At 36.3% G+C, this 72,089-nt stretch overlaps 6 protein-coding genes and 1 pseudogene across 7 annotated transcripts; 6 read left to right on the top strand and 1 right to left on the bottom strand.

Annotated features, from left to right (window-relative positions):
• The first annotated feature begins 12,627 nt into the window (after positions 1-12,627).
• Positions 12,628-14,001, top strand: LOC143551816 (protein IQ-DOMAIN 19-like). Its single transcript, XM_077042164.1, has one exon. The coding sequence runs from the start codon at positions 12,819-12,821 to the stop codon at positions 13,782-13,784; it is 966 nt and encodes a 321-aa protein (XP_076898279.1). The 5' UTR covers positions 12,628-12,818; the 3' UTR covers positions 13,785-14,001.
• Positions 14,002-15,571: 1,570 nt separating this feature from the next.
• On the top strand, positions 15,572-17,832 carry LOC143551817 (peptidyl-prolyl cis-trans isomerase CYP28, chloroplastic-like). Its single transcript, XM_077042166.1, has 2 exons — positions 15,572-16,180; positions 17,521-17,832. The coding sequence occupies exons 1-2, from the start codon at positions 15,697-15,699 to the stop codon at positions 17,727-17,729; spliced, it is 693 nt and encodes a 230-aa protein (XP_076898281.1). The 5' UTR covers positions 15,572-15,696; the 3' UTR covers positions 17,730-17,832.
• Positions 17,833-22,867: 5,035 nt separating this feature from the next.
• LOC143551815 (uncharacterized) lies at positions 22,868-25,053 on the top strand. Its single transcript, XM_077042163.1, has 2 exons — positions 22,868-23,272; positions 24,382-25,053. Exons 1-2 carry the CDS (start codon positions 22,930-22,932, stop codon positions 24,924-24,926), a joined length of 888 nt encoding a protein of 295 aa, XP_076898278.1. The 5' UTR covers positions 22,868-22,929; the 3' UTR covers positions 24,927-25,053.
• A 960-nt stretch (positions 25,054-26,013) lies between these two features.
• LOC143551822 (uncharacterized) lies at positions 26,014-26,499 on the bottom strand. The gene has a single exon (XM_077042167.1). The coding sequence runs from the start codon at positions 26,497-26,499 to the stop codon at positions 26,014-26,016; it is 486 nt and encodes a 161-aa protein (XP_076898282.1).
• A 1,416-nt stretch (positions 26,500-27,915) lies between these two features.
• Positions 27,916-30,761, top strand: LOC143551810 (uncharacterized). Its single transcript, XM_077042160.1, has 5 exons — positions 27,916-28,297; positions 29,195-29,779; positions 29,862-29,920; positions 30,002-30,073; positions 30,389-30,761. The coding sequence occupies exons 1-5, from the start codon at positions 27,968-27,970 to the stop codon at positions 30,687-30,689; spliced, it is 1,347 nt and encodes a 448-aa protein (XP_076898275.1). The 5' UTR covers positions 27,916-27,967; the 3' UTR covers positions 30,690-30,761.
• Positions 30,762-37,313: 6,552 nt separating this feature from the next.
• LOC143551821 (toll/interleukin-1 receptor-like protein pseudogene) lies at positions 37,314-37,646 on the top strand (annotated as a pseudogene).
• Positions 37,647-41,185: 3,539 nt separating this feature from the next.
• Positions 41,186-44,880, top strand: LOC143551809 (disease resistance protein RUN1-like). 2 transcript variants are annotated; one of them, XM_077042158.1, is made up of 6 exons: positions 41,186-41,755; positions 41,846-41,914; positions 43,021-43,245; positions 43,356-44,039; positions 44,127-44,712; positions 44,806-44,880. In XM_077042158.1, the coding sequence occupies exons 1-4, from the start codon at positions 41,204-41,206 to the stop codon at positions 43,656-43,658; spliced, it is 1,149 nt and encodes a 382-aa protein (XP_076898273.1). In that variant the 5' UTR covers positions 41,186-41,203; the 3' UTR covers positions 43,659-44,039; positions 44,127-44,712; positions 44,806-44,880. The 2 variants fall into 2 exon arrangements, with proteins under 2 accessions (XP_076898273.1, XP_076898274.1); XM_077042159.1 differs by having other exon boundaries at positions 44,809-44,870.
• The last annotated feature ends 27,209 nt before the right edge of the window (positions 44,881-72,089 follow it).

Raw genomic sequence — 72,089 nt, 5'->3', positions numbered from 1 at the left:
AGCGGCGCTTCCTTCATCTTCGGTGTGGGAAGCTTCTTCTACCGAGGTTGCCGGACAAGACGAGGCATGCCACGACGTCCAGTGCGACCCCCAGTTCCCACAAATTCTCCAGCTCCAGCCATCAGTATTCTAAAAGGGACAACACAAACATCATCACTCAAGGAACTATTTAGTACAAGGATAGCAAGGCTAACATGTAATAACAGTGGCCAGCTGTGACTAGCTGATCACGTTGCTTTCCGTGTCCTATACACTTCCCTTTGTGAGTCTCTTTGTGCTGGTTCTACTTAGGCAGTTAGTCGAATCAAACAATCAATTATTCCTATCCCTAACCTGCACTCATTCCTCATTTAGCAAATAAGCCAACATTAACATACACCATTTACCATACACTTTACCTTTACTGAGCTTGCTTGAGTGACACATGGCTATCTTGAACTGACATCTTCTTTCTCTCTCATTTTAAATCTCATTCTCTGTTCGAGTCTAAGCATGTAGGATGCTTAAATCTCTCGAACTTATGCTCTGATACCAACTTGTAAGGCCCCGAACCCGGTGACCCTACTTTAGCGTCGGATTTACTCATAAACACAGTTCTTCAAATCAGAGTTTATTAAAACTTTTCGCGGAATATAAAACATCAATCATTTGTTACAAACATTAATTCTTTTCTTTGATACCATAACACAAAACTTTATATTTAAAACAGCTTTACTTCTTTCTTCAGATGCCAGCCGTTCAATCCATGCCGTGTGTCATCCTCATGCTAACTCTATAATCAGCTCACCTGCGTGCATACTAAAAGTCAGCTACGCTGAGTGAGTTCTAGTTAATCGAACGCCATACAATACATACACATACATACATATCTGTAGATGCATATCCATACTTCACTAGTTACCCTTCTGTTCTACATACATACTTGCTACCATACATACATACATATCTACAATCACTAACCTCAGTCTACCGAGAGTACGTTCATAGTTCACCGTCTACACCTGTACTCAAGGTCGTGAACACGTACAAGGTTCGCAGTCCTTACCTATGTTCACCATTTATGGTACGTACATGGATCGCGGTCCTTCCCTATACCATAGTACATCCACAACACGTACAAGGTTCGCAGTCCTTCCCTATGTTGCAACTTAATTCATAGCACGTACGAGGTTCGCAGTCCTCCCCTATGCTACAAAATCAGCACGTATAAGGTTCACAGTCCTTTCCTATGCTGAAATACATTCACAACACGTACAAGGTTCGCAGTCCTTCCCTATGTTGCAACCTAATTCATAGCACGTACGAGGTTCGCAGTCCTCCCCTATGCTACAAATACAGCACGTATAAGGTTCACAGTCCTTTCCTATGCTGACGCCTATCTACATTACGTATAAGGTTCGCAGTCCTTATCTACGTCTACATATATCATCTACTTCACGTATAAGGCTCGCAGTCCTTAACTACGCCATCACCAGCCGAGTCTATGTCCGACAGAAGCTAGAGGGATTTGCCATCCTAACTTACTATGTCGAACGTAGAACTCACATGCCATTCGTGTACCTATATACACATACTTACATTATAACATAAGAACACTCTAGGCATTCTTTACCTCATTCATTTAACAACCATACCCCTTGTCGACACGTGCAATATCCGAAGATCGTTCACGCCCTGACAAGTATTCATTTGAAACATTCGTACATCTTCCATATATAATATTCGTACCTTCATTTATAACCTGACAGTACGCGCAATATCCGAAGATCGTTCGCGTACCGACAAGCAATCATTCCTACCTATCACATATATCACATATGACATACACTTATCACTTAGGATAAATGTATTAACAACACATCGAGTATGCACACAGCCCCGAAAACATAACAAGGAATGGGGCTAGAAACTCACCTGAACACGGTTACGTTCTCCGTTGATCGTAATCCCTTTCTTCAGTTGTGCACGGCTGACTGTATAACAAGTATACATATCAATTTAACTATCACTACTTATAACATCTTTCTAGTCTTAATTACTACCCACAACGAACGGGGGTCCGGGGGCAGCGCCCCTGGCAGCGGGGTCTAGGGGCGGCAGCCCCTAGCAGGGTCCAAGGGGCAGAGCCCCTGGCTGGGGTCAAGCTGCCAGGTCAGCTTGGAAAAATTTTATTTCCATTAACTGTCTTACACATTTTTCATTAGATTTTTAATTTATTTTCTAATCGAACTTGACTTTAGGCGAAGTTAACCTTAGGCGAATTTAGCTTTAGGCGAAGTTACCAGCTAGGCGAACTTAGCTTTACAGCGAAGTTGCCATCAGGCGAACTTGGCTTCAGGCGAAGTTGTCATCAGGCGAACTTGGCCTCAGGCGAAGTTACCAGTTAGGCGAACTTAACTTTACAGCGAAGTTGCCATCAGGCGATCTTAGCTTGCAGGCGAAGTTCGTCGCTTTGAAGGCGAAGTTGCCCAGATGAAGGCGAAGTTGCCCAGACAGCCATTGTTTTAGTTTCTGATCGGCATTTCGAGCGATTTTAACACCCTTGCTATGGTTCAATATCACCCACTACGCTACCCGATCATTTTTGGTCGTTTATACACTAAAAAGCTTGGATCTTTAAACTTCAAAGATCAAGAATCATACCTTTTTGAGCTTGTTTGGATCTTGTTTACTTGCTAATCACACTAATCTCTCTCTCTCTCTCTCTCTCTCTCTGATCTCGGTCTTCTCTCGTCCCGGCCGCCGGCGAAGTTGGTGGTGTGTGTGTGTTTTGGAGTGTTAGGGAGTTTGGTGAAAATGAAGATATTTTGGGTTTAGGGGATATTTATATCCGTTAGATCCCATTCTCATTTAACCCATCTCAATTAATCTAAGTCCATAACCCAACGCTAGCCCGACCCATACCAACTCCTACTCTATTTATTTATTTCCCGATAACCCGAGTAAACTTTCCCTCTATTATTAAGTAATATAATTAATATCATTTTGGAAATTTCGGGATGTTACAGGTGCCTCATGAGTAGTCACAAAGGTATTATTGTTGGTTTCACAAAGGTATTGAAAAGATATTTTTAGAGTCAGCGTTATTCACCAGATTTGTGCTGACGTATTTTCCCACCCATGTTACAGGGAAACAAGAAATGTTAGAACAGACAAGCAAGAAGGAATAGAGGATTGGAGTTATAGTCATTAGATGTTATCTGATGGCTCGGATATTTTATTTGAAACTATTATAAAAGAGTTATGTTTTATAAAGAAATATATTTGAAATATCAAGCGGGTATTTAAACCCGAGATTTTAATAAGTTTTCAATATAAATATTTTAAAGACTTCCGCTATAAACCGCAACTATGATTTTTTACAAAACAGGTATCAACTATTGGTCACACGCCTAAGCCCTAAGATCAGGTTGTGACATAGGCCATCCTCTGCCAAGTCATATATTTCACCTCTAGATTATAAAGTAGAATTCCCTGAACCATCTAGGGACTCTACTTCTCAAGTAAGACCCAATATAGTTGAAAATTTAAATATTAACAATGATAATTTAGTTTGGGGTATCTATCACCAGCAAGTCAGAGAGGAAGATACTGTCTCTCAAATGAGTTTTAACTTATAATGGAATACAAAATGTTAGATTTTAGCCCATTATCTGCTATTAGAAAGTAGATATGTGAAAAATATATACAAGAAATGTGGAAACCTTTTATAAAATGGTTTATGGAGTAATTTTCAAGAGATGAAAGGATAAGAATAGGAAATGAATTTTATAAAGATCTTGAAATTTTACAACAAATTATAGAATTTCCGGTTTGGTTCATAAAAAAATATTCTAAAAACTATGTGTCTATAATAGAGAAAAATTATATATTAACTACAGAAACTATTATTAAATCAATATTTACACCCTAAAAAGACTTTAAAATGAAAAGAGAAAATGAAGAAATATACTTCTCTGCTTTTAAAAAAGCAATGACTAGTGAATCTCTCCAATTAGGGGTGTTAATCGGGTCAACCCGATCGGGTTTTGGGTTAATCGGGTCGGGTTATTCGGGTTTCAAAGAAGAAAAAACTAACACGTAACCCGACCCTATTAAGGTTCGGGTTTATCGGGTTCGGTTTAATCGGGTTTCGGGTTAGTCGGGTCGGGTTATTCGGGTTACTCTATAATTTTAAGCTTGATTTCATAGTTCTTTACATTAGATTTATAGATCTTAGCCATGATTCAATATTAAATCAAATGCCCTTAGATTGTACTACGGTACTAGAGCTTAGGGGGTGTTCACGGTCCGGTACTAGAACAAAAACTAATGGCTTAGCCGTCTCTCTAAAAGCTCTTGATATCCCTTATGATCTATAAAAAAGTAGAGGCTTTTGTATGTATGTTTCGGGCATGTTTTGTGTGTGTGTGTGCATATATATATATATATTTATGAATATGGTTTCTGGAATATTTTAGTTAATTGATTATAACTGTTTAGTACAACATCATTTCAAAAATAATAATTAACTGAAAATGCAGGAAAGGCATGCAAGTTTAAAAACCGATTTGTGTATCATATATAATTGGTTAATGAGAATATTGATATTTGTAACTAAGTCAATAGCTAAAGCGAACATACTCTAACTTTATTGCAGATTAAAAGAATGAGAATTTGCTATGCTGGCAAGAAAGATTGAAGTAAACTAATTAAGCCCAATATAATTATTATATAGTATAAATGTAAAATGTAACTATTATCGGATTAACCCGAAATCCGATTTTCTATCTATAACGGACCCGAAACCCTACCCTAATAACTATTTGGGTTAATCGGGTTAACCCGAATAACCCGATTATTATTTTTGACTCGACTAACCCGGCCCTAATTAGCTTGGTCGGGTCGGGTTAATCGGGGTTCGGGTATTTTGGACACCCCTATCTCCAAGCAACTATCCTTCATGTCAACCAACAAATAAAGCAAAATAATTATACAAATCTATGGAAGAAGAAAACATGAGTGATGAAACTTTCGAAGCTTATACACTAGACTCTATAAATAGATTGGATAGGGGGAAAAGACCAGAATCTTATAATACAAAATTTGCTAATAAATCACTTTGTAATAAGGCTAAAGGGTATACACCCCTCAATAGCATTCATCTTATTCGCCACGTCTGCGTCACGTCAGTTGTTCTCCCATCATTCAACATCACCCTTCAACCAAGGGTATATAAAATACTCCGTCATTCTCCATTTTCAATTTTTCAAATTTTCTTTATTATTTATTACAACTTATATTTATAATTTGTATAAAAAAATAAAACTAACACTATTTATAAAATGAAAAAAAAAACGTGTGAATTTAAAACTGAATACAGTTTATGTTTCTATTTTTTAATTTTAATTATTTAATTTTAATATAAATTATATCAAATTAAATATATACAAAACAAAAACTAAAATGTATACAATTAAGTATTTTAGAAAAAATATATATATTATATTGTACCATCCCACCCCACTCCATTTTCTTCAACATACCCACCTTCACCACTGGAAAACTCGTCGTAAAACCCCACCATCGCCGGACTATTTCTTCTTTCTTCCTCCCAAATCAAACCCAACCACCACTTGCCCACTTCTTCCTTCTTATAGCAACAAACAAAAACAAAACAAAGGGGGGGGGGGGGAGAATTTGGAAGAATAACTTGCGTGACCTGACTGACAACCCTCACGCATACCCCGTCACGCGTGACGTGAGGGGGGTCGGGCCGGTGTTTGAAGGGTATCATGTGCTGACGAGGCTTCCATGTCGATGGGTGTATACCGGTCAACCTAAAATATTACCTTGTATTAGTCGCTAAAATAAATAGTTTAAAATTCAAAATTGTTATCAAGTCAAACATGGTTACATATTGTATTTTAGTAAGGAGATAATTTCTCCTCAATTCATGCATTGTAAACGTGTATATATTATTTGTTTATGAATAGAAAAGATCAAGTCATTTACTCTCACATGGTATCAGAGCCAGGTTTCCTAAAAACCTCTCCCATCCTTCCTTTTGTCTCTTGTCTGTCTTCTCCTTTATTCCCATGGCTGCCTCCACTGATCTCCATAATATACCCCTCCACTCCCTCTGTCATCTTATCAATATTAAACTCACATCTACCAATTATATTAATTGGAGGAACCAAGTCCATCCTGTTCTCTCGTATCTAAACCTTCTCAGTCATATAGATGGCACTACCATAACTCCTCCAGAAACCATCACCGCAGATGGCAAAACTAGCATCAATCCAGAGTTTCTTACATGGAAGGAAGCCGATCAGCGGCTCGTCCTTCTTCTCAACTCCACCCTCACGAAAGAGGCTATGGCCGAGACTATTGGTTACACATCCGCACACCAAGTGTGGAAAGCCCTTGAAAACGCCTACAACCATCATTCAGTTAAACGTATGCACAGTCTTAGAGATTCTCTAAGCAAGCTTAAAAAAGGAACATCCTTTGTATCCGAATATGGCAGAAAATTCAAGGCACTAAGTGACTAACTCACTGCAATCGGGTATCCCGTCACCGAAGCATACAAACAACATTGGTTTCTATGTGGTCTTGGTGCTTCTTTTGAAAATTTTTCCACGTCCCAAAGAACCGTGCGTCCGGCTCCTCCATTTCGTGATCTGCTCGCCTCTGCATAAAACCATGAGATCTTCCTTCAAACGTTACATGGAAATAACACTCCTCAAGCTGCTTTTTCTGCTCAAAATCATCACTCGCACACCAACTCCAGGCCATCACGTGGACGTTTCCGAGGTAATTCGTCAAACCGCGGACGGTTCATATCAAATAAACAACGAATAATCCGTTGCCAACTTTGCAAAAAAGAAGGGCACGATGCTGCCACCTGTCCCAATCTCTCTGGTTATGCCCAACGAGCTACCCCGGTTGATGCACATCTTGCACAAGCATTTCAAGCTCAATGTGGTGTTAATCCCGTGGCACCAGACTGGATAGCTGACACCGGAGCAACCACTCATATGCTCCGTTCCACACACGGCTTAGATGAATCTCATCCTGATTCCGGCAATACTTGTGTCACTTTCGGAAATGGTCAGTCTTTGCCCGTTTCCCGTATTGGAACGGCGAAAATTAATAATACCATTCCTTTACAAAATGTGCTTGTCGTCCCCAATATTACAAAAGATCTACTGTCTATAAGTAGATTAACAAATGATTCACCCGTTGATATATTGTTTTCTAACAGTTTATTTCATATCCAGGACCGAAAAACAGCGGAGGTCATTGCTAGAGGAACCTGTGAAAACGGTTTCTATGTCCTCTCGCAAGGTCACAGGTCGTTGATTGCTGCTCTTTCCGCTTAGCATCTCCGTGCATCCTTTGATAAATGGCACAGTCGTCTTGGGCATGTCTCATTTGACACTATTTCTGTTTTGAATAAGTTTGGACATGTTTTTCTTACATCTTTATTACCGAAACCGGGCTTATGTTCATCTTGTCAGTTATCCAAAGCACATCGTTTACCATTTAGTGAAAATTCTAAGCGTTCGTTGCATGTTTTAGACTTATATCTTTGTGATCTTTGGGGTCCTGCACTTATCATGTGCACCAATGGGTATTATATTATGTGATATTTGTTGATGATTTCTCTAGATGCACATGGTTTTACCCATTGAAAGCTAAATCTGATTTTTTCAATACACTGGTTGTTTTTTTAAATTTTGTTCAAAATCAATTTTCAACGACCATCAAAGTATTTCAAAGTGATGGTGGAACAGAGTTTACAAACAACCGGGTTCAACAAATTTTTCTACAACATGGCATTCAACATCGGCTTTCTTGTCCCCACACTCCCCAACAAAATGGGTGTGCCGAAAGAAAACACCGTCATATTACTGAAATGGGGCTAGCCATGATGTTTAATTCTCATGGACCCGCCAACTTGTGGGTTGATGCTTTCACCTCCGCCACGTAGATCATCAACCGTTTACCGCAATCTATTCTTGATAACAAATCCCCTTTTGAGGTTCTTTTTAATCATCCACCATCGTATGCAAATTTCGGTGTATTTGGGTGTCGTGTTTTTCCATACCTTAGGGATTACACAAAACACAAGCTTCTACCCCGAAGTGCATCATGCATGTTTATTGGATATAGTCCAAAGTACAAAGGTTATCGGTGTCTAGACCCTACCACATCACGGGTTTACACCACTCGTCATGCTAAATTTGATGAGGACACTTTCCCTTTTACAGGTATCATTCTTCAATTAATGAATCCAAACTCGTTTTCTCAAATTTTGATGACACCTTACCATCACCAACACCATCCACCACCTTACCAAAAGTTTCCCCTACCCATACACCATCTTCTACTCCTTTTCCAATTTACCAAGATTACTCCCATAATATGGCCCCACCCCAAACTCACACAGACCACACCTTTAATATTCCATCTCCAACTCACATCTCTTCAAATCAATTACAAACACCACCCACCTCACCAGCCCAAGAAACCAATACCATCTCACAAACGACATCACCCTCTGCCCATACTCCTTCACCGTCACATTCCACTCAAGCCCATGCCACTCCTGTCCCAACCAACACTATTCCGTCCGAATCCACATCCTCATCTCAATCATCCTCCACCAAGACTCTCCCATCCCAAACTCATGCACCATCCCACCCGATGACTACAAGATCCAAATCGGGCATTTTAAAACCAAAATACTTTGCCGATCTAACGGGTTGTTACTCAAACCAACTTCATCATGCTCTTCTTGTTCATCACGTTCCAAAAGGCTACAAAACAGCTTCAAAAAATACCAAATGGGTCGATGCTATGAATGATGAATTAAATGCTCTTCGAAACAACAACACTTGGGAGCTTGTAAAACGACCTACCCACTCGAATGTGGTTGGTTCAAAATGGATATACCAGATAAAATACAAAGCCGATGGGTCTCTTGATCGCTATAAAGCTTGTTTAGTCTCTCAAGGATTCACACAAATTCCGTGTCTCGATTTCAGTCACACTTTCAGTCCAGTGGTCAAATCTTCTACCATTCGGGTAGTACTCAGCCTTGCCACTATCTTCAATTGGAAACTTCATCAACTCGATGTCAACAATGCTTTTCTTAACGGACACTTGACTGAAACCGTTTACATGGAACAACCACCGGGTTTTATCAACCAAAAATTCCCGTTTGCAAACTCAATAGGGCTTTATATGGCTTAAAACAAGCTCCACAAGCCTGGTTTCAACGTCTAAGTGTCTTTCTTCTCACACTCGGGTTCCATTGCAGTCGAGCCGGTCCTTCGTTGTTTGTCTACAAAAAGAACACGACTCTAATTTATCTTCTTGTTTATATAGACGATGTCATTCTCACCGGAAATGATGAACAAGTAACTAGTTCCTTCACCGCTCGTCTACATACAGAATTTAAATTAAAGGATCTTGGTTCATTGAGTTACTTTCTTGGTCTTGAAGTAGCCTACACCTCATCCGGTATCTTTCTTAGCCAAGCTAAATATGCTATGACATACTCACTCGAGCTGGCCTTCTTGATTCCAAACTCGTAGCCACACCACTCACTACCACCGATACCTTTACCTCTAACGGCACTCCATTTCATGACCCAACATTCTATCGGTCGCTAGTTGGTGTCCTCCAATACCTCACCATCACCAGACCGGGCCTCTCCTATGCTATAAATCAAGCCAGTCAATACCTTCAAAACCCAACCAACTCACACTTTCAGCTTGTCAAACGCATCTTACGTTACGTCAAAGGAACCTTATCATATGGTCTCTTGTTTGACCGTCCTACCAAAACAACACTAGTCGGTTACTCTGATGCAGATTGGGCTCGGTGTATTGAAACGAGACGTTCCATATATGGCTACTCTATTTATTTAGGTGGCAACTTAGTGTCATGGAGTGCTAAGAAACAACCTACAGTGTCTCGCTCGAGTTGTGAATCGGAATATCGAGCTATGGCAAATACAGCTGCGGAAATCATATGGTTAACTCACTTACTACGGGAACTACATGCCCTACCACCGGATCGACCAACTCTTTTATGTGACAACAAAAGTGCATTATTTTTAAGTCAAAACCCGGTATCCCATAAACGAGCAAAACACATTGACATTGATTATCACTTCATTCGTGAATTAGTGTCTTCTGGTCGTCTCTACACTAAATTCATTTCCACCAAGCTCCAGGTGGCCGATATCTTCGCTAAAAGTTTACCAAGACCGTTGTTTGAACGCTTCCGCACAATGCTTCGCGTCGGACCCCCACCTGTTCGCTTGAAGGGGGTAATAGCCGCTAAAATAAATAGTTAAAAATTCAAAATTGTTATCTAGTCAAATATGGTTATATATTGTATTTTAGTAAGGAGATAATTTCTCCTCAATTCATGTATTGTAAACGTGTATATATTATTTGTTTGTGAATAGAAAAGATCAAGTCATTTACTCTCACACCTTGTAACCTTATTTACACCAAGTTATGAATAAGAAGGAATCACATCCATCTTACAATATTGATCAAAATCACCTATAATAATACAAATTGAATTACCCATAAAGGTTTCGCGACATTTTATGACATACCAACAGACTTACAATCATTTTTTCAGTCATCATAAGTATTGGTGACCCTTGCTCAGTTGGGTAGAGAAGTCTAATTTAATGTTGCCAATTCGAACAATACTTGGTGCATATCGTGCATAGTTAATTCAAGTGGACAACCCTTTTGAAATCAAACGAAAGTTACACAACCTTTTTGAACTAATAATAAAAATATATAAACTTTTAACAAAATTATTTTAGAAGCGTTATGCATTTAACAAGAATCAAGTCTTACAAAAGCTACTTAATTAAAAAAAAGGAAGAAACATAAATAATTACTAAACTACCTCCAGAGGCGGACAATGAAAACTTTTGTACGAGGAGTATAATACGAATCGGTGGCTACAAAGAGGCGATACAACACGAGAATATGAAAAGTCGGAGTGGGATTTGGTAAGCAGAAGTTGATTCCCAATGCCACAATGCATTAAAACAAAATTAACCAGTTAGGATCAGATTTTAATTGAGCCTTGGGCTTAAAGTTTTAAAAGGTGGATATTTAGTGTAAAACAAGAAAATTAAACTATTTATTACACTACAAATTAAGGATAGACCACCCTCCTATAACAGCAAGTCCACATTTGACTAATGTTAATCACCAATACATGCACTCTACAAGATATAAATTCTACACATGTATCTATGATAAAGAATAGATTCCTTACCATCACAATGTGTCTTTCATGGACTCTTAAAACTTGTTAGATAGAGGAACACAAGTGAGAATGTGAGATACAATTTGTGGAATCCAATTGTTCCTAAAAACCATAGCACATCATATTGGGGTAATAGAACCCAACTTGTTCCTACAAACCAGTCTCTCACAATTTATTGCCCAGTTGTCTTCTATTTCAATATAAAGAATGTTGTTGAAATATTTCAATTCATAATTCAGTGCAGAGTTAATAAGCTTATTATTATATATGTGTGAACCCTCGGGTGGGCAAAAGTGAAATTGCACTAATTTTGACGTTATTTTACCAATCTCGTGAAAATAACGTTAAAAGTGGTGGAAGGTTAATCAGGCATCATGTGGTGGCGTTGATAACCGAAAGACAAGGGTACATGCACCAATCAGCGGTGTCCTGATGGTTGAGTGTTATGTGCCTTATATCCAAGTCTTGATGCAAAACTACTACCGAGCCGGGGGTCTCACCGGAAACAGCCTCTCTATTCCTATGGGGTAGAGGTAAGGTTGTCTACATCTTACCCTCCTCAGACTCTACCATAGATTTTCTATTAGTGGGATATAGTATACTGAGTACGATGATGATGATGATGATGATGATGATAAAGCGAATTTCACTTCTTTGTTTGACGATTAAATATGATTTCTTTTTGAATGATCAACGAATAAAGCTCCGCTATTGGGGTAACGTACCCAAAGACATAAGACGACCTCATACAACCGCGAACACATGTAGCCCAAGCCAGGTTGGAATCGGATCTAAACTTGAAACTATGCGGTCTCCAACCCAAATCATCACTTACTCATCATTGCCAGCTGAGTTCTTTGGCATTAAAATATGTATTAAAAGTCAATTAATTTCTTTTAAATTCGGGTTATATATATTTGACTTGTAATAAACTTGTAGCATCACGGACCGAATATATTATAAAGATATCTTAATTATAATTCATAACTGTGTCTGCATAAATACGGAAGTAATAAATTTTCTTTTACATTTTTTGGATGAATTCACAAAGAACATGGCCATGTTTGTCTATTCTAAGCTACCCCCATGCATCTTCAAGCTGGCATATATGACAATGAACAGTCTACATTAATTATATTTGTACCCATCATCTTTTAACATGATCAAAACCAGTGAATTGTTTATTTATTTAACAATTGTTAAGTCAAAAGCAACTCTTAATAGACTCACGGATGCATATATGTAAGACAAAATAACTTTTTTAATTATTTGAGAATCGTATAATCTTGTATATTAATTACAAGAAATATACATATTTATTTAAATATTGAAGTTACAAAAACAAATGTATAAAATAAAGGTGGTTGAAGAAAAACATATATATAAGTGCATTCCATTGGGATCTACAAAATAATTGAATAGCTATAGGAATGATATTGAGAGAAAGAATTAATCAACGAGAGAGAAATAGAGATCCAGATCTACAAATTATTGCATTTGTTTGATCCAATGTCAGTTTAGAAATGGGTAAGACAAGCAAATGGATCAAGAATTTGTTGACGGGAAAGAAAGTCAAAACCACCAGTCAACCACCAATCACCACCCAAGACCACCCGTCATACCCCGTTACCGCCCACGCTACACCTCCCAAGGAGAAGCGTAGATGGAGTTTCCGAAGACCATCTGCCACCGCCACCACCACCACCAATCCATATTCCATGGACATTACATCCACTCAAAAAAACCATGCACCGCCAATGGTGGCACCATATGTGGACACAAGTGCTAGGATGCCTCTCACCGCCAAGGTAAAGATCCCAGAGGATGTTGCCGCAACAAAGATTCAATCGGTGTTCCGCTCTTATTTAGCAAGAAAAGCGTTATGTGCATTGAAAGGGCTAGTGAAGTTGCAAGCGTTAGTTAGAGGTCATCTGGTACGAAAACAAGCAACTGAGACCCTCCGATGCATGCATGCTCTAGTGATGGCTCAAGCTCGAGCTCAAAGAACACAACTACAATATCATGGAGTACTCAATAATCAAGAGCTAATGGAAGATAACATCAAGATTGTGGAAATGGACATTGGTCATAATTATTCTAGACCACAATATTCTAATTACAGAATAATCGATGATACTCAAACCCTAAAAGAACTCGGGCCATGTCCAAGTTACATGGCCAATACTCAGTCTTCACGAGCCAAAGTGCGATCTCACAGCGCCCCTAAGCAACGCCCTGTAGATCATACTTGGGTCCATGAGAGACAATCTACAAGTAGTATTAAGCGCAGACCTTCTATTGAAGGAAGGAACGTGCCACGAGCCCTAAGGATGCAACGTTCATCTTCTCATGTTAGTCCGGGTCCTCAAACTAGTCAATACTCGTGGTCAGTCAAGCTTGATAGGTCAACCGTATCTCTTATTGAGAGCGAATGTGAGTCCACGAATACTATCTATTATAGCAAATCGGTTGCTGGATATGAATACTAAACACGGTTAACTAAGTCAAATCATGAGAAGTTTCAACGACTATGTTGAAAGAGTATCATTCGTGCGTTAATAGATATGTGTTAAGGGTTCCCTCAAATAATTTGCAATTGTTAGTGTAAATGTTAATTTGATTTGTGACGTTGACTTGGTCTAATGTGTAAGATTATTTCTATCAGTTGCTCAATATTCTTAATTATTATATTAAATAATAAAAAAATGCATGTTTAGTTACTGTTTAGAGGATTTAAGATACTTATGAACAGAATGTCATATTTGATAAGTGTCTATATAAATAAGTACTCTTAATGATATTTATAACAGTAAAGTGCTTATGAGAAAAGGAACAATTTTTATAATAAGAGAGATAAATCTTAGTTACTATTTTAATTTCTCTAGCTAGAGACATTACTCTTGTCTAATGAACCTTTTGTAAGTTTGTAACATTTTGGTGGCTACAATCTTCATCATCACATCTCAACTATTAAAAATGCATGATTCATTGTCTTACTTTCTAAACAACTTTGATATTTGATTACTGCCTACATTTTTCTATGTATCATTAATGTCCTCACAAATGATACTTGAAAAAGGTTTATCATCGATTCTCAGTGTTCCTCTAACCCCATTTAAGCTACATTTGAAACCTAATCACTCAACTACACGTGTGATGTTTAACTCTATCCGTCGTCTTTGTTCACTCAAAAACGATTAGTACCACCCTTCACTGTAGCTAACCACCATATTTATTGTTGGGGTTGTAGAGGCTTATTCTTGGGTTTGGCTTCTGTTTTATAATGACAAGAAGATTATTGACTTAATGGAAATTAATGACAATGAAGGTTTTTTTAGGTCAAAGTTTATTCTCTTTGTTTGAGCCCATGTAAGTTATAAACCCTAGGGCATCCATATAAACTATCGTTCTTGTACTTGTAATTCTCAAAAGAGTGAAAGACTAATAATAAATCATGTGACATCCCGTGGGCCGTAGATTTTTCATTGTAACTAACCAAACCATGTAAAATTATAGAGTTCTCGTGTTTTTTTACTTTTTTGCATTTATGAGTGTAGTGTGTGTGAGAGAAAGAAAATGAAACGATGACATAAATACATAAATATTCCTCACTTAACTAACATAAGTAACGGTGTTAGTAAATTAGACAAATATAACAAAAAAATGAAACCATGCTGCCATAACCATAAGTACCAAAAAATATAAAAGAAATTTTTTTGGGATGGGAATGAAACGAATGAAACAATTATGACATAAATACATAAATGTCTCTCACTTAGCCGAACATAAGTAACAATGGTGGGTGTTTGGGATTCCTTATTGCCTGTTTATGATTTATAACTTATTAAAAAGTTAAAAAAGTATTTGAGTTTGTTTAATATGTGAGAGAAAAAGTTTAATAAGTCATAAGGTTATAACTTATGACTTTTCTGTAAGTCATAAGAAAATAAAAATAAAAGATCTCAAACACCTTTAAGTTAGACAAAAAAAAAATGTAATCATGTTAATTAAAATAACAAATTTAAAAAAAATGAACGAGAATAAGAGTAACAAAACCACAATGAGAGTTTACTCATCTATTATCATCTTTAAATTTAAAAATTTTATGTCAACGGATAATAAATAAAAACTTATATTTTTGCAACTCATGACCCTACTCCCGCGCATTCGTGTATCATCCTCCAACACACAAACCACACCACCCAAAATATCATCACCACATCCACCATGCACCACTCACCACCACCATGCACCATCCTTCCTCCTCCCACCACCACCTACCCGAAACCCCTCGCCCTCCCCCGCCGCTCCCTCGTCTTCCTCTCCACCTCCCTATCCCTCCCCCCACTCTCCCTCGCCTCCCCTAAACCCCCAGACACCACAATAACCGACCGCGTATTCATGGACTTCAGTATCTGCCCGAGTTACTTCCAAACCCGCACCCTCGGGTCCGACCTAGCCTTCTGCCCAGACTCCCAACCCCTCGGCCGCATCGTCCTCGGCCTCTACGGCAATCTCGTCCCCATAACCGTCTCCAATTTCAAATCCATGTGCATGGGAGTGTCAGGATACTACAAAGGCACGTTAATTCAGAAACTATACCCCGGACGGTTCTTTTTGGCGGGAAGGCAAGGGAGAAGGGATAAAGGGGAAGTGAAGCCGCCGGTTGGTTTGGTTAGGAACACGGAGAGCGTGGACCCGAAGGCGTTTGAGTTAAGGCATGGTAAGGGCGGGGTTTTGTCGCTGTGTTTGTCGGAGAATGATGATGAGGATGAGATTAAGCTTGATCCGGATTATCATAATGTGGAGTTTATGATTACTACTGGCCCTGGGCCGTGTCCGGATCTTGATGGGAGGAATATCGTGTTTGGTTCGGTTCTTGAAGGTATGTTTGATCTTTCTTGAATGGTTTTGTTGGTGAAATTGAAGTTCTAATCCATGGAAATTGATATTTGGAATTGGGAATTAGGTTTATATAGTTAAAATTGCCAACTAATGTTGTTTAATTTTTTAAGTTCAACAATTATTTTATATAATATATGAAATAGCTATGTCATTCATGGAAATTGATAATTGGAAATGGAAATTAGGAATTAGGTTTATTTAGTTTAAATTGGCAACTAGTTTTTTGGATCAATGTAGCTAGTCAAGAAGGGCTAGCTAGCGGTGCAGCTTGTTGTCCGTTTGACTTTTGTATAGATGTAAACACTATCTTTTAATTGAAAAGTAAGCGTAATATATTCAGAAAAAAAATTTAAACGAATCTGCAAATACATACCAGTTTTAATTCTCAAGTAATTTGATCTTCAAATACTAATAATGTTATCAACCTATGCTAGATCCCCGTCGCTGGTATTTAAATGCATGTTATGTAGTGAAATTGAAGTTTATTTAGTTAAACTTGACAACTAGTTATTTGAATCAAAGTAGTCAGAATGTGATTTGGAGAATCATATAAGAATTACGTCAAGAAAACCGATTATTTAAACGAATCTTCAAATACATACAAGGGATTTCTGGTTTTAATTTCTAATAATTATTTGATTTTCAAATACTGATTATGTTATCCAGAATAGCCAAAGCAGTATAATGGTATGGGATACTAATATGGTGAATCTGAGAAAAATCCTAGGAGTTATGAGCGGAAAATGTTTAGTTTTATCGTTCCACATTGCAGAAAGTTATAGAACACAAACAATGTGTTGGATGTGAAAGTGTTCGGTTCTGCATACGAATTAAAACAGAAGATAAAAATGTTGAATTATTCTTTTATCTATATTTATGTCATAGAACCTGGAGTGTGTGGAAAGATTGTTCTTGATAGTTTAAAGGAGTTTGTTTGTCTCTATGTTTTGTTTTGGTAAGCAACTTGTTTTGTATTTATGAATATGATACGTATACATATTTGCTTATTCCTAAAAAGAAAAAAAAAGAATAATAAATGGTATACGGTCGCTTCCAAGTTCCAAATCGCGGAATCACCAGTCAGACGATAAACTTGTCAAAAGCAAACCATATATGATTCAAACTGACCAGACAGACAAACCAATTTGTTTTGGTTTGGACAGTTCCGTTGGTTTCAATGGTTTATAAATGCCCCATGTGTTACCCTTCCGTTTTTTGTCAGATTTAGTTAAAAAAAAAACTTGAATACTTAAGTGGCATGGTTATACAATATCCCAACATTTATCAACTTTGATCTTAGTTTTCATCTTTTGTTGGTAGGTATGGATGTTGTGGCAAACATATCTTCAATCCCAACATACAAACCAGGGGAAAGAATCCGACAGTATAATGACTTAGCCGAGTTTTTCGGAGATGAAAGAGCTAAAACTGCACGGGCAATTTGGGACAGGCCTCAAGAAACATTGTACATTAGTAACTGTGGTGAAGTCAAAGTCACAAAGCCTACACTCTCACCCTCATTACCTTAAATCACTTGCTTATTTTACATAATCCATGATTCTTGTTGGAAATTAACCTCAAAACCGTTTATGAGGTATTTGTAAATGAGATGTACCTAATTTACGTTTTTATTATTATGTAACTTATGTATATTCGATTATTTCCTAAGATGGTTATTTTCAATTTTTTTATAAAGTGTTGGATAAATCATTAAGAAAATGCGAACACTACTTTACGCTCTCATCAAGTTGCTACTCGACTAAGACATCATAACAGGATTGATTATCAATTAAGTCATGGCATCATCTTCTTCGTCAAAAGTCCACAAGTATCATATTTTGATGTCTGATTAATGTTATGTTTATGATTGAAGAAAAATGATTAGAGTTATGTAATTATGTTCATGTTTCAGTATATAATCGACAATGTGAACTTGTTAGGGAAAACTCATTGACCCCGCAAATACCCAATCACCAATAACATTGTAAAACACGACTTATACTCTCGCTATTCTAGAGGTTAAGGTTTGGTTTAGTTGGGAAACCTAATTAAAAACAAACCATAAAATCTAAAGATTGATGGATACCGTATGGCTTTAGACATTATGGTAACTTGAAGTTTGAACCAGCAAAATAGTTATGGAAAGAGTCCAAATCTAGCTAATTGGGTGTAGTGGTGTTTGACATTGTGTTTGTAAACGTATACTATTGCATATTCAAATTTTGTGAATTATTAAAAGAAAACAATCAGAGATCAATCGCCTCACGATGACGGAAGTTAAAAAAAAGTGATAACCGTAGTGTAAATTTAATTGGTGCAAATTAAATTATACAAAGTGAAGCATAGAATTCGAAGAGCAAGCTTGGATTATAAGAATGGTGCAAATTTAATTTCGTTAATTTTTCTTTATAAACCATAAATGGTTTGTAATTCGTCTTGTATTTTGTACTTTGTTTTCTTTATGGCCTCTTATGGCCTTACTTTTTTAATGATATCGGTCTTTCGGGAAAAAAATAAAGTTAAATTATAAACATCTACTATCAAAGTTAGGGTTTTATCTTTAGCAATCACCATGTAAAAATAAAAGTAGAGGTGGTCATTCATTCAAACTTTGAGTTCTCTCTATTTATTTGGCTTTGTTGATTCAAGATTAGATTAAATCAAATCATTAACTAATTATGAATCGGTTCAATTTGTTTCCGAGTTAAATTGGTTTGAAAAACGCCTCTACCTAATCGTCTTTTTAAACCCAACTTAGGGATAAAACAAAAGTGATATATTAACAAAAGATATGTTATTCGAAATTAATTGTTATAGTTTTGTTTATGTTGCATGACTTCAATTGTCAAAACCATCGTTAGAATGTTAATTATTAGTGACCTCTCTTTAAAACTTATTACATATAGCGTTGTTTCTAAACATAAGTTTCTAATGACTAAAGTATAATATCCTTAAGGCATAATTTGAAAAACAGAATATGTTTTATAAGTTTAATGGTAATACATGAATTCATTTTAAAAATATAAGTATGGTAAAAAAAATAAAATAATAATTAGGCAAATGAGCCGAGCTACTTGCGAATTACTTGAGATCGGATCGATAAAAACTTTGAAACGAGGCAAAATTTATCGAGCTCGTGCCGAGCCCTAGCCTCAAAAAATAGAGCTTGTTTGGTTACGAGTGTAACATCCCAAAATTTATAAGATAATGTTAATTATATTATTTAATAGTAGAGGGGAAGTTTACTCGGGTAAGCGGAGAAATAAATAAATAGAGTACGAGCTAGTATGGGTCGGGCTAGTGTTGATTAATGGATATGGGTTATAGACTTGGGTCATGAAGGAAAGAAGGATGAGACCATGGGCTTAAGCCCATGACCCACAATTATAAAAGCCTTAATCACCCAATTATCATTCATTTTCTCATACTCCATACACCACCCAAAACACACACTTAGCTCTCTCTCATCCTACTCTCTCTCTAAGCCGAAACCAAGAAGAAGAAGAAGAATTGATTTCCGACCCGAGGTAATGATAGTATGATATTGTAGAGATACAAACCCGTTAGATTTAGTCACGAAACGATGAGCCAGCACCGTTAAACCATTGAAGTCACGAGATCCGGATGGAATCGGGTATAACCGAACCTAAGATGAGCTTAGGGATCACCCCTAGCTCAGATCTGGATCGAACGGGACGAAAAACGGTGAAAACGGTGGCCAAACGAATGAGATCTCGCTTTTCCGGCGAGATTCACGTTTTTCCGGCAACGGCGACGCCGGAGGTTGTGTCACATCAGATGTGACGTCTGACGTCTGACAAAACCCTAACCCTAATTCGTTACGGAATTCTAACGAATTAGCGGTAATTCGTTAACGGAAGGGTAGCCAGTTCGTTATGGCAATTCGTTATGGTGGGGGAACGAACTAGAAGCAGCTCGCTAAGTGATTCGTTAAGGAGAAATGACGAATGAGGATAACGAATTAGACCATGTTAGCTGATTCGTTACTCGCCCATTCGTCATGGCAAGATAACGAATTAGCTCACTCAGTTCGCTAAGTCAAGATAACGAACTAGGCAGTATTTTGATAACGAATTAGACAGTGTTGTGATAACAAATTAGGCTTAATTCGTTATAGCAAACAATTGGGCGAATTAATTAATAATTTAAAATCGTAGTGGAAAATGTGATAAGACAATTAACAGAAATAAAAATTTTTCCGAGCTGACCTGGCAGCTCGACCCTAGTCAGGGGCTCTGCCCCTTGGACCCTGCCGCCCCTAGAACCCCGTTGTCAGGGGCGCTGCCCCCGAACCCCCGTTCGTTGAGGGTTATAATTAGACCTGGAACGTGTTATGAGTAGTGATAGTTAATTGATACGTATAATTTTTATACAGTTAGTCGCGCACAGCTAAAGAGAAGGACAACCATTAACAATGAACTTAACCGAGTTCAGGTGAGTTTCTAGCCCCATTTCCTTGTTATGTTTTCGGGGCTGTGTGCATACTCGATGTGAAGTGTGAATACACTTACCTTAAGTGGTAATGTATGCTATAGAAGTCATACGAAGTAGTTATTATATAATGCTTGTCGGTGCGTGAACGATCTTCGGATATTGCACGTATAGCCAAGGATAGTGATTTCCAAGAGGTTGTTAGTGTGTATGAATGCTATAATGTGACTTGTTTATTATGTAAATGATGTAATGATATGAAGTGTGTTGTAGACAAGTAGAGGTAGAGTGTGTTAGAAGTAGCAAGAGTCTAGTAAGAGTGTTAGTGGCATGACGATAGCACGTGGTAGGGTAAGCCCATACGTGACTTCGTTATTAAAGTGGCATAACGTTATACGTTATTAAAGTGGCAAAGTGGCATAACGTCATTCGTTATTAAAGTGGCTAAGTGGTAGGGGTAAATAAGAGGTTAAGTGGTAAGGTGAGCAGGTCAGATAGTGGACTACGTGTCTTCAGATACGTATATAATGCATGTAGTGGTTGTATGATAAGTTGTTTGATTAACTAGAACTCACTCAGCGTAGCTGACTTTTAGTATGCACGCAGGTGAGCTGATTATAGAGTTAGCATGAGGACGACACATGGCATGGATTGAACGGCTGGCATCTGAAGATAGAAGTAAAGATGTTTTGAATATAATGTATTGTGTTATGGTATGAAAGAAAAGATTTAATGTTTTGTAATAAACGGTTGATGTTTTATATTCCGCAACAAGTTTTAATTAACTCTGATTTGTAAGAACTGTGTTTATGAGTAGGGCTACGGGAACGGGGCCTTACACCGAGTCTGAGCTTGAGCCTTGTATCCGAAGCTTGTTTAGGCTCGCCGAGCCTCATCGAAGTTTGTGTATTTCTAATTTTCATCTCTTTTATACTTCTATTCATTAATTTTACACTATACAACTGAACTCGAGCCAAACTTTAACAAGTAACACATGAGCTCAATCCAAATTCCGATCGCTTAATATTTTCCTTTAAATATATAAAAATAACTAAACACATTCCTAAATTAATCAACAAACCATTAACAATCTGAATCTAACTTACAAAAACATCTGACGAACCAAACTCAAACTCTCGTAAATTAAAACGAGCCAAACTCAAGCCTAATTAAATTCGGAATTAACTCGCTTATATTTTCCTTTAAAATAAATATAAATATAAATAATAATAATCGAAACGTATACACAACCAAAGATACATCTATAACCCTAGCTTCATAAACTCACAACACAGCAGCCGCCGTTGGTCATCGTTTGCTGTCTAATCAACACTCTGTCAAAGGTATTCATCAAAATCTAATTGTTTCAATCTAATCACTATTCGTATGATCTTAATCTCACACGCATCCATGGGGATTCACTGATTACAAACCCTAATTTTATTTAACAGATTCAGGGTTTCTTACTCGTTAAAATTTTTTCAAGATTTAATTATTTAGTATTTGTAAAAAAATTACCCAGTTATTAATTAGTAATTTACGTTTCTGGGTTTTCTTAATTGTAAATATATTTATCAATTTTTAGATTATTAATTTAATTAATTATTATTACGAAAAAAATGAAGTTGTGGGGTTTTTAAATTGTTAAAGCTCTACCCAGTTTTCAGATTTTAATTTAATAAGTGTTTGCCTTCTCGAGTTTATTAATCGTTAAAAGATTAGCCAGTTTTTAGATTAATTTAATTAGCGTTTGCTGAAAAAGTTATGTTCTCGGGCTTCTTAATCGCTAAAAGATTACCCAATTTTCAGACATTAATTTAACTAGTGTTTGCTGAAAAGTTTGTGTTCTCGGGTTTTTTAATCGTTAAAACATCACCCATTTTTTAGATTTTAATCTAATTAGTATTCGTAGGATCTCGGTTTCACATGCTACCATGGGGAACTACTGATTACAAACTTCAATTTATTTAAAAGATTCAATTAGCTTTATAAATTTTTCACAATATATGTTTTGTTAATCGTTAAGAGTTTCGCCAATTTTCAGATTGATTGTGAAAATTTCACAATTTTAGTTAGTATTTGCAGATAATTGTTAACGTTTCAATTTTTAAAAGTTTTGAATTAGTATTTGCGAAATTTTAATTAGTATTTGCAGATAATCGTTAATAGTATTTGTGAAATTATTTTCACAGTTTTGGAAATTATTTAACAGATTCAGCCATATATTTTTCACAATTTTAATTAGTATTTGCAGCTTGTTTTAATTTCACAGTAATCATGGCGATCGATACCGCACCTGCTCAAAAGCCGCGATGGGGGGAGCTCGAAGAAGAGGACGACGGAAGTGACTACGACTTCTTGTTGCCTCCAAAACAGGTTATTGGACCGGATGAACACGGAAAGAAGACAGTGATTGAGTATAAGTTTAATGCTGATGGGAACAGGGTTAAGATAACTACCACCACACGCGTTCGTAAGCTTGCAAATGCTCGGCTCAGCAAGCGTGCTGTGGAGAGGCGGTCGTGGGCAAAGTTTGGGGATGCGGTTCATGAGGATGTTGGTGCTAGGCTTACTATGGTTTCTACTGAGGAGATTATCTTTGAGCGTCCTAGGGCTCCAGGTAAATTTTTACTAGATCAGAATATTATTGTTGTTGTGTAATATACCTTTTTTGGTCATTGTGATGTTTGAAATTGCTTATTTGGGTCACTAAGGCTTCATTAGTACAATAACTATAGAAAGTATTATGCACAAAGTGGCCATTTTTGTACCTACATACACATATATGTATGTTGATATGATTTTCATATCCAAAATGTGACACTTTACAAATTTGACCACTTTGTGTATATACACTTTTGTTAGTTATTGTACAGTCATGTGAATAGCCTGTTTTAAAGGCTACATTGATCTGAAAATTGTTATTATTGTGAATTATGTGTTTTTATTTATGTTGTGCTTTTTTGGATTTTTTATTAGATTTGATTTTAGTATAATGGTATATGATAACTGGTTAAAGTTATTGAAGTGGAGCGATCATACTTCATAAAATTGGCCAATTTGTGCATTGTATTCTGTTTTGGTCATTTAAGTCACTAGAGTTTGAAACCGATCATGTGTGCTGCTATATTTAGATGAATTTAAGGGTTAAAAGTCATTAAAATGTAATGCACTTTTGTGAAATTGAGTTAAACATGTAAGCGTTTTTAAAAGTACAATTTTGTGAAGTGTGCCACACTTCGGTGTCTTTTAGTAACACCAAGTTAAACCTTTTTTGCATATTATATGCTATGTATTTAACTATGTAAGCTATTCATTCTTTATGATAGGTTTCTACAAACTATACGCAAATGTTTGTGGATAAAGAATGCATTGCATGCTATGAATACATTTAGTTTCACGGGGATCTACAAAAGCTATGCAACAAATTAAACGTTGTAAAATGTGAATTGGGTCTATGAGTGTTGGTACCATTTTAGATATTAGCAACGGTTTAATCAGCTGCATATCATTTAACGTTTATAGATACGATAGGATTTTGATAGTGTTCATAGCAAGTGAAACATGTTTGGATTATCTTATTTACTTATTTTTTTGTTCATAATTTGCTGTTTGAAAAAAATGTATGCTACAAATTAAATTATTTAAAAGGCTGTTTCATTTTTTTTTGCTTGAATGATGTTGACTGTTAACTCTTGGATATAATGTGTTGACCTTTGCAATAAACAGGTTCAAAAGCGGAAGAATCAAACGCATCTGGCGACCCACTGGCTCAAATGTCGAAAGGAGGTGCGGTTCTCATGGTATGCAGAACTTGTGGCAAGAAAGGTGACCATTGGACCTCAAAGTGCCCATACAAGGACCTCGCTCAGCCCAGCGAAACCTTTGTCGAGAACCCAAACCCCACTGCAGATGCAGGCGCTTCTGGTCCCAGCAAAGGCGGTGCATACGTCCCGCCCACCATGCGTGCTGGCGCAGTCAGGCCCGCTGCTGGTGGCGCTGACATGAGGCGTAGGAACGATGAGAACTCGGTTCGGGTCAATAACCTTTCTGAGGACACCCGTGAGCCTGACTTGCTTGAGCTGTTCCGACCGTTTGGAAGTGTGTCTCGGGTTTATGTGGCGATGGACCAGAAGACGGGAATGAGCCGTGGGTTCGGGTTTGTTAACTTTGTGAGGAGGGAAGATGGTGAGAGGGCTATTGCTAAGCTGAATGGGTATGGGTATGATAATTTGATCTTGAGTGTTGAGTGGGCTGCTCCAAGGGCAAATTAGTCTTTTTGTTTTGTTTTGCTTTTATGTTTTTAAGAATGGTTTTGTGTCAGCAAGCAAAGATTATGAGATTTTGTGTTTGAATATTTGAAGCTTTAAGTGAACTTGTATTTCAGCATGATATACTTTTATCGCTATACAGTCATGGTGCGTTTTGTATTTCAGCATGATCTAGTTTCGTCGCAAGTGAATGTATAAAACATGCTATGTTTGTGTTTGCGATTTTAACTATAACATGCTTTTAGATTTGACCTTTAGCTAAACGGTGTTCTAGGTTAACATGTTTTGTTAAACTGGTTGTGTTTGGTGTTGACTTGTTTAACTAAACGGGTTATTCCGTTTTATCAAACAGGTTGAACTAGAGGTGTACAAAATACGGTTGAGCTACAGGTCTACAAAATACCTAGTTCCGAGACCTAACTTGGAACCAGTTCTTACCTATACTCGTCTCGTGGGTACGACCTAGTATAGAATTTCTCTCTGGAGCCGTACCAGGAACTGACCAGGATCCGGTGGAACTGATACCGGAAATACTCGGTCAAAACTCGACTCGTCCCTATCCAAAACCCCCAAAAAAAACTTGGAAACCCGGTCAAAGAGCCGACTATACCCGGAACCGGTTCCTATCATACCCGATTTTGACTTTTGTTGACAATATTCGGAACCCCGATTTTGGTTCCTGAAAATACCCGATTTATGCACCTTTAGGTTGAGCCACCACACCATTTTGGCTAGTTTTTTTCTACAATTTCTACGACTTGACTCTAGAAAGGCCATCCGTTTAGAACTGTCACCCCGTTTGGCTCGATTAAATAAATGAGAAAAAGAGTTGTGTTAGGGTTACATGTTTAGCTTGTTCAGATCTGTGTTAGTGATTCTATGATTCTTGTTCGGTTTCAACCGACCATATTGATTCAACCTGTCAGACACACCCCTTATTATAACTATGCTATGAAAGTAATCATAAACTCTAGCTATTTAGAATGCAACACAATCTTATAGAAATTTCGATTTAAACTTTCAACATTTTTTACATGAAAAAACAATGAATTAGTAGAATTCATATAAATGAACAAAAATTGAAAAGTTATCAAGTCGCCATGGGTCGCGAATGAGGAGCAAATCTTGTGGAGAAACTACACGGCAGCGAATCATCATCTCCACCACCACCACTATCGTTAAAATTAAGAGCATAACTCTCAGGATCATATTGAAAAGGCGAATTCCCCTTCCTCGGTTTCTTACTAAACCTTCTAATAAAGTTTTTCCATTTTGGACCCGCCACAACCTCTGAAAACTCTTTCATATTCTTGAACCGTGTCATCAACCAACCATCATTATCCAACACATCTCCCGCCCTATGGTAGATAAACGAGGTTGTTTCCCCGTCATGATGGCGGGTGTCAAAATAAGAGAAAAGACGAAAACAACCGCACCCGTTGGTGAAAACAATATCCTCACAGTCATGGTTGTAATAGTCGTTGGAAATGTGGTTGGGTTGTTGGTCATGGTCCATGGTTATTGATGGTGGTGTGGTGTTGGTTACATCAAAATCAAAAGGTTGTGGTCTAGCCATATGAATATGTGCTTAGGACTTAGGAGTTATGAGTTGTGTGTGTTTTTATATGGTTTGTTGTCACTTTGTGTTCATTGGACGGCAATGAGAAAAATATTGTACATATGTAATGAGTTAGAAGATATTAGTGGGGAACAACTAAGGAGTAAAGACGGCAAAAATCCAAGATATGAAACGGTATTTTTGTCTTTTTGCTAAACCAATTTTGTGTTAATATTCGATCTTGACATATCTTCAATAATTTATTTAAAAATATGTTTTTGGAAATAATGGTATAAAAAAATAAAAAATACAAAGTTCGGTTTGGTTTGAAGCCAAAAAGCTGAATATAGAGCCAAACATGCGGTTTTTTCTCGTCAAGCAGCAATCGGAAAAAGGTAGGGTAGAATCGCCGAGTCGTCTAGCACCCTCAACTCCACAATCACAATCATTTGTGAATCAAAAAGGTAGAATTATTCCAAGTATTTCAGCTGGAACTGCTATGTACATTTTCTATTTTCTATTCACTCAGGATCTGGCCTGGTCGACCCGATCATGATATTTCACTCAGGATCTGGCCTACCCGATCATGATATTTCACTCAGGATCTGGCCTGGTCGACCCAATCATGATATTGAAGGATAGGACCTTTTCTCGAACTCGAAAGGGACGCAGTGCATCAGCCAAACCCTTTTGACGTGAGGTTCCTTTCTTCAAGGCCGATTTGGGGGGTCTTTTTCGATAGTTCACCCCGACAAGTGTGTATTCAATCCGCTTCACTCACGTTACAAGCAACGGTTAACGAAGATAAATTAACTGCACCTATAACCGAATGGTCGGTTAATCGGATTTACTTAACCACAATTGATCAGTTTTATCATTTATTGTTAATTTCAATTAACAGTTTGATTTTTGGTTATGGTTTGGTTTTTCCCACCTTCAATTGACATAAATATCTTGAAGTTTAATTTGAAACTTATATTTACCATGACGATTTTAATAAATTAATACACAACTAGATGTGAGCATAAAACCCAATCTCGTTTATACCCGGGCCCGGTCCTACATGACCTGTGGGTACGAACTTGGTTTTGTTGGTACCCAGACCCATAATTAAAGCGGACTCGTTGGAATCCTGAATCCACCCCCACAAACCCCATTAAAGCCCGACCATACCTGAAACCGGGTCCTACTCAACCCAGTTCTTAACTTTTGTTAACCAAACCCGAAACCAGTTCTTATAAAACCCGGTTTTTGCCCACCTCAAAACCCAACTGGCAAAGCCCAAGAACGAAAAATGGCCCAATAATTAAACTCAAAACGACGTCGTGACAACCTACCGCTTTATCCTTTTGAATGATTCCTTAACGGCTAGTTTACCAAGTGACCGTTTCAAGAAACCAAACACCATCATCATTAACCAACCAAAACCTTATACACCCTCAAAACAACCTTAAACCACACAAACTCTTGAAACCCACAAAACAAAATGGTGTACACATACACTCCAACCTACTACTCATCTCTCCAAGACTCAATCACATCCATCTGCAAGAACATCCTCCCCTTCTCATTCAAGAAGCGTCGGTTGCCCGAAATTGCTGAGGCCGAGCAGCGCCTGTGGAAGCAGCAGTCGGATAACCTGAAGTGGCAGCAGGAGTCTTTCCATCAGATTTTGAACTTGATGGGGCTGTGTAAAGAAGGGATCTTGGCGGAAGCTGAGGTTTCGGGGTTTCGGGCTCATTTGATTGAGACGGTTGTGGCGGCGGATGAGGTTGAGCAGCCGGTGATCTTGAGGGATAAGTTGATCTTCTTGCAGGTTAGAGCTTATGGTTTTTATTAGAATTTTGATTTTTTTTAATTTATTACATATATTTTTTTGTGTGATAATGTCAAGATTTAAATTAATTGTGATTTGTTTTTTTTTTAATTTTAATTTTTTTTATTATTTTATTTTTGGGGAAATTTGCATTTTTTTGGTGGAGGGTAGTAATAATTTCAAGATTTAACAAATTGTGATTGGGGTTTAAATGATTATTTTTTCTTTAAATTTTGGAGAAATTTTAACTTCTTGTTGGAGAGTTATAATAATTTCAAGATTTTAACAAATTGTGCTTTGGGTTTAAAATCATTTTTTTTTGCTTTAATTTTGGAGAAATTGTAACTTCTTGGTGGAGTGTTACAAACTTGTAATAATATCAAGATTTTAACAAATTGTGATTTCTGGCTGTTGATTTTTTTTAATTTTTTTTTTCTAAAAATTTTTTGGGGAAATTGTAACTTGTTGGTGAAGGGTAGTAATAATTTTTTAAGACATACACAAATTTTCTTGATGATTTTTGTTTTTGAATTTTGGGGAAATTGTAACTTTTTGGTGGAGGGTAATAATAATATCAAGATTTTAACTAATTGTGATAATTTAATTTTGGTTTCTCATGATCTTAAAAAAATTGGTTTTTTTCTTTAATTTTCGGCAAGTTACAACTTCTTGGTGGAGAGGAGTAATAATATGAAGATTTAAATAATAATGGCTCTTAAAAAAATAAATTTTACTTTAACTTTAATTTATAGAATCCTTAATTACTTTGTGTTTCTTGAGTCTAAAAAACTATAATTTATATGTTTTTGTAGGATGATTAGCAAATATCAAGATTTGAACTAACTATTTAAGGTTTTTGTGGAAAAAAGTTGAATTCTTTTATCATTTTTATTACAGGAGTTATTATATGCAAACTGCATATCAGAAGATGAGTATCATGCATCAAAGATTCCATTGTTACAAAGACTAACAGCTCAAGGAGTCAAAATTGACCCCAAAGATGTGGTTCTTGCTGGACCTCAACAAAAGAACCCGAACGACGAATGGTCAGTAATCGATTTACAAGATTCGGGTTCAAAAAGTAAGTCAAAGCAGCAAAAGTCAACCATCAAACAAGTCAAAGCAGCTGCATCCCACAAAAATATGAAAGATGAGAACTTTACTCAGAGTCTTGCAATATCTCAAGAAAACCCCTTTTGGAACTGCGAGTTAAAAGAAAAAGACGACGAAAAGCCGACAATTCTCATGAAAGAAAGTGTGGTCGTTGAGGAGTCAGCGAAAAAGTCAAAGAGGAAGCTGTTTAAGGGACTTGACGGTTTAATGAAATGGAAAAAGAGTGATGATTTGGAGAAGGATACTGTTCCATTATCGTTAAATGATTCGGCTAAAGAAACTTACAAAGGCATTCATGAGGGAACAAATTCTAAAATGAAAAGAAAATTGCATACAGATGGTTCATCTTCTGATTTCTTCGTTGATAAGGTAATTTAAATAAAAAAAATTGTTTTATTTGATCTGAGTTATGTGTTTTGTTGTGCTTATGCTATGCATATGTTTTTCGCAGGTTTTAGGAGATAAAATCAAGAAGGAACTAATGAAAATAAAATCCGAACTTCAGTTATCGTAAGCGATCTTGTTCTTGAATATTGTTCTTGATTCACTTTCTTGATTCAAAGTAACTATAATATTTGCAAAATCTTTCAGGGATGATCAAATTGAAGTGATTTCAACTCGGCTTCCGATCGATAAAACTGACCTGAAGAAGTTCTTCCCCAAGTAAGAAAATGTTAAATTTCTATGATAAATTATCATTTTCCCAATAATTTCTTATTTTGATAAGTCGATATTATTTTTTTATTTTTAATTTTAATTTTTCTGATGAGAATTCAGTTAAAAAGTTAGTGTTTCCAATATATTTTTTTAATTTCAATAAAAATTTATTTTTTTGAATAATTGTTATCTTTTTCAAAACTTCTTATTGTGATGAGGATTCTTTAAAAGGTTTTTTTTTCTAATAATGTCTTTTTGATGAGATTTTTTAAAAAAGTTGTCATTTTTACCAATAATTTATTATTATGATGAGAATTTCAGGAAATGGTGTGATCAATATGGAGAAACAGTGTTGGAAGTGGTGAGAAAAGAGTTTAAAGATCATGTTAATGAGATCAAGAGCATGTCAACTTCTGCCATGAAGAAGAAAGAGCCGATAATATCCGAGGAAAAATGGACAACATTTGATGATATTGATGATGAAAACTGTCATCCGAATCTTTTTGCTGATCGAACTGGGGTTACACCAGGATCCCAGAAAGAGGATCGAAGTGTTCGAGTTTCTAAAGTTAGAAACAGTTCAGATAGGTTGTTCAAGAACAACCCTTTCTTTGATTACTAGGCCAAGATGTGAATTTGGCTTTCATGTGTTATATGTTATGTTCTTTTGTTGATGTGTTGTGAGGTGGTTTATGTGAGGGTTTGAATGACTAGTTTTATTGTGTATGGTTGAAATTATTATGTCTAGTATTTTCAGTATTTCTCTGGAAATAAACTTGAAAGTTAGTTAACATTTATATAACAGTTTAGTTATGAACTAAATTCAATATTATTTTGGGTCTACTAAATACACCAAGTTGTGAGAATAATCCCATATAACATCTTTTTCTTACGACGGTCCGAGACTTGATATTCAAGCAACTCACGAACCAAAAAAGCATAAATAGGAGGAATATGACACCAATTGCTAACAAATTGCCAAACTAACGTGGCGAAGTTGCAAGACGTGGAAAGATTTTCACTAATTTCTTCATAATCTCCACATAGTTTGCAGTTTACCGGGCCCACTTTAATGCTTCTTTTGGATAAACCCACATGAGTCGAGAGTATTTCCATTTCCGTCTTTCAAACGAGAATGCTGATTTTTTAGAACCCAACTATTTCCGTCTATTACACTTCATAGATGCTACCCAAGAAAATACTCGAAGGATCATTGGTCCAATTCCATCGATCCAGGGAGGAACTAAGGGTAGTATGACTAAATAAATTCATACACTACTCGCTCCATTCCACCTGGTCCAACAAGGTTTTCTTCCATCTCCACTTCCAGACCATATTCGCATCTACCATGTCATAACACTCGTAAACGAAACACGTTTTATTTTATTTTTTCTATGGAGAAAAGGTTATGAAACACATTTTACATTTTAAAAAACCCTTAACAACTTTGATCTTTTTAGTAAGTTTACAAACCAAACATGATTAGTAAATTCCAGTCCTATAACATATATTAAATCATTTAAAAACTATAATTTTCTCTACTCAAGTTTAATTCCAAATCTAGTCACTTCAAATTTCACTTTATTTGGCACGATCCTTCAAAAGATAAAAATGTGTGCTAGAGGAAATAAATTATTTATAAAATACCTATGAATGTTAAAATATTTTAAAGAAAGGTACGTGGTGTACTCGTGAGTAAAAAAATGAATTATAGTAAAAGTAGCGGGACCGTGTCATATGTTTGTCATCAGGTTTGAATCTCAAAACAAATAAATATATATTGAACAAAAGTAGTAATTTTGGGCTATGCATTATTGATGCCAAATTTCATGCTAGTTAAAGAGTTATGTTCTGTAGACAATGAATCTTTTATTAACATACCTTTTAAAAACTATATTGTGGTTAACTAGGAATAACCATCATTAAACATTAAATTATATAACCCAAAAAACCTACACACACGTAACCCAAAAAATAGAATTTCGTTGATCGAAAACCATAAAGATAAATACCAGTTCTGATAATACTGATATCAGTACTGATGTTGCAGGATCATTCTCGACGACTCCGTTTGTCACTCCACTGGTACGGTACGACACACGATGTAGCTTACAATGCAAAGAAAAGAACCTATTTCTAATACAATTTCAACCAAAAAATATACCGTAATATTTTAAAAAAACCAACACGCATGCATATTCATTTTTTAATTAATAAATTAATGAATGAATGTTCTAAGAAGAAAATCAAATAAATAAGAAATTAGATGCATTAAAAACGTATATTAGTTTTAGTATAAGAATAAATTGGATGTGCCTCAATGGTAGAGCACTCACTTTACTAGTGAGAGGTAGGGGGTTCAACCCTTACTATCACCAATTTATATGAGAGATATGAGGGATGACCCTGACTTGCCAGGGTTCGAGTCCTGATCTCACCCGGTTTTACCGGCTCCCCGCTGTCGTACCTTTAGCCAATAGGGGGTCGAGTACGGAGTATCTCGCGTTACTTAGTTGGTTGTTAAAAAAAAAAAGGTTTTAGTATAAGAGTAAATTTGCAACTTCAAACAAAATCAAAAGCCAAAAAGGGCTTAGGGTTGAAAGTGTTAGGGGGTGGGGGGGTCATCAGATGGGACTTAGGGTTAAAAGGGTTAGGCGTGAACACTGCCACAATTGCCTCCATCATGTTAGATTGGACCATTTTGGGATCATGATGGGGTTCACAAACCCGCATTAATTAATGAGAGGAAAGTCAGGAGAAAGAATTTTTTTTTTTTTTTTTTTGAGGGGTTATGTTCTTGAAAAACATGAGGGTTTAAGCAATGGAGCTAGAACATAGTCACAAGTTGGCATGAGATGATTCTATCTTATTAAGGTACCGGTCCTATGTACACAAGTTAGTGTTTGTGAGTATTTTCACTTTTGGTTTGGAATGCATATCTTATGGCCAAATTCATTACGTGTCTTTTTGACCTTTAAATATTGATTAATTAAAATACTAAACGACTTAAATGCAAGGCCGGTGGATGAGATGAACACGGATACCATTCTCTTAATTCGTGGCTAAGTTACCTACCTAATACCACTTATATATTCACAACCTCTCACACCTAACTACCACCACAAACAAACACTTAACAACAACATGCCAAGATCACCACCTCACCACCACCCACACCACCCTCCACCACCACCAGTAGTCCACGTTGACCACCCACCACCACCACCGGTGGTTCACCACCCACCACCTCCTGTAGTACATGTTGTCCACCCACCACCACCAGTGGTTCACCATCCTCCACCACCACATAAACCACATCATCATGGCCCCCACCACCACCACTAATTAGTAAGATCCACTGGTTGGTTGCAGATCTACAAGCACTATGTGTTGTGTACTTGTGTGTAATGGTTGCTATGCTATTTTATGTGTTCATAGCATAAAGTCCATGTGTATTATTAGACCATCTATGATCTATCTATTTCCTTTTTCTTGTTTTATTTTTGGTTTGGTGTCAATAACTTTGTTGGTTGTGGATCTGCTTATTTCTATGTATTTTGAATATTAACTTAGTGATGATAATAAATATTACGTGTGTAAATCTCATCTATAGATTTTTTTTGTATGATCAATGTTTTCATAACCGGAATTGTTGTTAATTGGTTTACTGGTTGGATCAGAACAAAGAGTAGAAAAACATGTTTGCCTTATCGATCGTTTAAAAGGTTAAAATTATATAACTAACTTGAAAGAAAGATAAACATATCTATAATCGTTTATGATTCACTGCTCCACTCCACAGTTATAAAACTTCCGGTACGTTTAATTTAGAAGAAGATAGGGATGAAATGTTAGCGTCGATTGTTGGTTGTTACACGTCTTTGTTGAAATTAACTGGATCGAGTACACACCATAATAACTAGGTTTTGGACCCAACTTTGAGACGTGACTTTTTTTATGTTTACCCTAACATGTACTCTTATACTACAATGACTTATTTCTTATTCTAACAATCAATGATACTCAAACAATTAATGATTAAACTCTTATCTCTATTCTCTAACTCTAACAATCATCTCTACAACTTCATTATTATCTTCCTAATTATCTTAATAATAACCAACTTTTAGTCTCTAGGTAGTGTTTGACATAACATAACGAAATGAACCATTGTGATGAAATTTAGCCATTTCACTTGTAAACATTAGGATTAACCCTTCATATCTCAACCATATGGCAGTAATAATAGTATGGATGCCTCCTTTGGGTATGCATTTGTGAATAAAATTCTTTTGAAATGGTGATTGTAGGGCTAATATTCTATATTAGTTTTAGGATTGTGTATGTCCTATATTTGCTTATAGTCGGTGTATTACGTACCTCAGTACGTTTATTTTGTAAGAACGAAATGTAAAAGTTGGAGAAATGGGGACCCTATATAAAGGGTCACTTAACCCATTTCTCCACAACCCATCATAATTCAAAAACACCCACTTGGAAATAAAAATAAATTCTTTCTCTACCAAACACCTCCAACTTCATCTCTTTCCTTTTCTTAAAAACTAAGATCCGAGATCCGTGTGTTCTTAGTGATTTCCGCTAGCTAACAGCACGAATTGATCCGAGTAAAGTTGTTAGATCCATCCAAAGAGGACATACAAGTGGTATCAGAGCTTTTAGCTCAACTTTGTGGTTTTCGGATTAAACTTTCCGCATTTTTATCTTAGTTTTTGGTAGATTTGAGGTTGTTCTTCGTGTTACTGACTACTTTTAGAGTGCTTCACATCCAAGAAATACCCGAAAATCTTCAAATCTAAGTTTTTGGTGTTCTTGGTTTTTGTGTCCGGGTTCAGATCCGATATAAAAACTCGGATATAGGCCAATCTATTGGTTTTAAGCTGAAGTCCATTAGACTTTATTGATCTTTAGCTTCATATCTTTGACAACAAAAAAAATTCATTCGAATCGAAGGGGTATTCGAACGTTGACCCGTTGATTGTTGACTTTGACAAAAAAAAAATCATTCGAATCGAACGGGTATTCGAACGTTGACCCGTTGATTGTTGACTTTGACAAAAAAAATTCATTCGAATCGAACAGGTATTCGAACGTTGACCGTTGACTTTGACCAACCAAAAAAATAATATCCATTTGAATGGGGATTCGAATATGACCTGTTGACTTTGACAAAAAAAAATGTCGTGCAATTTTAAGCTTGAAGGGAGTCTCAACATGAGGGAAGACTAAAAAGACATGTTAAAAGAAGAATTCAACATGTTTAAACATATTTAAGGAGAATCGGTTGACTCTCTCATCAACAGATTTGAGTCACTTGTTACTAAATTGAGAAGTGCCGGTATGACAAATAAAATTAAAATCTAAAAACTATATAAATATTAAAAACAAATCATGTAAAATAACCCTTATAATACATGGGATAAAAGCTAATATAATATAATTGCAATATCATCCGTTTATTTTCTAAATACAAATTGCCAATGATTACTAAATAACAAATATATTGTTGACCAAGACTTTTCGTTCTCCTTTAATATCCATCCTTCCGGTCGTTGAGACCTCTGTATCCACTTTCAATAGCTTCTTCGGCCGATTCTTCCCGGTATGACGTCTTTCTAAGTTTCGCACGATGGCCATTCTCATTACAGTTGTAACAAACACCTTGGAAGTTTGAAGATTGAGGTTTCTTTTTCACAACCTCCTTCTTCGGTCCAAGTTTCACCTTTCCCTTTCCCTTATCCATTTTACCCTTATGCCCCCCTTCGAAGATTTTCTAAGTTCAACCATGTTGGCCTTAGCCATTGGCTCCACACGAGCTGATTTTTGAGCCGTTTTATTGTCTTCCTCAATTCGAAGACGAACTATTAATTCATCAATAGTCATCTCCTTTCGTTTGTGCTTAAGATAATTCTTAAACTCAACCCAACTAGGAGGCAACTTTTCAATTATGGCTGCAACTTGGAACGTTTCACTAAGTGTCATACCCTTGGCATGAATTTCATGAAGTATAACTTGTAGTTCTTGGACTTGGGTGATCATAGTCTTGGAGTCAACCATTTTAAAGTCCAAAAAACGGGCCACAACAAATTTCTTTGTTCCCGCATCTTCGGTTTTATACTTATTGTCTAAAGACTCCCATAGTTCTTTGGTTGTCTTTATCCCACAATAGACGTTATACAATGGATCCGCCAAACCATTAAGCACGTAATTGCGACATAGAAATTCAGAATGTTTCTAAGCGTCCAAAGCACTCACACTTTGGGCATCATCTTGGGTAGTGGGTATGGGGGCTGTTTTCTCCAAGAACTGTGCTAAGTTCAAGGTTGTCAAGTAGAAAACATTTTTTGCTGCCACCTCTTAAAGTGGACACCCGTGAACTTTTCGGGTTTTTCAGCATGGTTAGCCATTGTGGTCGCTCCCACATTGGTTGGGGTCAAATGCTAAACCAAGAACGAATCTGTCTAAGTCCAACTTTGAAGATCCAATTCTTGATTCTGAGACCAAAATAGAAAAGAAAAAACTGTTTTTAAAACATATACTATTTTGAAACAAATCTGGTTTGGATCAAAATAGAATAGTTTCTGAAAATTTAAACAAACTTTTCACGGAATGGTTTTAAAAATATTGTTTTAAGATTGTAGGAACCGAATTCGTGAATTGAGTAAATAAACTAGAAAATTAACAAACAGTTTTATTACTCATACAATACAATACAAGAATCTGAAATACAATACAAAGTCAAAGAAATAAACCAAATACAGTACAAAAAAAATGTAAACGGTTTGGCTGAGGATCGTGTTGAACACGAGGCCCTTAAAACAATATTTCGAGTCTCCCAAGAGAACTCGTTGTTTCCCAGGGTACAACAGCCGGAGCAGTAGTACTGCCGGAGTTAACCGTAAACCTGAAAAATGTTCGAATAAAAGAAACCAGAAATGTAGAAGAAGAAGAAGTTGGAAAAACCTTGCAACAATGCTTGTGTTGTGTGTAAGGTTTGGTGTGTGTTACAACTTTGTTTACCTCTCTATTTGTAGAGGAAAAACAAGGCATAAGTTCTCCATCCCACCAATGTGGGATACACCGCTATAGTATTTTCTTTCAAATACCACAATCACACATCGATATCTCATTCACCAATGTCTATTAGTGTGCATTTGTTGCATCATAACAACCTACTAACGCACACGTAACAAATTTCCAACACGATCATCTATATGCGGCGTTAGTGATGGCAGCGCTTGTCACTTTCAGAGACAATGATGCAATTGACCGTGGTCAAGAACTGAAGCCGGAGATCGATCGGGCAATCAGAGCATCCGAGGCTTTAGTTATTGTATTCTCGGAGAACTTTGCGACTTCTGCATGGTGTCTGGATGAGCTATCGCTGATCCTTGAGCAAAGGAGTGAGAACAACCATTTTGTTCTGCCTGTTTTTTATAAAGTTGATCCTTCAGACGTTAGGAACCAAACAAAATCATTCTCCATAAAAGTCAAACCTGATACAAGGTGGACAAATGACAACGTGATAAGAGCATCCACAATGCTAAAGCAAAGTGGATGATCTAGTTATCCACTTCTCTCTCATCTCTCTACTTTTCTCTTTCATCTCTCTAATTTTTCACCAACTCCCCACTCACATAACTCATCCACACTTGTTCACTTTTGTGAACATGAAACACTCTCTCTCATCTATTTCTCTCTTATCTCTCATCTATGTCATTTGCCACCTAGACTAAATGAGAAAGTGGATACATGATTGGAGATGCTCTAAGGTGGAAGACATCTCTTACGAAGGCTGCCAATTTGACCGGCTTGGTTCTTTCGGGGTTTGTATTTTATGTTCTTATTTATTTTTTATTCATTGATGCTAGTTTAATTTATTTTAAGGGGGTGTTTGACTAATCTTTTAAAAATTGCTTATTTGTTTTTTAAAAAGTAAATACAAGTTTGAAAAACTTCAATTTGATGCTTTTGAAGCTTTAAAATGAAGTTTTACCTAACAACATTTGCTTATCAAAAAGCTCAGCCAAACAAATACATTCACAAGGGTGGTCTACATTTATACTCATTTTATGACGATAAATAGGAAGCAGAACCAGCTCTGAGAAGGTGAAATTTTTTCTAGGCCAAAGGCGAAATTTTTCTGGGCTTTAAGTAAAAGAAATATTTTGTTTGGTTTAAACAATCTAATTTTAAACGGGCTTACTTGGTTATGATTTGAGTTGTGTAAAAAAATTTGTATAAAAATAAACTTAAAATGTCTGAAATAAGACTAGAACCCACAACCTCTTGGTTATATATCATACATCGTTGCCATTAGACTAAGATAGTGCTTATGTAATTTTGTTGAAACAACATATTATTTTCATAAAATACATATAATTTTTTTTAAATAATTTCGAGCCTAGAAGGGTGTCAGGCCTGTGACCGTCGACTACCCTGCCACCCCTTTAGGCCGGCCCTGATAGGAAGGTTAATCTTGAATTAGTAATAAATTTAAAGGTTTATTTTTTATGTTTTATTTTAGTTAATTAAATTATAATAAGTTTAGGAAATGTTTTGTCTTGGAAAAAAAGTTTAATAGTTGTCTTGGAGAGCACTTTTAGTAGATCTATAAATAGGAGTATAGATTATTATTTTTTGTGTGTCAAGAGGAGTCTCTTCTCCTTGTATGCTCGTGATGTCGTTTGTTAGGTTTCGTTCGTTAGGTTCGTTCGTTTGATTATATGAAAAGAGTCGCGGGTTGTCACCTCAATATCTCGTATTGTTTGTTCATTTGTTTGATCTAATTGTTGGATCCATCTGGGCCAACAAAATAACTATTCACTTACTTGCTAAGACCGATCTGTTGCACACAACCAGATTGGTATGGTCTCCAATCTTTGTTAAAACTTGTGTAATCGACACACTATATATGTATTGGAGAAAGTTAGGGTCTCTTTAGTTGTGTGATTTAAAACGAATTGGAAATCAAATTCTATTCCTTATGATGTTTGGACGGCTAAGAGAAGGAATAGAAAATAATCTGATTTACACTCAAATCCTTCAATCAATATAATTCACAATCCTTTCATATGTCTAAAGAATGTTAGAAAATCTTTGAAATGTATACAAAATTACCTAAATAACCCTGGCAAGATGTAAAAATTGTCGGAATGGGTTCAGATCGTGACATGTTTCAAGTCTGTTGGTTTTGGGTCGGAATGGGTTTCAAGACAGAGAAGGTTTGTGGTCGGAGTGAGTTTTGCGTCGAAGCGGGTTTTGAGTTTATATTTTTTTTACTATTTGAATATGATTATTGTATATGTTATTAAGAAACTAATTTTTTTGTTTATTGAAAGAAAATTATATTAGTTTAATAAATTTGATTTTATATAAAATAAAGACGACTTAAATTTGGAGATGATATAGAAACTTAACTTCAACTTTTATAATTAAAATTTGACTTTGTCGATTGGTTTCGGGTCGGAATGGGTTTCAAGTCAGAGCAGGTTCGTGGTCGGAGGGAGTTTTCCGTCGGAACGGGTTTCGAGTTTAATTTTTTTTTTACTATTTGAATATGATTATTGTATATGTTATTAAGAAACTAATTTTTTTGTTTATTAAAAGAAAATTATATTAGTTAAATAAATTTTATTTTATATAAAATAAAAACGAATTAAATTTGGAGATGATATAGAAACTTAACTTTTATAATTAAAATTTGAACTTGTCGGTTGGTTTTGGGTCGTAATGAGTTTCAAGTCAGAGCAGGTTTGTGGTCGGAGCGAATTTTGCGTCGAAGTGGGTTTCAAGTTTATTTATTTTTTACTATTTGAATATGATTATTGTATATGTTATTAAGAAACTAATTTTTTTGTTTATTGAAAGAAAATTATATTAGTTAAATAAGTCTGATGTTATATAAAATAAATACAACTTAAATTTGGAGATGATATAGAAACTTAACTTTTATAAATTAAAATTTTAATTTAAATATAAGATTTAGATAGATACAATCTATTATGATTAACTTATATATAGCAAATATGTATTAATCATAATAAAATATCTTGTGAGATATAAAAGTAAAAATGTTTTGGTGGAAAATAATTGTTAGATGAAACATGGTGATTACATGTGGCATAATTATTTTCCTTTTATTTGAATAGGTAGATTTCGATCTATTCAACTCTCATATGTCTTAAACTTGTTACAGATCTGAAACAAAGCTTGTGAAGGATATCGTTGATATCATTTACAATAAACTAGCAATCAAAAAGTTTCATCTTCCACTCAATCTGGTTAGGATGGACACTCGATACAAAGAGATCGATTACTGGATAAAGCAATCCAATGTGAACTTTTTGGTAATTTGTGGCATGGGAGGAAGTGGCAAGACAACATTGGCCCAGTATGTTAAAAACGAGCAATGTTGGATAGGGAGGTACGGTCCGATCTCGAGGGGTGGAAGGAAGAGATCATAAAAGTCCGAGGGGTATTTTTGCTTACTTTGAGAATAAGTTTAAGTTTATCTGTTTTATTAGTTTTTGAATAAAGTTGTTTTTGTTTGAAAGTCAAATTCAACAGTTTGTATTGGTTTAGGATTATGTTTTTATGGGTCTATATAAACCCTCTAGTTCTGTTTGTTTTCTATGTATCTTGGTTTTCGTGAGTTTAAGTAATGAAACCAGAAAAGCTCCTTGAGCACAAAACGAGAGTTCTTATTTTGTTTGGGTGTGTTCGCTTGTAGTTCTTGATTTCCACTTGTAAATCGTAACACAGTACACTGTTTATTCAAACCAGGATAAATTTGAAAACATTAGTATCGTTGAACACATTGACAGTGAATGGAAAGAACCACACCATCTGCTTAAGCTACAAGAAACACTTCTTGGAGGTTTAGGTGTTGAGAAACAACAAGTACCAAATCATAACCAAGGTAAAGTTATGATTGAAAAAGCGTTGTAAAGGAAAAAGGCACTTATTGTCCTTGATGACATTGCTAATCATGTCCAATTGGAAGATTTACTTGGAAGGGGGGGTATTTACGAAGAAAGCAAGATTATAGTAACTACAAGAGAAACTAGTATGTGTAAATGGGTTGGATCTACATATGGGGGGTGTAGGGAGTACGAAATGGAATTACTGGATGACAATGAAGCATTAGAGCTATTTAGTCTTCATGCCTTTGGATCCAAAAATCCTATAGAGGGTTACAAGGAGCTTGCACAACAAGTAGTAAGCTATTGTGACGGAAATCCACTTGCTCTTGAAGTGTTGGGCTCCTCTCTTTCACATGACCTAAGCATTACACATTGGAAAAGTGAATTAGATAAATTGAAAAAAGATATTCATTCGGGAATTCGTCGTGTACTCATAAGAAGCTACACCTCGTTGCCATATGAGTGTGAGAAAGAGTTGTTTTTGCATATTGCTTGTTTCTTTAATGGGGTAGACGTGGACTATGTGGTAAAAATATTTGAACATAGTTGCTCAGCGGTAGCTTCTGTAAAAACCCTAACTAAGAGGTGCCTTCTTTCTATTTCACCAAACCAAACACTCATGATGCACCCGTTGCTTCAAGAAATGGGGAGATTCATAGTTTTACAAGAATCACCCAAAGATCCCGCACAACGTAGTAGAGTTTGGGAGAGTACAGAATCTCATGATGTGTTGAGGAAAGGAACGGTAGGAGGATTATTATGTGTATTTGTAGCTTGTTTTCTATTAATACTCTGCTACTTTTTTAATATATGGTTTTCTCTTATTTATTTTCAGGGTTCATACAAAGTGGAAGGTCTAGCACTTGACAATCAAAGGTTGAGGGAAGTGAAACATGCATTCCAGGTAATAAAAACACTATTTGTTATTGACTTACAAAAATAGTGCATAGTGATAAAAAGTTGTCAGAGTTGTTTTTGACAAAGTTGTTGTTTGTGGGACTTGAACCCAAAACCTCTACAACCCAAATGTTTAAAGGTTTTGACTTTGCCAATGGACACCACTGGTTAGTTGTTAGACTTGTAAGTGTGTATATGCTTTAATCTTATATTTTGGTGAAAGTAATAAAAGTTCAAAATAATAAATGTATCGAATTACTAATAACAAAAGTACTTGCTTTCAGTTATCTGAAAATAATATTGAAAGAAGACGGGAAAAAAAGTTTATGCTTAAAAGTTTAGTATGTTGTACTTCTCAAATTTTTCACTATTTTAAGTGCGGAAATTTAGGCACTTTGCGCATGCTCTTAAGTAAAATTTTCAGCTAAATTCTTCAGCATTAGTTTGGGTATACGAAACGGATTATTAGAATACTAAAAAGTTATGAGAAAACCGAGAAACCTATTACTAACCAATCAATTTTTTTTTCATTTTTTTTATTATTAGGCTATGTAGATCTCTTGACGTGATCTAACAACACACTAACTATTACTAATTATCTTGGATCAATCTCTACACTAGTTGGCGGAAACAACTAGTTAGGACCGGGATCTCGGATCTTATCTGGTGGTTAGTTATTGCCGAGAACAAAGAAAGAGAGAGTATGTAGGTGTAAGATTTAGGTTTTGCAAAAGGTTATTATGTGTACGAGAGACTCATACAATATATAGTGTGAGTTCTCATGCACACCTATTCCATATAAATGGCCCAATGGAGTACAATGGCCTAGGGCCCAAACATATAAAAGATATTATTTAACAAACATACATCAACATAAACGAAACATGTGAAACAAATGCGAAAGACTAATCACCAAAAAGAGCCTTACAGGCTAGATATGTAAAAATGATATAAATAGTTAAAGATAAATGTAGCTTAAAAAGTTACATCTATGTAACTTGTATGCTACATATATGTACCTCGTATGTGTTACATATACGTAACTAAACTCTGGTATTGGTGCACTTAGTTATACAAATTTTGGTAGTAAATCACTTCATATTAAATATGCAGGGACTGGAGCTTAATACAGATTCACTTAAGGATATGTATAACCTGAGGTTGCTTTGCCTCAAGTCAGTGAAACTCGTTGGATCCTACAAGCATTTTTCAAAGGATTTAATATGGTTGTGCTGGATTGGATTCCATATGCGTAACATACCTTCCGATTTATTCATGGGGAACTTGGTTGCTTTAGATATGAGTGATAGCTGCTTGGAAGAATTTGAACCGCCAATGGTAGGGATTCAGTATCCTCTTTATTATTGTCTGGCTTTTTATGTTCTAACTTTCATTGAGTGTTTATGAGAATGTACAGTGCTAAATAGAGCTTGTTTCTTTTGCAACAGGATATTCAATCACTCAAGATTCTGAATCTTAAAGACTCGCACAAGCTCTTAAAAATTTGCAATATCAACAAGATGCCAAATCTTGAGACTTGTATTCTGTGGAACTGTCACAAGTTGGTTGATGTTTGTGAAACAATTGGAGATCTCAAGAGCCTTGCACTCTTAAACACGACAGGGTGTGAAAACCTGTGGAAAAACTCCTTTCCTTTGCCATGTTCATTAGAGCGGCTATTCCTCAAGGATTGCAAGCTTGAGCATACTGATAGTTTTCTTCTAAATTTCAGTGATCAATCATCTATGTGACACTTGAGTTTTGAAAATAACCTTTTCGAATTCTTGCCTAATTACAATCATCTTGGAAATCTTAATGTTCTTGACTTGACTAAGTGCTCAAAACTTAAGGAGCTTCTGTCTCTTCCAAGTACACTTACTGAATTGTATATAAGTTACTGTGTGTCACTGGAGAAAGTAACTTTTGACTCTCATCGATTCACATTGCAAAAGCTTGTATATGAAGGATGCACCAGTTTGTCAGAAATTGAAGGCTTTATCAAATCGGTCCCGGTAGCCAAATTTGATGTAAGTGATTTGGGACACATGAAGTGGCTAAAAGAATATGAAGAACATGAGATGCGCCTTGCTGGTGGTGACGAGCTCACCAGAAACAAATGCCAGTGTGTCCAGGTTTGTTGTTCCTTTCTAAATCACGATGAGGTGCTATTCGGAAGCTAATTATATGAATTGCTCAACTCTGTTGCATGTGTGACACAGGTGTTATACGAATTTGGTATAATTAGCATATCTCTGCCTGACATAAAGATTCCAAAGATGATGCCTGAGTGTGTAACAGAAAAAACATCTTCTGTGTCGCTTAAGGTGCCAGAGTGCCTAGAGAATAGGAGTCTTAAAGGATTAAATGTGATCTTTAAATATACTATTGAAGATGATGATTGGGCATGGTTTGCTAAAATTAGTACAACCAACGGTGTCAACTTGATGTACAATCCCACACTCTCAGGCAGACCAGCATCTGGTGAAGTTGGTATATGGCTAAGCTACTGGCCAATTGGGAACAAAATGTGCGAAAAAGATGAAATTAATGTATCTATAGTTGTGGTTAGAGGATTGAAGGTAAGCGAGTGTGGTGCAAGCCTTGTGACCAATGATGAAATTGCTGATGGAACCTTTGATAATTAAATGGGATGGGTAGAAACTCTTGATGGAGATTTGTCTGAATTTCAGCTAAGCACAGGAGGTAATTATCGTTGTCGCTGTGATTTCTTTGATAAAATGGAGATTGACGAACCCACCCCTCGTTGGTTCAGGATTTTAGTTGGTCGTAACATTGATCATGCAGGTACCTTTATCTGGTCAAGCTAATTTTGTGTGTTTGTAAATATCTAACCTGCAACATTAGAAAATTCTTCATGTGTCATTCATTATGTTACAGAAGTACGAGGATGGACAAAGACCGGTCGACCCAACCAATCAACTGTATCATCTGGTCCTGAACCGGTAAATATACTCCGAATAGCTTGTTTTCACTGTTGGTTCAGCCACTTTGCAAACACACACTACACACACAAGTAATCGAATTCCTTGCATGTGAATGTGAATTTACATTGCAGAATGAAAGAATAAAATTTGCTACTAACTAATTCATTAACAAATGGGCTATATATATATAGCCTCACATACATAGACGGTTGAATAAAAAACAATAAAGAAGATAGTAAACTCTTTCAACTACGTGCATGAAAACAGGATATAAAAAAAACCCCACGTCCAACGTTCACTACTAGCTCTTTTTCCATCATAAACTTGCAGATATTACTCTAATCTGTCGATTATTCAAAACCCGTAACTGACTTAACCTGTACTCCACCCGAACCATTAAGATTAACCCAACAACTGTGTAAGTAAGAACTGTTGGTAAACAGAGAAACATATATTGAATAAACAAAGGATAGAAAGAACAAAAGTGTGGGACAAATTTATGATGTTATTACTTGAATAAGAAACTGGATACAAAGTAAACTTGCAGCAAAGGAAAAGCAAAACGAAAAGTACATCTAGACATGGAACCTACCATACTATTTATTGAGAAAACAAGTAATGTATGTTCTTTATATAATCTCATGTCTAATAGTAGTTTTAAAAACCAATCTCAAAATTTTCTATCATTTTCCAATATTTGCAAACAATTTCATTAAAATTCGGGACATTTTTTCAAAATAATTTTTTAGTATTTTAAAATTTTTTTTATGATTTTTTTAAAAAAATTTTGAATTTGTTTTAATATAAAAACGTCAATTTCCCATCTCCACACTTAAATGTCACATTGTCCTCAATGAGATAGGAAAAAGACAAAAATTAAAGCACATTCAAATATAAGTAAAGTGGAACAGACTCCCCTAATAAATATGACGATACTGCCTTACGAGTCGTGTCTCGCGCCCTCCAATTAGAAGGAAAGCCTCACACTCCAACGCTCTCTATCAAGCTGTCACTTACGAACGAAAGCGACAATCGGTCAGCAAATAGCCTCCTCGCACTTGAATCAAACCATGTATCATCAACCTTCCACAAGCAATCCTGGAGCAACCTGAAAGAAAAACAGAAAACATGCGGCCAGAAAACGAAAGCAAGAAATCCCAAAAATAAAAATAAAATAAAAATAAAACAAAAACATACTACCGGATTACCTACCGGGAAGCACTAAATTTACAGAAGAGTCTTCAGCCGGACTCTCTCCTGAAATCTCAATCATGAGGCTTTTATTTTATCCAACCCCGGTCTAACCCGTTTAGTTCCACCCTTTCATCATATTTAAACAAATAGCACATAGTGAAACTTAAAAGCATTTTAAAATAATCAAACTGTAAGGCCCCGTTACCGGTGCCTCACATTTGGACGTTGGATTTACTCATAAACGCAGTTCATTATATCAGAGTTAATTAAAACGTTTCGTGGAAGAAATAGAACTTTAAACCATTCATTACAATCATCCAAAATCTTGTCTTTTAAACCATAACGTAAAATATAGTAATAAACATCATGACAAATCTTCAGATGCCAACCTCTTCAGTATTGCCATGTGTCTCCCTCAAACCAGCTGTCTCAGTCGATTAGCCTGCGTGCATAATAAAAGTCAGCTACGCTGAGTGAGTTCTAGTTAATCAGGCAACTTACAATACATTCACATATTTACATATGTACCCAAAGGTACATACCTTCCTATTATCTTACATACATACATACTTACGTACTTTCATTCTTTCTTTCATATTAACATACATACTATCATTCATACATGCATTTTAAAGAGCCTTCCTCCCTATAACCCTCGCCGATATTATTAGGGTCGGTCCCTACATTCGCCGATATTATTAGGGTCGGTTCCCTACATTCTCCGACATTATTAGGGTCGGTTCCCTATGTTCGCCGACATTATGTAACATCCTAAAATATTATAATATTAAATAAAGGAAGAGTTCGTTAAGTCGTCGAGCGTTAAATAATATTAGCTAGTGTTTAATAAAGGATCATGGGCTTGGATTAATTATGGTGGATTAAAGGGTAATGGGCCTTAGGTCCATGGGCTTTAAGGGATATAAATACCCCTTAAACCACCCTAAAACCCTAAATCCTCATTTCTTTCCATCTTAATCTCTACACACTCCAAACACACACACCACATAATACGACCGAGAGAGAGAGACGAGCGAGATCCGAGAGCGAGTAAACGTCGGTTGTGATTGGATCTTTGTTATTCGAGTCTTATACAAGATCTAGAGTTCCTAAATAAGCTAACCAAGATCAAACGAACCCGCAGAGGTATGTCTTTCACCTTAAAGTTTACGTTTTTATAGATGTTTAGCCTTGAAACTTGAGTCTAGAATAGATCGGGTATAAACGAGACATAAAGTTGCAAACTTGATAATAAACATGAATGTAATGAACCCGAAAATGGAAACGGCCCGATTAAGTGAACCCTTGAACCTAGTTGGAACGTTTTAGCTTAAAAAGATTAAACTTTACGATTCGTTCGGGTCAAGCTTAAGCCGCAATCGGACTAGGGAACTGTTGGGGCTGAGGCCGAACCATAATAAGCGAACAAAGGTCGTAAAACGCATGTTCTGGGTTGATGAAACGAACTTCGACAGCAGCGAGCTGCTGTATAACTTCGCTGGGTATAAGTTCGCTGTTGTATGAAGTTCGCTGGGTGAATAAGTCCGCTTATGATCAGCTTCGATGTGGAATAAGTTCGCCGCCAGTTAAGTTCGCCAGATACCATGTTGCTGGTTATAACTTCGTCTAGTGACAACTTCGCCTGACATATGTTCGCTTAGGGTTAACTTCGCCAAGTTAAATTCGCCACTGGTCAAGTTCGCTGATGTTAAGTTCGCTACTAGCTAAGTTCGCTTAAGTTAAGTTCGGTAATGAATCAGATAGCGAATCAGACTTAATACGTTATGAAGAATGAGTTAACGAATTAGAAAATAAATTAAAATCATAATGGAAAATGTATTAAGACAGTTAATGTAAATAAAACGTTATGAATCAGCTCGACCCCAGCCAGAGGCTCTGCCTCTTGGACCCTGCTAGGGGCTGCCGCCCCTAGACCCCGCTGCCAGGGGCGCTGCCCCCGGACCCCTGTTCGTTCTGGGTAGTAACTAAGACTAGAAAGATGATATGAGTAGTGATAGTTAATTGATACGTGTAATTATTATACAGTCAGCCGTGCACAACTGAAGAAAGGGATTACCATTAACGGTGAACGTAACCGCATTCAGGTGAGTTTCTAGCCCCATTTCCTTGTTATGTTTTCGGGGCTGTGTGCATACTCTATGTGATTAGTTAATACACTTATCCTAAGTGATAAGTGTATGCCATATATGTATTACGTGAAATGTATGAACGACTTCTTGTCGGTACATGAACGATCTTCGGAATTGCATGTACTGCCAGGGAATGGTTGATGTTATGAGTATGTTGTAAGATGAAGAATGAATGATGTATGTATGAAACTTACGATTATGTTGTAACGATTCCGACGAAACCCGGTATACCCTAACCGGTAGACAATAGTTACGTCATATTTAATGTCGGGTACATGAGTTACCATAGTAATTATACGAGAATACATGGTTCACTGTATTGATTGTACGTGAATATATAATTCATCGTATTGAATATGCGATTAATCGATCGATAGTTATTGAAACCCGAACGAATCGAGGGTTTAATTATAGACGAGATATATGATATTTAGTGATGTTTACGAAGTATTAAAGCTTCGGGATAAGTGAATTAAAGCACAGAAAAAGAATTTCGATTTAATGGTACGTCGGTACATTAAACGAAACCTTTAATACCAAACAGAGCAAGAGATGATCGATCAAGTCGAAAAAGATGCGCGATAATTAATGATATGATGTTTTAAGTTAATAAATGTCATGGTTTAAGTTTTTAAAGATTTTAAATCGGTTTTATATAAATTTCATTTTTAAGCCGAAAAACGACCGTTTTAGCCTCGTTTTAAGCCGAATTAAACATTTAACCGAAAAACGAACTGAACCAGATTATCCAAAACATTATCCGGATTACGGGAATCCAATTGTGTGGCTAGGAATGGAGAAGTGGGTCCCACCCCACCCCTCATACATTCCGATCGGCCTCCCCTTACACCCCATTCCATTTTTTTTTTCTTTTTTCACACAAACAAATCAACAATCTTCATCTCTTCTCATCTTCATGATCCAAAACCGAGAGTTTGTAGCAAGAAAACAAGGTAAAGAATCGAGTTAATCACGTTTCCATCTTCGTTTCTTGAGTTTATTTGCAAGAAAATGAGGTTTCAAAGATGAAAACCGATTCTTGCATGATCAAGTGATGTATACGGGTTATACAAGGGATCTTGGTCCAAGAAAGGAGTTAAACGAACCAAAAACGAATTTCTACGGTTTAAATCTTTGTTTTTGAATCATAACCGAAACTATAGTGTAAGAGGCTTGATCGTGAGTGTAACTTGCTTGGTATTGTGGTATGTTGGTTGTAGGTTCTGTATTTAGTGGTAGATAAGGCGGAAAAACGAGTTTGTAGCTTGTAGTGGCGGAGATCGAAAGGTATATTCGGTTTATGTTCGGTTTTTGAGTTATTGGACAGATTGTTGATGGTTTAGATTTGGGTCAAGAAATTTTACAGGGATGTTCTACACATGAAAAAAAGAGTTCTGTGAATTTTTGGTAATTTTTGGACAAAAGATGAATATTTGGTGAATTTAATGCTCGGTTTTGGCTAAAAACGGTGAAAAATAGTTAAATATCATGAAAAATTCTGGAAAATTTCAGATAAGCGTTTTATATCATGTATAAGTCACACAAAAAAGTTTAGGTCAGTTTGAGAAGTCTAAGTAGGCTTTTCGGTTAAACGAGTTCTAGGGTTTTCTAGCTCGGTTTTAGTGAAAATGGCATGTAAAAGAAGATTTTGGTTCTGGAAAAATTACAGGGGACTATGTGGATGGCAGGGGACACCCAGGAGAAATTTGGGATTTTTCTAAGGTCGTTTGGTATTTACGACATATTTAGTGTTTAAATGGTGTTTAAAAATAGATAAATAAATTTTAAATATAAAAATTAATTCTGGAAATATTTTTATTAAATTCCACACTATCAAAAAGTGATTTGTGCAAAATTTCAAGATCCGAGACAAAACGGATAATTATTTGTGCAAAAACAAACTTTTAAAGTTTAAAACGCGTAAACCGGTAAAGTTCGTCTAAACGAACTGACTGGTGTATAAAAACCCTAAAAATGAACTATTTTCATATAAATGAGTTAAACAAGTAAAAATGAATCATCCGAAAATAATTCGGATGATTTGAATATTTTTAACCGATTTAACAGTTTCCGGCACGCCAAAGACGGAAACGAGTCCCGCGGCCAATCGGGGCGTCTAAACCGAGCTCTAATTTCCCATCTTTAATTAAATTATCAGTCAACCACTACTTTCGGGTCGTGTGTGACCAAACTCATTTTTGAAACGTAAAAACAGATAACCGTGCTAGGCACGCAAAACGAGAAAAACGACTAATAGTAGTTGTGACCATGGAACTCTAAACGATATCACAATCTGAGTCCGGAGAAGTGTTTCTGGGTTAACCTTGCCCCTAGAACGGGTACAGTGCTGGGTTAACAGTGTCCCCAGATGTACCGGTTAACTTGGTTAAAGTTATATTAATAATGAGTGTATAGTAACGATCGTAGGGATCATATTACAGATTGGACGTGTTATCTGATAATGATTGTTGTTACCTGCTTGCATGAGCTAAGGTGAGTTTCACGAGCCCCTTTTTCTGAATAGTTTTCAAATATTTTCCCGAGGCGGAAAGCATGTTACTAATAAAATGTTTAAGTACATACTGAACGCATGGATTTATAAATATTTGATTACACGGGAATCGTACGGAATGGGTACAGTACTGGGTTAACAGAGTCCCCAGATGTCCCTAGAAGTGTTTCTGGGTTAACATTGTCCCCGGAATGAGTACTGTACTGGGTTAACAGTGTCCCCAGACAGAGGTTTCGCTTGTGGGGTCAGCATAATTACATCGTGTTTCTGGGTTAACATTGTCCCCGGAATGAGTACGGTACTGGGTTAACAGTGTCCCCAGATAATATTATATTATGATATTGATTTATCAAGGTTTACTCAAATTGTGAAACTCACCAACTATTCGTAGTTGACCCGTTTTCTCACATGCTTTTCAGGTACAATTAAGATGAAGTGATTGCTTACGTGCTAAGTGCTTGATGTATGTAAGATTTGCGTGTGGGATGTTAGGATACATTATATTACATAGAATTATGTATCGTAATGTATGATGTGTGTATCATCTAGACAGTAATGAATTATGAGATAATGTAATTTGAAGCATATTAATGTATTCAGTTTTCTTTATAAACAATGTGGTTGATATCAGAGGTGTCTGTTGCATCCCGTTTACGTTTCCGCTGCGGTTACGGGGTGTTACAGAAGTTGGTATCAGAGCCATTGGTTATAAAGAATTAGGATGTCTTTAAAAGATACCTAAAATATAACCAGTAGCTCAATTATTATAGGATCTGAATATCAACTAATAATTTATAGTGACGAGGTCTGGATGAACTTGGATGGACAAGTGAGTTATTATGGTCCGGAACATAATAACTGGCTTGTCCGCACGAGGGAGTTTAGGGGAAGTCACGGGGTACATTAATAGGTAAAAAGGGAAACATATGTGTAAAGTATATAATATTATTTATACGTGCTAATGTGTATATATATATATGTACATATCTTGTGGGTACATGAATTGAGAAATAGGACCCGGATAAGGAACCGGGGGATGAAATAATAAAAGTACCGAGGATGCTGAAATTTCTAGAGCATCGGTTGATGATAAGTCTGACTTATCGGGCCATAGTTATGGTAGTACCAAGTTAGATCTCCCGTTTGATATTAACCAGAAATATCTAGTAACCGTCACTCCCAACCAAAATTGATGAATCCCTTACCCTACCAACTCCGGTACCGTATATCTTAATAACCCCCTATGTTCACCCGAACCGACGACCCTCACGTACGGACGGACCTGTACGTGAACCCATTCTTATTCCGTTAAAAAAAAAAAAGAAAAATTTGATAATAAATGAGCAGATAGAAATAATATATAGAAATATATATGTGTATTTCTCACTCTCAAACATATGAGACATACCACCTCCAGATCGAGAATTACCGATTTTAGCAAACCTAGAACGCCTGAGGACATTGGCTGAGCAAGTGATAGAGTTTCCCATAATAGTAATTGATAATATTTGAAGGCAACCCATGTTGTGCGATTACCTTGAACCTTGCAACTCCCTATGTTAACCTTACATCCGTTAGATGCCTATACCCATGTATGCTCGAATAGAATGATTACCCGTACACAAAGAGGTATTGGAATCATTATAGCATAGTTGGTTATTCGTTCGTAGGTGGTACACCGTGTATGCCGGATATACGAATAGACATGGATATTATAACTCCGTGGTACGTAATCGTTTGGTGCTCACGGTGAGCATGTATCGGTTATGCTGACATGCAGAAGGATATTGAAATCAAGTATATTAAACATTAATCTTTGTTGAGAAAGATCTATATGTCGGTTGGTGACAAGGGTTATGAAACATATTTAAACGTTAACCGACGTCAGGTTAAGTCCATATGTTATTATACTTGTGGGACATATATACTAGATACTGGTATGTGTAATATGTATGATAATATTTGGTGTGTATGTGTACCTGCTGTTATGATTGAACTGGTAACGAGTTATACGGTGAGATTAGTATTGATTACTGCGTACGGGATGAGTACGGCAGAATGACATAAAAGAGAGTAACTCCAATGATGGAGATTGATATGATTCAGTTGATTGCTCAAAGATAGCAGATGATGATACCGAATGTCGTATCACAGATCACTGCTAGTGTTGATGCAAATGTGATTGCGGAATTATAGATCGAGCAATCACATGATTATGAATATTTCAATTCTTAGTGTTATTACTAAGAGTGATAATGTTCCACCGAATACTCTTATGACTAAAAGTATTAGTTACAAACTAAACATGAATAGTAGTCGTAATGAATTAGATCCGGTATGAAGGATATGTTTGTTGGTTGTGTTAAGGAAATCATTAATAGTTTACTGATGGTAAAGGGAGGGATAGATTAGTGAGTGGATAGAAAAGATCGAAATGGTTAAGGATATTGGTAAGAGTCTAGAACCTTGTGTAGTGAAATATGCTACAGATATGTTGGTAGATTATGTTGTATCGTGATGGAACACGACGGTACAAAATTATAGTTAGAAAATTTTTACTCAGATGATATGGTCGGAATTTAAAATTCTTGTGCTAGAGCACTTTTATTCGAGTAATTAAGTTCAGAGATTGGAAACTGAGCTATGGAAGATAGAAATGTTGTGTGCTGATCACTTAGAACACGCTAATCGTTTGAAGGAATTGTCATGTCTGGTAACATGGCTAATTACTCCTGAAACTAAGCGAAGTGAGCGCTATATTGGGGACTAACTCCATCGATAAGGAGTATAGTCAATCCTGTAAAATATACAACCTTTGGAAGGGTTGTGTCACAAGCCAGCATTGATATATTTGACTCTATGGGAAGCGGAATGGAAGGACGTTAGGTGAGACGTCGAGTGTTAAAGAAGAGAAATGATAAAGGTATAGTGCAAGATAGGCTTTTGAATAAGTAGGTAGGTCCTACAACCCAGAATTATACTAAGACTAGTTCTGGTGTGAAAACATGAACCGCATGAAGGGTCCTTCCCTAAATGTGGAAAATATGGTTATCGGCAGGAAGAAGAATGTCGAGTGATAGTAGGCCACAGGTATGGTAAAGATGGACGTAATGCCCCAATTGTAGAACCAATTGAAGCCATGTGAACCGGCAACCCCAACCCATTCGTGTACAACCACTCCGAACCCAACAGTTTCAATAACAATCCATCCAAAGAAACCAAATTACACCAAACAGTTGTACTTGCTATGAATGTGGCAGTACAGAACGTTTCAAAGGGAAATTGCCCAAAGTTGAACCAAGGTGTCGTTGGAAGACGAACCTCATGACAATCATCAACCTCTGATCAAGCAAGGAGCTGTGCTTTTGTGAGTAATTCGAATAAAGCACGTCATGATCCAAAGGTGGTATTAAATATGTTGTAGTTTTAAATCAATAGGCTTCAGTGATATTTTTACGGTCGTCGATAGAAGTTAGTTCCTGTTAACCTCCTATCATTTGGAAAGATACCGATTAGTGAAACTATAGAACCCTATACTGTAGAATCGCTAACGGTAAACCCCTAATGGTTAACTAAATTGTTCGGAATTGTCCTATTATTTTGAACGATTAACCTTTCCTTATTAACCTACGACCAGTAAAGTTAAGAATTTTTGACGTAATAGTTAACATGGATTGGTTAACTCAACATGAAGCTGAGATCAAATATGAAAAGAAGATGACTAGAAGCTCTTTTTCGGACGATGAAGCGATTAGATACAGAGAAAAGTGTACGGTATTATGTTGCCACTCTAATCTCATCTTGAGATGTTATAATATTTACGACAAGAAGACGTGGTGTATTTAACAAACGCGATTGCCAAAGTATTTAAAAGAAAACATATAGAAGATATCCCGGTGGTACGCAAATTTCCACAAGTTTTCCCAGAAGAACTTCCTGGATTACCGCCAACCCGACAGGTCGAATTCAGAATCGATTTAATACCTCAAGCTGGCCCTGTTGCTAAAGCACCTTACCGACTTGCACCAACTGAAATGCAAGAATTAATGGATAAGGTTTTATACGACCTAGTTAGTCATCATGGGGTGCACCAGTGTTATTTGGGAAATGAAGGACGGAAGTGTTAGGATATGTATTGATTAGAGAGAATTGCATAAAGTGACGATCAAGAATAGGTATTCACTTCTTCGAAGTAAATGATCTGTTTAACCAACTGCAAAGGGCGATCTATTTTTAGAAAATTGATCTTAGATATAGTTATCACCAAATGAAAAATCCAAGAAGAGGACGTTGCAACAACAGCGTTTCGGACTTGCTACGGCCATTATGAATCCTTAGTTATGCCTTTCGGGCTAACAAATGCGCCGGCAGCATTCATGGAACTCATGAACCGAGTCTGTAAACTTTATTTTGACAAATTTGTCATAGCATCCATTGATGATATTTTGATATATTTGCAACGTAAGGAAGAGCACGAACGACGTCTAAGGAAAATGGTGGAAGTGTTAAAGCAAGAGGAGTTATACGCGAAGTTTTCGAAATGTGACTTTGAATACAGAAAGCATAATCCCTTGGTCATGTTGTAAAGCAACAAGGATTTCACATAGATCCAAATAAGATAGAAACCATTAAAATTGTGCCAAGCGCCGATTTTAAGTCTCCCCGATGGAGACGATGGTTTTGTCGCGTATTGTGACGCATCGCGAATCGGGTTAGGATGCGTGTTGATGCAGAATAATAAGGTTATAGCATATGCTTCCCGACAGTTAAAAGTACACGAGAAAAATTACACTACTCACGACTTAGAACTGGGAGCGGTTATCTTCGCACTTAAAATCTGGAGACTTTATCTCTACGGTACGAAGTGCACCATCTTCACCGATCATAAAAGTTTGCATCACATATTCGATCAGAAAGAACTGAATATGAGGCAACGAAGATGGGTCGAGTTGTTAAGCGATTATGACTGTGACATCCGTTATCACCCCGGCAAGGCTAACGTCGTAGCCGATGCCTTGAGTAGGAAAGATCGGATTAAGCCATTGCGAGTGCGAGCGCTGGGGATGATAGTCCAGTCGAACCTTTCGGACCTGATTCGAGTCGCTCAAAGTGAGGCGTTAAAAGAGGAACAATTGGAAAAGGAGGGACTTTACAGCAATGAGAAGAATGTCGAACAGCGATTGGACGAAATTCCCTACTTCAAAAATCGGGTTTGGATCCCGACCCTCCATGACCTTCGTGAATTAATCATGGACGAAGCGCATAGATCGAAATATTCCATACATCCGGGATCGGATTAGACTATTGATGATACGAATATCTGAAAGGATTTTGTTAATGACCGAGTGTGGAGAAAGATATGGTTACGTATGTTGGTGAAAATTTAAGTTATGCAAGAGATAAGGCTGCATACCGAAAACCCTTGGGAACGCCACAACGACAGAAAATTCGCCAATGATAGTGGGAATAAATTACAATGGGTTTCGGGACGCAAATTCCCAAGATATATCAAAGGCATGTGGTAAATTGGGTAATCGCGGATCGATTAACCAATCCTCGCATTTCATCCCAATCCATGACGATTACCACAATGAATTCTCGCCCAAATTCCTGATGAGGAAATGGTATCTCGTCGTGGAGTACCATTTTCAATGATCTCAGATCGAAATAGTCATCCTACTTCCATTATTGGAAGGAGGGGAAGGAAGCATTGAGAGCTTGAAGCTTTCTATGGGTGAAGTAATTATCACCAATTTGTTGAATTGAAAATGGGCGTCACTCAAGCCATAATATTTGAATTGATTCGAGAATCAACCAATCGGATTTATAATATTTACGATAAGTTGAAAGCCGCGCGAGATTGGCAAAGGATTTATGCCAACATTCAAAGGAAACCATTGTCACTGGAGGGAGGTGACAAGGCATTTTTAAGGCATCACCTTAGTGAGGTGATATAAGGTTTGGCAAAACCGAAAAATAGCTCCTTAATATATTGGACCTCATGAGACTATCTCCATGATTGGTCATTTAGTTATCGATTAAAGTACTCCAGGGGCTAAGTACTATACATGATGTTTTGCCATGTATACGGATTGAAAAGTACCTAAGTGACGAGGCAACGAAAGTACCGGTAATGGAGGTACTCATAGAAGACATGCTGGATATCATAAATAATTCCGTAGAGATAGTAGACGGGAAAACTAAACAGTTTGGATGTACCAAGCTTTATTGATTAAGATTAAGTGGCATTCACAGCGAAGACCAGATTATACCTGGTAACGCGAGGGTAAATTCTGAAGGAAAAACCCCCACCTTTCTCTCGGAAGGGGATAGTGGGCGTGTAAAATTTCGAGGACGAAATTTCTTAACGGGGGGAGAATGTAACGATTCCGACGAAACCCGGTATACCCTAACCGGTAGACAATAGTTACGTCATATTTAATGTCGGGTACATAAGTTACCATAGTAATTATACGAGAATACATGGTTCACTGTATTGATTGTACGTGAATATATAATTCATCGTATTGAATATGCGATTAATCAATCGATAGTTATTGAAACCCGAACGAATCGAGGGTTTAATTATAGACGAGATATATGATATTTAGTGATGTTTACGAAGTATTAAAGCTTCGGGATAAGTGAATTAAAGCACAGAAAAAGAATTTCGATTTAATGGTACGTCGGTACATTAAACGAAACCTTTAATACCAAACCGAGCAAGAGATGATCGATCAAGCCGAAAAAGATGCGCGATAATTAATGATATGATGTTTTAAGTTAATAAATGTCATGGTTTAAGTTTTTAAAGATTTTAAATCGGTTTTATATAAATTTCATTTTTAAGCCGAAAAACGACCGTTTTAGCCTCGTTTTAAGCCGAATTAAACATTTAACCGAAAAACGAACTGAACCAGATTATCCAAAAAATTATCCGGATTACGGGAATCCAATTGTGTGGCTAGGAATGGAGAAGTGGGTCCCACCCCACCCCTCATACATTCCGATCGGCCTCCCCTTACACCCCATTCCATTTTTTTTTTCTTTTTTCACACAAACAAATCAACAATCTTCATCTCTTCTCAACTTCATGATCCAAAACCGAGTGTTTGTAGCAAGAAAACAAGGTAAAGAATCGAGTTAATCACGTTTCCATCTTCGTTTCTTGAGTTTATTTGCAAGAAAATGAGGTTTCAAAGATGAAAACCGATTCTTGCATGATCAAGTGATGTATACGGGTTATACAAGGGATCTTGGTCCAAGAAAGGAGTTAAACGAACCAAAAACGAATTTCTACGGTTTAAATCTTTGTTTTTGAATCATAACCGAAACTATAGTGTAAGAGGCTTGATCGTGAGTGTAACTTGCTTGGTATTGTGGTATGTTGGTTGTAGGTTCTGTATTTAGTGGTAGATAAGGCGGAAAAACGAGTTTGTAGCTTGTAGTGGCGGAGATCGAAAGGTATATTCGGTTTATGTTCGGTTTTGGAGTTATTGGACAGATTGTTGATGGTTTAGAGTTGGGTCAAGAAATTTTACAGGGATGTTCTACACATGAAAATAAGAGTTCTGTGAATTTTTGGACAAAAGATGAATATTTGGTGAATTTAATGCTCGGTTTTGGCTAAAAACGGTGAAAAATAGTTAAATATCATGAAAAATTCTGGAAAATTGCAGATAAGCGTTTTATATCATTTATAAGTCACACACAAAAGTTTAGGTCAGTTTGAGAAGTCTAAGTAGGCTTTTCGGTTAAACGAGTTCTAGGGTTTTCTAGCTCGGTTTTAGTGAAAATGGCATGTAAAAGAAGATTTTGGTTCTGGAAAAATTACAGGGGACTATGTGGATGGCAGGGGACACCCAGGAGAAATTTGGGATTTTTCTAAGGTCGTTTGGTATTTACGACATATTTAGTGTTTAAATGGTGTTTAAAAATAGATAAATAAATTTTAAATATAAAAATTAATTCTGGAAATATTTTTATTAAATTCCACACTGTCAAAAAGTGATTTGTGCAAAATTTCAAGATCCGAGACAAAACGGATAATTATTTGTGCAAAAACAAACTTTTAAAGTTTAAAACGCGTAAACCGGTAAAGTTCGTCTAAACGAACTGACTGGTGTATAAAAACCCTAAAAATGAACTATTTTCATATAAATGAGTTAAACAAGTAAAAATGAATCATCCGAAAATAATTCGGATGATTTGGGTATTTTTAACCGATTTAACAGTTTCCGGCACGCCAAAGACGGAAACGGGTCCCGCGGCCAATCGGGGCGTCTAAACCGAGCTCTAATTTCCCATCTTTAATTAAATTATCAGTCAACCACTACTTTCGGGTCGTGTGTGACCAAACTCATTTTTGAAACGTAAAAACAGATAACTGTGCTAGGCACGCAAAACGAGAAAAACGACTAATAGTAGTTGTGACCATGGAACTCTAAACGATATCACAATCTGAGTCCGGAGAAGTGTTTCTGGGTTAACCTTGCCCCCAGAACGAGTACAGTGCTGGGTTAACAGTGTCCCCTGATGTACCGGTTAACTTGGTTAAAGCTATATTAATAATGAGTGTATAGTAACGATCGTAGGGATCATATTACAGATTGGACGTGTTATCTGATAATGATTGTTGTTACCTGCTTGCATGTGCTAAGGTGAGTTTCACGAGCCCCTTTTTCTGAATAGTTTTCAAATATTTTCCGGGGCGGAAAGCATGTTACTAATAAAATGTTTAAGTACATACTGAACGCATGGATTTGCGTGTATTTATAAATATTTGATTACACGGGAATCGTACGGAATGGGTACAGTACTGGGTTAACAGAGTCCCCAGATGTCCCTAGAAGTGTTTCTGGGTTAACATTGTCCCCGGAATGAGTACTGTACTGGGTTAACAGTGTCCCCAGACAGAGGTTTCGCTTGTGGGCTCAGCATAATTACATCGTGTTTCTGGGTTAACATTGTCCCCGGAATGAGTACGGTACTGGGTTAACAGTGTCCCCAGATAATATTATATTATGATATTGATTTATCAAGGTTTACTCAAATTGTGAAACTCACCAACTATTCGTAGTTGACCCGTTTTCTCACATGCTTTTCAGGTACAATTAAGATGAAGTGATTGCTTACGTGCTAAGTGCTTGATGTGTGTAAGATTTGCGTGTGGGATGTTAGGATACATTATATTACATAGAATTATGTATCGTAATGTATGATGTGTGTATCACCTAGACAGTAATGAATTATGAGATAATGTAATTTGAAGCATATTAATGTATTCAGTTTTCTTTATAAACAATGTGGTTGATATCAGAGGTGTCTGTTGCATCCCGTTTACGTTTCCACTGCGGTTACGGAGTGTTACATATGTATATAGAAAAGTATGTTATAAAGGTATGGAAGAAAGGGTACCAGACCCTAATAATATCTGAGGATGGAGGGTACCAGACCCTAATAATATCCGAGGATGAAGGGCGACCGGACCCTAATAATATCCGAGGATGGAGTGCGGCCGGAACCTAATAATATGTATGTGTATGTGTATGAAAGATTGATGGACAGGTTAAGTATGTAATGTGTACCTTCGGGCACGTATATGTGTATGTAAAGTAAGTTATGTGATTAACTAGAACTCACTCAGCGTAGCTGACTTTTAGTATGCACGCAGGCAAATAGGTTGAGGCAGCTCGCATGATTGAAGACACATGGCATGGAATCGAAGATACTGGCATCTCGAAGAAATGTTGTGATGTTTTAAAGACTATGTTTTGTTTTAAATGACTATGAATGTTTTATAAGACAATATTTGAAGGTTATGTAATATATTATGGTTGAAGTTTTAATGTTCCGCGAATGTTTTAATTAACTCTGATATTTAGAACTGCGTTTATGAGTAAATCCAACACCAAAGTAGGGCTACCGGTAACGGGGTCTTACACATTATTAGGGTCGGTTCCCTTGTTCTATCTATACCTTTTTTACCTTTCTATACATTCATAATTATAACTTTCATACGTCCATACATCATCTATACATCATATATATGTCAATCATATCTTTATACTATCCCTTTACGGCACATGCAATATCCGAAGATCGTTCATGCATCGTCAAGCATTCATTCATACATAAATCATATAAGGCATACACTTACCACTTAAGGTAAGTGTATTAACTAATCACATCGAGTATGCACACAGCCCCGAAAACATAGCAAGGAAATGGGGCTAGAAACTCACCTGAATGCGGTTACGTTCGCCGTTAATAGTTATTCCCTTCTTGAGCTGTGCACGGCTAACTGTATAATATTTACATGTATTAATTAACTATTGCTACTCATATCGTAGATCTATCTTTATATAACCTACAACGAACGGGGGTCAAGGGCAGCGCCCTTGGCAGCGGGTTCTAGGGGCGGCAGCCCCTAGCGGGGTCCAAGGGATAGAGCCACTGGCTTGGGTTAAGCTGCCAGGTCAGCTTGGAAAAAATTTATTTTCAATAACTGTCTTAACACATTTTCCATTAACATTTTAAGTTATTATCTAAGTTGGGCTTGTCTATTTAAGCTCCAAGATACTAGGCTAATTTGTCTAAATTGGATATGGGCTTAGCTGATTCAGGCCCACTGTCCATTATGGTATCTGGGCCCAACTGGACTCAGGCCCAAATCCAAACAAATCAGAGTGACCGAGTACGCTTGGCCGAGAACCTGTTCTAGCCGAGAACCTGTTCTGGCCGAGAACTATGTCTGATCGAGAACTCATGTTAACCGAAATCTCATGTTTGGCCGAGAACCCTCAAACTTGGTCGAGAACACCCAGTTCAGCTCATCATTCCCTTTTTTTATGTTTCTACCTTGCTCAGTTACTGTTCTAAGGTTCAAATCATGAGCTTTTAACCCCTTTTTACCATCATTCATAACTGTTTTACACCCATTACCATCACGGCTTCAAGATCTAACCCGTTTTAGACATAAAGCTTAAACCTTTATAGGGTTAAAACGTTCTAGGCTAGATATAGGGTTTCTTTTATGAACCGTTTATATCTATGAGTCCATTTCATCCATTTTAATCATCAAGTTTGTATTTTTATAAAACATCTAGACCCGATCTACTCTAGGGTCAAGTTTCATGGCAAAACGTTCATAAAAATGTAACCTTTAAGCTTAAAACGTACCTTTAGACGTTAGTAGGGTCACGACTAGCTTGATACACGACCTTGGACTTGTTAGCTCACTTGCATGATCGAAGATCTATGATTACTATGATCGGTTTATGGTTTGGATAATGGGTGGCGGCTAAGGAAGGTATTTATGGCTTAAGTGTGTGTTTTAAGGTGTAGAGAGAATAAGATGGATAAGTTGGATGGAAATGGAAAGATTTAGGGTTTAATGAGTATTTATACTCCCTTAAGCCCATGGACCTAAGGCCCATCTTTCCTTTTTAGTCCATGATTAATTCTCTAATTAGCCTACTTCTCTTTCCCTCTTCTATTATTTTATTTATTAATCCAAGCAAACTTTTCCGTTAAGAGTAATATAAAATATTATTATTTGAAATTCGGGATGTTACACAAACGGGTCGGACCACCAATACCTAAACTTACCTGGACCAAACCTAATACGTGACATATAATGAGGAAAATGGTTATTTTCCATTTTAGTGTTGCGCTATAACTCTTAATGTACCATTTGTGAACCCTCAAAACGTGTTGACCCAAGCATTTTGGCGTCCTCTTCTGTGGCTTTGTCTATTTCGGTGGCGATCCACTATCTATTTCCTCCACAGACTTGCTAACCTTCACATGATGTGGTGACTCAACTACCACCATATTCTGACCATCCTCCTTTGCCATTTCTTCTTCTTTTTCATTTCGTGAACACTAGATCTCCATTGTTGGCTTCCCCATAATTAGTGTTTTTAAATAGATAAGATCGCCAACAGGGTCAAATTCTTCATGTTCTTCAAAAACTGGTAAACCCACCAACTCATCACCAAACTGATCCTCCCATGATGGTACATTCTCATCCTCTTCGTCATCTTCCATCTGGTCAAGTGGCCCCTCAACAATATTTTCAATTAACGATGTTGTGTAATCAGGTAGCTCCAACTCCATCGCTTCTATCTCGCCCTCATCATCATCATTCCAGAAGTCGTCATCCGTTTCATAGACTAGCCCTTGTAGCAGCCACACACCTTAAAGCTCACGACTTGGACGAGAATTAAAGAAGCACACTACCAAGGTGGTGAATTAATTTAACCAGGAAGGCACACAACTCAATTAATTTAAGCTCACAGGCTAGCAGCTCAACTGTTTTAGTTTCTTTTACGATGAACTGCAACATATATTTTATCTTTTTTTCATTCGTAATTATGAGAGGTTAAACTGTTATATTGCGTGGGTTTGGATGAATACTTTTTCGAGTCGTTTTACTTTTGGTTTTAGATTATTTATTGATTGGTTCATGCCTTGGTAAATTTTTTATTTTATTTGGTTATGATGCTTATGCGTATTTGGTATTAATTTATTATCAATTTTTGTTCCATATGCGTCTTTGTGAACCTCTTTCATGTATGGATGCATATTAGGTTGTTTACTGTGTGTTTACAACTAGTTTATGGTTTATTGTTAACGTATTCCATAGGAACGGTAATTGAGAGTTTAGAGATACCTTATATTCTGTCACTTGAGAGACCGGGAGGTAATTAAGTGTCGTATGTTTTGGTCTTTTGCGGGTTTGGGTAGTGATTGCATGGGAGTGAGTTACCCTAGACTTCTTTAGATTCTTACATATCCGAGTTATAACCGAATTCAATAGAATACCCCTTTACGCCTTAGGGTGTTTTGTGATTAGAGAGAACGAGATGTAATTTAGTCTTTGGGTACCTTAGCATAGTTAGGCAAGGTAAGACCAGGAGGTGATCCGAACCATTAAACCATTGAGCTTACATTATATTTAGGGTTCTTAGGTATTTTGGTGAGACCGCGAGGTGATCTAGCATACTTTAGTTATTCCTTAAATTTCATATTTTTAGAATCGGTACCAATCATAAATCCAATTTCGAGAGTTTACGAGTTAACTAGTAGGATTCCTTACCTAGGTAGTTGTTGCCGGGAGGTGATCTAGCATACTTTAGTTATTCCTTAAATTTCATATTTTTAGAATTCGGTACCAATCATAAATCCAATTCCGAGAGTTTACGAGTTAACTAGATCACATCCTACTTAACTAGTAGGAGGTGATCTAGCATACTTTAGTTATTCCTTAAATTTCATATTTTTAGAATTCAGTACCAATCATAAATCCAATTTCGAGAGTTTATGGTTTATTGTTAACGTATTCCATAGGAACGATAATTGAGAGTTTAGAGATACCTTATATTCTGTCACTTGAGAGACCGGAAGGTAATTAAGTGTCGTATGTTTTGGTCTTTTGCGGGTTTGGGTAGTGATTGCATGGGAGTGAGTTACCCTAGTCTTCTTTAGATTCTTACATATCCGAGTTATAACCGAATTCAATAGAATACCCCTTTACGCCTTAGGGTGTTTTGTGATTAGAGAGAACGGGATGTAATTTAGTCTTTGGGTACCTTAGCATAGTTAGGCAAGGTAAGACCGGGAGGTGATCCGAACCATTAAACCGTTGAGCTTACATTATATTTAGGGTTCTTAGGTATTTTGGTGAGACCGCGAGGTGATCTAGCATACTTTAGTTATTCCTTAAATTTCATATTTTTAAAATTCGGTACCAATCATAAATCCAATTCCGAGAGTTTACGAGTTAACTAGTAGGATTCCTTACCTAGTTAGTTGTTTCCCCTATTTGAGTTCTAAACCGATTTGTCTGTGTCTAGTTTTCGTGTCAATTTAGTTTAAATATTATTTCGTTTATTTTTAATAATTAAAAAATCACAAAACTCAATTAAATCTATTTATTTAAGTTATTAGTCAAAGTCTAGTTTAGGTGTCGCTAGTGTCCTGTGGGTTCGATATCCCGGACTTTATTAGGCTTTACTACAGTCGATAGGTACACTTGCCTGTTTAGTGGTCTAGCATTAGGAGAGTCTAGGTTTATAAATTTAAAACTAGAGTGTCTAGGTGAAGTTAGGTTTTAAAAGACCGCGTTTCGCACAACAAGTTTTTGGCGCCGTTTCGCACATCACGTGCTTAGCTGCCTACTTCTTTATTTCTTCTTTTTGGCCGTGACTATTTGACGTGTGTGCTTGCTGGCTTGAGGTGCTAGGCTGCTAACTTTTTACCTTGTTGTTTTTCGAATTCCTCCGACCCAAGGGGTGGCACCCTTGATTGGCGTCTGCCTTTTGTTCCACGGCCCCCCTGGTTTGACCAAAACCCTCTTTTTATTCCCCTCGTCAATTCTTTTCTTTAAATCCTTCTTACGGCCCAACCTACCTAGCCCATTAAAATTTATGTAAAGTCTTCATAGTTTTATTCATACATTAAAGTTAACCAATAAAAAATTAAAATAAATATACCAAACGTTTTTGGTGGGAACCTGGTTAAATAACATCTATCACATTTTTATTCCTATAGAAATTAACACCATGTATATATATATATATATATATATATATATATATATATATATATATATATATATATATATATATATATATATTAGGAAAAAAATATCAACGATCATAAAATATATCTTCATTTATCTTATTTTAGTTTTAAAGACTAGTTTGATCATTTTAGCTCATTATCTCTTGAAACCTTCAAAACCCGCATATGAATTAATTAAGAATAATATTCCATAAAAATCTAGTTCAAAGTACTTAAAAGTGTAGAAAGTATTTACATAATAATATATATTTTTTTGACAATATCATTATTTAAGGAGAATCGATGGTCTCTCTCATCAACAGATTTAAGTCACTCATTATTAAATTGAGAAGTGCCGGTATCACAAATAAGTTTTTTGAGATCAACATGAAATTGTTGAATTCACTACCTTACACATGGAATAGCAGTGTGATTACCATCAAGAGAACGACAAACCTGGATACCTTAACACTCTGATAGTTAACTTCTACCATTAAGGTAGTGTTTGGTATGATGAAATAAAAGGTGGAATGGAATGAATCATTTCAAAAGAATGAATTAAAGAATGTTTGGTTATCATGTGTTAATGAAATGGGTTATTCCTTAAGAAATGAAACTCCTTCCATTTATAGGATGTTCATTCCTTTAAGAGGGGGTGTTTTTTTTCATTCCTTCAAGGAATGGAATGAACCAATAATAATAATAATAATCTCTATTATTTTTATTATATCAATATTAAATTATAATTATTTATTTATATTATAGTTATAGTATATTATCAATATTATTATAATAATATATTATTATTAGTTTGCATATTATAATATAACTATTATTATATTAGAATTACTATTATATTTAAATTTTGAGAAGTTAACATTTCACAACGTACATGTGTGATTCAACGTTTTTACGAATATGTTTATTTGGTTAAATAATCTCGTTGTAAAGCGTGGGTCTTAAAAACTAGTTATTATGAATAGTATTATTAATTATTATTATTACGAGTATGTTTATTAGTATTATTTACTAATAATAATATTCACTAATGATAATAATTATTATCATTGGTGAATAATTGTAATAATAATAATAAAAAAAAGTGAAGAATTATTTCATTCCTATATGGTAACCAAACATGACAATGAAATGGTAATAACTCATTCCATTCCTTTGTCCATTCCATTACCACGTTCATTCAGTTCCTTCATTCATTCCATTACCTCATACCAAACAGACCCTAAGTCTTTTGACGCAATGGATGCCAAGCTTCAAATAAACAATCGGTCAAAAGAAACTAAAGCTGAGACAAGTGTAAGCAGTCAAACAAGTCCTATCATCCCCGAGTGTGCTGCAGGTGGAAGTAGTCAAGAAAGCACCTCATCAGGCACTGCTGATGGAATCCCTACACATGCCTTTCTCATTCCCGAGGTACATAAACTCTGTTCACAAGCTTGCATTGATAAAGTTCTACACTAAAATCTTAGAACAAATTCAATGCATTAAATGTCAGAATGATGAATTTAAAAAGGCTGAAAAGATCTATGCTACCAGGATTAAAACTCATGGTGATGGCATGGCTAATCTTAGTGAAAACATTTTTGCAACTCAAAAATTAGCTGAATATCATGAAAGACATGTAATTAAGTTAAATGCTAAGATTGTTGAGTTAGAACTTGAGTTAGCCTAAAGAAAAATTACTATTGAAAACTTTGAGTTAGCATCTGAGAAGCTTAATAAATTAATTGGGGCACAAATGGGGTTAAAAGTAAAGTTAGGAATAGGCTATGATAGTTCTGCAGTTTCACCTCCATTTAATGATAACTATACTAGCCTTCCTCATTTTAGTTTTAACTCACCACTTAAGGATGGAATGTTCTGTGGTATTGGTCACCTGCCAAAACCAAACACATTTGTTCCTGCTGTTCCCAAGACAGTTGATCCAGTTCTTCCTTCAGAATGTCCTAATGGTAGTTCATCTTCTTTAGCAGTTTGAGAGGAAGAAAGTGGGTCGGTGGAAAGGCCTGTTGAGGTGAACATATCAAGTTGTTCATCATAAAGTTGTGAGACTGAGGATAATTCAAGTAAAAGAAAAGTGTTTGAAAATGATAATCAACTGAGTACTTCATGTAAATATGTTGGGTCACGATTTGGTTAGACTGACACATATCAAAAGGCCATGACATGATCTAAACTAAAGTGATATAAACGAAGACGAGTTGAAGAATTGCATTATGGTTATGATGGTGTAATACCTAAATCCCTATGGATTTCGGTTAGGCTTGTTTGGCCTTGGTTGGGCTTGGCCTTTGAGCCTTTTATGGTAACCCTATATATAGTTAATTTGTAATCAATTTAGGGTTAGCAGTTGTTAATCAGTGGTAGCCACCATCAAACTATCAGAGTGCGTAGAAGAGTGTAGGTTTATGTATCTGACGATTTATTGATAATAAAATCGTATGCATTGAAACCATATTATATCGTGTTCATCTTTTAATATATTGCTCTATCTCGTTCTTGAATCACCACGGTGTTAGGATTCCGCACTAACATCGTGTTTGGGTTGATACCATACTGTAGTGATCCAGATTCGGAACTTACAAGTTGTATCAGAACCTATTGACCTATTCTAGGCTCGGTTGTGATATCAAAATATTCACGATCTGCTGATTCATTGTTGTTTCGGGTGTTCTTGGTGTTTTGGGTTGATTTTCCGGTGACAGTTTAATCGGGGAAGAAAGGGTGTTATTTTTGGCTTATGATTTGGTATTATTTGTAAACAGTTTAAATCCATTAATTCTTGGGATTTCGTTTGTTGCTTATATCAGTCAGTCTATCTTGTTCTCGGGTACTTTAGATTGATTTTGGGGATATTGAAAGGATTTCGGTCAAAGAATCTGAGTTCTGGACAAAATACCATCGTTTTCAGCCAATTCTGCTATTTCTCGGTCACTTTCTAGAGTTTTCGGTTAGCAAGTGTTTTCGGTTAGAAAGTGTTTTCGGTCAGAAAGTGTTCTCGGTCAGAAAAGTGTTCTCGGTCAACTGAGTTCTCAGTCATACTGTCTTCTGTTAACTTAATATGCTGACCAAACTTGTTCTCAGTCAAAGTTAATAGTTTTCGGTCATTATAGTTCTCGGTAAAAAAAGTAATTTGGCGGGAAAATTTTTCTTGAACGAAGTTTTTCCTGAACAGTCCTTATAAGTGAGACTTCATTCTTGAAAAATTTGGTAAAAATATTTTTTTGGTGATTTTCGGTAATTCTTTTTGGCGGGAAAAATCGGAAAAAAATAATATTTGAACGATATTTTTACTAGACACTTCTTTTTAGCGGGACATCATTCTTGAGAATTTTGGCGATCATATTTTTCGAAAAAAAATGACGGGAAAGTCAGAGTAATTCTTTTAATTACTCAATGGATTCTCCACAAACCTTCTCAATGTTTAGAAGTACTCTTAATCAGTCTGCTCCCTCACCAGTAGTATCTCCGAGCATGAACAGTTCGTCTACAGAGGTAGATTCAAATACATTAGCACATTCCAATATGATAAGGGAGATTGAAAGGGTAAAATGTGAAAACTACACCCTTAAGAAAAATGAGAAACTGTATAAAGAAAAGATTGAGGCACAAAAAAAGGATTTTTCCAAGCTAAAATCTGATTTCACTTTGAAATGTTGTCACCATATAGATGCCAAACAAAGAATTATTGAATTAACTGCTGAACTGGAAGCCTCTAAGTTAGAAGTTTCAATTCTAATTGTTAAATTTAAAAGGGCTGAACTAGATTTTAGAAAGTTTGATTGTTCCAGTAAGGTAGTCAATTCCATGATTGAAAATCAGTTATGGTGGAAAGAGAATGAAGGTGAGGGTATATGATATAGTCAAGTACCTCCACCATACAATGACAACTATACTAGTCTTCATCTTACCAAACAACAGGAAGAAAAGTTAAAAGACGTGAAATATGGTAAACAGGTTCAATCTGAAACTGTTGGATCAGGATCCCTAGAGGAAATCATGCATGGTCTTCAATGTGTTAACAATCTTGTTGCCTCTACTTCATGTGCTGAAAATGTTGACATTGAGAACTGTGATAGCCAGAATGACGATCATGAAGAGGTTCTGTGAGAAAAGCTCTGCAAGGCTAAAGAAGATCGGAAAAGGGTTAAAAAACCTAAAAGGGTTGACAATTCACCAGGTGCTGCTGGTGTTAAAAGGCAAACGTGTTACCATTGTGGCACTCCGGGTCACATAGCCAGAAAATGTGTTCATCGGCAATACGTACCCTATTATGTGAATAATCAAGGGGATACAATCAGAGGAAGGTCTCGATCTAAGCCGATGAAATGGGTCTCACCTAATACATCAACGGAAGGGAATTCTAGAGTTAAACCTTCTGATGGTGATTGGAACTTAGCAAAGAAAAATCAGAGAATGAAGGTGTGCTTCGCATGTGGGAATGGTGGGCATCTGGCGAAAGAGTGTCTATACCGTACATAGAAAAGGAAGACTGTTCAGGTGAAGAACACTAAAGGTTTCATGGTTAACACGACAGGTTTGCACTCAAATTATTTTAAACATGGTAAAAGGCAACTCAACTTTGCAAAATCAAACAGTGCTAAGAGTGTTGAGAGTTCTATTTCAACAAGTTCAACTCCAAAGTCGGTTCTTTCGTGTATTACTAAACCAAAACAGATTTGGAAAGTTAAAACTCAACAAACTGAACCTGTAAAACCATATATGTTCTTAGATGATGGTAAAGACATGAGTTGGCAATAGGTCACATGTGTTGATGCTCAAGGGAATCCCAGGACATTCATTACTTGGGTCCGTATGTCCAACTGATCACTATGTGTGCAGGAACAACCACAAAACCAATGTTTATTAAATGAGTTGTTCCAGACAAGTGAAGTTGTTGATCATGTCTGAGTAAAGATTCTGAAGGTTTTGAAAGCATCAGTCTAGGGGGAGATTGTTGGGTCACGATTTGGTTAGACTGACGCATATCAAAAGACCATCACATGATCAAGACTAAAGTGAAATATACAAAGATGAGATTGAAGAATTGCACTATGGTTATGATGGTTTTTATATTAAATGGGTTTTTTGTTTGGGCTATGTATATAAACTGAGATCCTTTATGTTGAGCTAGGTTATGTGTTTCCGCTATATATAGATGTCTTGTATAGGGTTTAGTGTTGGTTGTTCGTTTTGTTGTTTGGCCGTCTAGTATTGTTAGACGAGTTGTGTAAGCAAAGTGCTTAAGCACCCGAAGTTAATAAGAACGTGTGTTTTGAAGCATTACTTGGTGTTCTTTGTGTTCATGTTATTTATTCTTGAATCATCTTGTGTTGGATTTCCGCACCAACATCAAGATCAGTTGATATCATTTTGAAAGATCCTCCACGGGACTTACAGTGCCAATTAATTTAGATTTCTCAAGTAATTCTCATTATATAATTCTTAATTTCCTTTGATTTCCTCAAACAAATTTTCAAAAAATAAAAAATAAAAAATAAAAATCTATTTTGATGACAATCTTGTTTATTTTGATTCTCCGTTTCACAAATTTTTTTATTTTTAATTTCTCATGGCCGTTTCCAATACACAATATTATATAACCCTTATTGTAAAATTCTCGTTACGTAAATTTTTTTTTCATATCGATACCTTATAACAGATTTCATTATACAATATACTTATTTTAATCCCTCATAGTAAATTTTATTAGATCCCCAAAGAGAATTTTATGTTGATTTCTCATAACTATTTTGTTTTTATTCCTTATGATAATCTTCAATATACAATTTTGCTCATGTTTTTAAGTTCTTATGATAAATTCCGCTACTTATTTTGGTCATTTCATGGACTATTTACATTAAATGGATTCATTTAATCCAAAATTTTCTCTTATAAAAATATTTAAGACAAGGCAAGCACGACCTGACATTTTCATAACAATACTTATTTTAGTGGGATTCGTTGCAGGAAGGAAATTGTGGTGGTTCACTAACCTGTTTCTCAACGTTCCCATAAAACCCTATGCTGTAAAATGTTATTGATACCTCATGTACATATAATTTCCTTTATCTGAAACTTTTATATCAAAATATTCTCATTTTGATTTAAACGCAAACAATCTATGGTGATTCACAAAGAGTTTTTAGTTTCGCATAAAAATTTCAGTTTGTCATATGGTCCACAAAATTTCATAAGTGTTTTAACCTTTTCAATTTAAATTTAGTGGTTTTTAAATTATGATACGTTCCATTTCAAACGTAATGTTGGTCAAGTTCCTTTTAAAAACGCAACCACAAGTCACCGAACATCCTCACCTAAACCATCACTCAATCAACCTGTTGTAACCACTATTATCATCGCGAAAATCCCTCCTTTAACTACCATATCTTCACACGCTATCGATTTTGCCCCCAACCTCGAAGAGAAACGAAACCTAACTAACCTAAGTTATGCCATCAGCCAATCACCAACTCAAACTCCATGCAAAACCAGGATGTACAAAATCAACCCAACAAAGAGCCCCAATACCGACACTTTTACCCTAAATAACACCTACCCATTTAACTATCCTACAACTCCGAAATGCAGACAAGCATCACATTAACTCATTCCTTAGACCCACGCCAACCAAAGTTTGCCCAACTATGATTCAAACCTTTGACCCATACTATGTCGAGCTATAAACCATGTTGTCATACCATTACCACCCAACATGTAACATCTCATTTCCTGTTTCGGTTAATAAAATGATAATATTATCTTTTGAGTTGGGCTTGTGTTGGTTCAAATAGA

The sequence above is a fragment of the Bidens hawaiensis genome, unplaced genomic scaffold, assembly GCF_021521415.1.
Source record: "Bidens hawaiensis isolate Kalapana, Puna unplaced genomic scaffold, B.hawaiensis_p1.1 tig00016662_1, whole genome shotgun sequence".
NCBI classification, from domain to species: domain Eukaryota; kingdom Viridiplantae; phylum Streptophyta; class Magnoliopsida; order Asterales; family Asteraceae; genus Bidens; species Bidens hawaiensis.
The sequence above is the reverse complement of the archived record's forward strand: the minus strand, read 5'-3'. Positions and strand labels throughout refer to the sequence as shown.

Excerpts from the sequence above, each read along its gene's own strand:
- LOC143551809 (XM_077042158.1), top strand. The coding sequence starts at position 41,204 with ATGGAATTACTGGATGACAATGAAGCATTAGAGCTATTTAGTCTTCAT. Across the intron at positions 41,915-43,020 it reads AAGTGAAACATGCATTCCAG|GGACTGGAGCTTAATACAGA; the intron begins GTAATAAAAACA and ends TTAAATATGCAG. Across the intron at positions 43,246-43,355 it reads AAGAATTTGAACCGCCAATG|GATATTCAATCACTCAAGAT; the intron begins GTAGGGATTCAG and ends CTTTTGCAACAG.
- LOC143551810 (XM_077042160.1), top strand. The coding sequence starts at position 27,968 with ATGGTGTACACATACACTCCAACCTACTACTCATCTCTCCAAGACTCA. Across the intron at positions 29,921-30,001 it reads AAATCCGAACTTCAGTTATC|GGATGATCAAATTGAAGTGA; the intron begins GTAAGCGATCTT and ends AAAATCTTTCAG. Across the intron at positions 30,074-30,388 it reads CTGAAGAAGTTCTTCCCCAA|GAAATGGTGTGATCAATATG; the intron begins GTAAGAAAATGT and ends TGAGAATTTCAG.
- LOC143551816 (XM_077042164.1), top strand. The coding sequence starts at position 12,819 with ATGGGTAAGACAAGCAAATGGATCAAGAATTTGTTGACGGGAAAGAAA.
- LOC143551822 (XM_077042167.1), bottom strand. The coding sequence starts at position 26,499 with ATGGCTAGACCACAACCTTTTGATTTTGATGTAACCAACACCACACCA.
- LOC143551815 (XM_077042163.1), top strand. The coding sequence starts at position 22,930 with ATGGCGATCGATACCGCACCTGCTCAAAAGCCGCGATGGGGGGAGCTC. Across the intron at positions 23,273-24,381 it reads TGAGCGTCCTAGGGCTCCAG|GTTCAAAAGCGGAAGAATCA; the intron begins GTAAATTTTTAC and ends TGCAATAAACAG.
- LOC143551817 (XM_077042166.1), top strand. The coding sequence starts at position 15,697 with ATGGACTTCAGTATCTGCCCGAGTTACTTCCAAACCCGCACCCTCGGG. Across the intron at positions 16,181-17,520 it reads GTTTGGTTCGGTTCTTGAAG|GTATGGATGTTGTGGCAAAC; the intron begins GTATGTTTGATC and ends TTTTGTTGGTAG.